This window comes from Apodemus sylvaticus, chromosome 8 (genome assembly GCF_947179515.1).
Source record: "Apodemus sylvaticus chromosome 8, mApoSyl1.1, whole genome shotgun sequence".
Lineage (NCBI taxonomy): Eukaryota > Metazoa > Chordata > Mammalia > Rodentia > Muridae > Apodemus > Apodemus sylvaticus.
The window spans coordinates 119,803,863-119,875,951 of NC_067479.1; the positions used below are offsets into that span (position 1 = coordinate 119,803,863).

General features: G+C 39.2%; 1 long non-coding RNA gene and 1 pseudogene across 1 annotated transcript; both read right to left on the bottom strand.

The window, feature by feature from the left end:
• Positions 1–4,738: 4,738 nt before the first annotated feature.
• Positions 4,739–16,946, bottom strand: LOC127690898 (PRAME family member 8-like; annotated as a pseudogene).
• Positions 16,947–57,223: 40,277 nt separating this feature from the next.
• On the bottom strand, positions 57,224–61,315 carry LOC127690901 (uncharacterized). The gene is made up of 3 exons (XR_007979200.1): positions 61,228–61,315; positions 60,359–60,478; positions 57,224–57,269 (listed from the first exon to the last, which is right to left on the bottom strand). It is a non-coding gene; the product is annotated as an uncharacterized LOC127690901 (long non-coding RNA).
• Between the last annotated feature and the right edge of the window lie 10,774 nt (positions 61,316–72,089).

The following is a 72,089-nucleotide window of genomic DNA, read 5'->3' on the forward strand; positions in this document are numbered from 1 at the left end:
TCCAACATGTAAGGAGGACACATGCTCCACTATGTTCATAGCAGCCATATTTATAATAGCCAGAATCTGGAAACAACACAGGTGTTCCTCAACAGAGGAATGCATACAGAAAACGTGGTATATTTACACATTGCAGTACTACTCAGCTATTTAAAACAATGACTTCACAAAACTTTCAGACAAATAGATGGATCTAAAAAAATATCAGCTTGAGTAAGGTAACTCAGTCACAAAAGAATGCACATGGTATGTACTCATTGTTAAGTGGATATTAGGCAAAATGTACCCATGATACAACACACTGATCACATGAATCTCAAGAGGAAACAAAACCAAAGAGGATGTTTTAGTCCTATTTGTAAGTGGGAATGATATAAATAAGGGAAAAAGAGGTTGGGAGGGAGTTGGGAAGAAGAGAGGAGGGGAAGGGAAAAAAGTGGGCCAGAATCAGGTATGGGAAGAGGTAGAGGACATATACAGAATGTTAGGTAATTGAACAGAGGTGTGTAGCAATGGCAGATGGGGAACCGAGGGTAGCAGCCAGAAAGTCCCATATGCCAGGAAAGCAAAAGCCTCCCAAGACGCAGTGGGGATGAAATTAACTGAAATACCACACTAAGGGGAGAGTATGTTGTGGAGACCATATCCAGGGATTAGGCATGGCCCTCCAAAGAGAGATGGGGCCACCCACCGATCTCAAAATTTTTAAATTGGTCCTGTTAGCCAGGCAGTGGTGGCACACGCCTTTAATCCCAGCACTTGGGAGGCATAGGCAGGCAGATTTCTGAGTTCAAGGCCAGCATGGTCTACAATACGGAGCAAGTTCCAGGACAGCCAGGGCTACACAGAAAAACCCTGTCTCGAAAAACCAAACCAAACAAGCAAACAAACAAACAAAAAACAGAATTGCTCTTGTCTTAAAGAAATGCAGGGACAAAGAGTGGAACAGAGACTAAAGTAAAGGCCATCCAGAAACTGCCCCACCTAGGAATTTATCCAACATGCAGCCACCAAACCTGGACACTTGTGATGATGCCAAGAAGTGCTTGCAGATAGGAGCCTGATACAGCTGTTTCCTTAGGGTCTCTGCCAGATCCCAACCAATAAAGATGCAGATGGTCACAGCCAACCATCAGGCTGAGCACAGGGACCCCAATGGAGGAGTTAGGGGAAGGACTGAAGGATCTGAAGGAGTCTCATCTGACATGAATGGGAGGGGAGGCCCCTGGTCCTGTGAAGGATTGATGCACCAGTGTAGAGAAATGCTAGGACAGTGAGGAGGGAGTACCTGGGGGTGTGGGATAGTACCCTCATAGAATCGGGGTAAGGGGCCATGGAATAGGGGGTTTGCAAAGGGGAAACTGGGATATAAGATAACATTTGGCATGTAAAAAAATCCAATTAAAGAAAAGAATTAAGAAATTACCAATTTGTCTATATAGCAACATTTTAAGACAATACTTTTTCACTGTTCTGTACAAATATGCTCAAAATAATGGGTAAATACCTAGCTATTATTATATATATTTAATAACAACAGGAAAAGTACATTAGTATCAGGAATCCTTCCTCATATATAATCCCGTTGGCCTTGCCTAGAAGTGCAGCAAATACATCTTGTCGTTACAGTCCATAGTGAAACCATCTCAGAAAGATTACCTGGTGGTGTTTGGCTTTTCCTATGTGGTTGCTGGCACACATTCTTAAAAATGGAGTGGGAAACTAACTGATCAGTTTACATCTCCAATTAATACAACTAGATCCCAACTCCTACACTTAAGGATCAGGGAACATTTAAAAAGAGGGGGCAGAAACATTGTAAGAGTGCTTGCATGGAAAGAAATATTTATGAACCAGATTGTTCAAGGTTCCCACAAGAAAAGTGGGAGAACTGGATTCTGATCATGCCTTGGTTTGGGGTGCTTATGTTCTTGCCCTTGCCTCTTGCCATCTAGTTATCTCTCGTGTTAGCTGATCTTGCTGTCTCTGACTGTGGCTTGTCACTCCTACAAGTCTGTGTGTCAGCACCCCTGTGAGACCAGTTCTCTCTGAGAGGAATTTGGATATGGTGAGCTTGGCACAGCGTCAGCTTCAAGGTATAGCTGGAAAGATCCTATCCCCAGCATTTCCTTGGTTCCTGTGTCCTGATGGCCCCAAGCAGGTCCCTCTTGGGTCAGGACTTTAAGCAGAAGTTGTAGTCTTACCTTTAGTCAAAGGTGTGTCAGCAGTCCTGGGAAAACAGCTCTCTCCCATATTTGGGTATATCCTGTGTCTAGAATTCTCCAGGTGGGTCCCTCAGAACAGAAGTGGTGGTCTTGCCTGTGCTCACAGCCCTGTCAGCACTCCTAGGTGACCAGCTCTCTGCAGGCAGTGTTTGGGTATGGAACATTGTGGCACAAGATCAGCTCTGAGCACAGACAGAAACCAGGTGCATCCTGTCCCAGGCTGCTCCTCAGTCCCTGTGTGTCCTGGAATGGGGTCCCTCAAAACAGCTTTGCTGTATGTTTTAAGGGATATTTAAGTGCCTGGAGCTGATCCTGTGCCACAGCCCAAATACCACCAGAAGAGAGTGCATCTCCCAGGACTACTGACAAGCCTGTGAGCATTAATAGTATCACCATTTCTGCTCTGAGGACCTGCCCAGAGACCACAGGCTATGGGAACAAAGCAGTAAACTGGAACAGAATTCTTCAGGTTTCCGTCTGAGCCCAAGCTGATCCTGTGCCATAGCATTCCACACTCAAATACCATACGTGGAGAGCTGGTCTCCCACTAGTGCCTACACCCCTGTGAGAACAGGTAAAACCACCACTTCTGCTCTATTTTGTGACCCAAGATGGACCTACCCAGAGCCACCAGGACTCAGGAACGAAGGAACAGCCAGGAACAGGATCCTTCCAGTTTCTGTTTGCACCCAGGAGCTGACCCTGTGCCACAGCTCTCCAAACCCATTCTTCTTGGAGAGAACTGACCTCCCAGGAGTATGACACAAAGGCTTGCAGGAGTGACAAGCCACAGTCAGAGACAGCAAGACCAGCTAACACCAGAGATAATCAGATGGTGAGAGGCAAGGGCAAGAACATAAGCAACAGAAACCAAGGCTACTAGGCAACATCAGAACCCAGCACTTCCACTGCAGCCAGCCCTGGATACTCCAACACACCAGAAAAGCAAGACTCTGCTTTAAAATCACATCTCATGATGATGATAGGGGGCTTAAAGAAGGACATAAATAACCCCCTTAAAGAAATACAGGAGAACACAGGTAAACAGTGTCTGCTTTCAAAGACACCACCTGAAAAAGTTGCTCAGGTGAGGAAGGATGGAGAACTGTTCTGCACATCAGGATGAGTTTTCCTTTTACTTTAGAGATTGTTAGGTGCTTGATGTGGGAATGCTAGGGTGGTAGTACCTGGGCTGGGAATGGTATCTTAACTGCGTTACACAGGTCTGTATCTCTCTGTGTAATGTGTATGTTTTGCATGCATGCACTTATATTCATTACACACACAGGAGTTAAGATGTGTGAATAGGATTGAATGGAAGTTGAGTTCCACAGAGTTGGAAGGATAAGAGCCTACAGGTTGGTAGCAGGAAAGAATCCTAAGTACTGTAAAAGCATAGCAAGTGCTCTAATCTGTTGGACAATCTCCATTGCCTCTAAGGTGTAAAAAATTGAGGTAGGATACACACCAGAAAGCACAGTACTCAATAGTCTATAAATAGTAAATGAGTTTGCTCTATAGGCTGGCACCATCTGAACAACACAACATAAAATACAATATGCGTGTGCTTTTGTAACAAAACAGTGCTGAGGTGCTGAGGCAGAGCTACAATGCTGAGGAAACAGTCTTGACATGGAGCTGTATCCAGAGTCAATGAACCAGAAGATGCAGAATGAATTTCCTCCATAGAGGACTTCATTGCAAAAATCATGTCTTTTTCTTTTTTGGTTGGGGATTTTGGTTTTTTGAGACAGGGTTTCTCTCTGTTCCCCTAGATGTCCTGGAACTCACTCTGTAGACCAGGCTGGCCTCAAACTCAGAAATCCTCCTGCTTATGCCTCCCATGTGCTGGGATTAAAGGCGTGTGCCACCACTGCCCGGCCAGGCCCTTGTCTTAAAGAACACTAGTAGCCCCTTCTGCATTTTTGTCCCTGCAGTTCTTTTCTGTAACTAGGGGACTGGGATACAGGCCAAAGATAGATTATAAATCAAGAAATAAAATAATAATATAATATTGATAATAACAACAATAATAATAGGACACTGTTAGCACATGGAGAATATCAATCCCCAGTGGGTTTGAGGAATAACAACCTGATTATCCTGTCTCTACCTTTCTGTGGGTGAAATGACCTGGAAGGCAGACAGGTCCTCAGGAGATGGATAAAGTATGCATTCCACTTGTGCTGAATAAGTTGTATTGTGGGACCACACTTTCACAGATAAAGCTATTCAACATTTTAGAAGAGCAAGAAGATAGACTATGGTCATAGTAAGTCCTATGATAGCCCATCTCTGGGAGAACTGATTGTTCTAAATCTCCCCCACACACCATTTCTAGAATGTGCTTGCATTCAGGGTCTAGTGTAGGAATGACACTGAGTCCACAGTCACATCACATCACATCACAAGGAAGCTTCTGGACAGATGTTGGTTTTCAAGAGCCACTCACAAGTAGTTTGACAATTCTGTGTACATACTCACCAAGGAGCCAAAGAGTGGGAAGTAAAGAGTAAAATACAATGTCATAATTGACTTTAATGCTACCAATATGTCTTACATGATAATTTCTTTGATCATACATCATGAGGTCATAGGATACTATGAACACAAACCTAAAACTGAGGTCAGTGACTCAGTAGATCATGAGAGGAGAACATTCAGTTCAGAGATTGGCCATATATTTACAACATGGGGAAGTCACTGGCGATTCTGTCCAGATGGGGGCACATTTAGAAATGCAGTACCGTCTTTCTGTTTCTACAAGACACCTGATGTTATTATCTTATTCTTCATTTCAGGTGACACCTGTGGTCTCCATACACAGAACACCATTTTGATTCCAATGGATTTGAAACCACAAAGTTCCGGAACCCCGTGATGAACGTACTTCCTCAGATATCATGTCCTAGCGTCTAGAATCAACCTCTTCTTTACCGCCAGCAACGGCAAAGTCTGGTATTCATATCATAGATGCAGTGACTCCAACAATAACAGCAGGTTTCTGAAGCAAATGTGATTGTCTTGGGCTGCCTTCTGGCCCTGAGAATGTCCATGAGATTTCGACACAGTTGGGAAAATCTGTCCACTATAAGATAACCCTCGTGATCATAGCACTCTAGTGGGGCAGGGTACTGCTCAACAACCAGCTTGCTTTGATTGGCCATGCATTGCAGAAGCTCCTTCATTACAGCAGTGGAGACGTCATTCTCATAGATATCGACAGAGGTGAGCTGTGAGCACTGGCCCAGAGCAGGCAAAAGGGTTTTGAGCTGAGAGTCCTTCATCCTGCAGTTCTCTAACTGCAGGGTCTGCAGAGTTTCAGAAACATTCTCTAGGAGAATTCAGAGACTCTTGGAACATGATTTGGGAAACACTACACCATCACAGTGCAGGTGTTTCAATTGATAGAGCCTCTAACACACTGACGTGTGCTTCAAGTCTGACTTGGAGAGTTGGCAGACAGTCATAGACAAGGACTCTAAGGGACTCTTCAGGCATCTAGAGAAAGAACAAGAAAAATTTTCTGACTCATGGTGCTGGAGGACACTAGTAAGATTGATACTGACACAGAGAATCCACATATGTGGAGTCAATCTATGCTTATGTTGAAGGTCCACCCTGGGGAAACAGCATGATGGTGTCTCCTCATAGCATTGTTTGCTGAAGCATATTACACTCAGGTAGGGTGGGATCAGACTACATGTCTGCAACAACCCTTCCTCACTCTGTCAGAGAACTAGAGTTTGCACCATCACGCTAGGAGAGCACACCTAGAAAGAACTAGCACAGAAGGGTTCTGGCAATATCTTGGCCTATGTCCTGCAGACTTTATCCATGTCCCGGCAATCTCCACAGTCTTTATCCCTAATCACAGTGTTTCACCTCTGACACTGATGACCCCCACCACAGTGTCACAGATTTCCCGTCTACTTAGTCAAAACTTGTGTTCAAATCTTTATGGAGAAGTAGAGGCTGACTGACTCCAATAGAGGAACAAACGGATTCCTGTTCTCACAAATCTTTGTAGAGGGTAGTTGTGGAGCCTCCCCATATCTGTCATGTTACCTTGAATCAGTTTTGCCTGGATCACAAAGGGTAATATGGAAAGCACACTTACAGCATCTGACCCACACAATGGACATGCTTACAATACAGCTTTCTCAATATTCCTTACCCCAGCCAATACTCTTCAACATAAGTGGAGACCCAATCAAGTGAGCTCCATTAAGAAGGAAACAGTCCACACATTGATAGTGTAATAAGGGCATCACTGTAACATCCTCTATGACTGTCACACCTGAGATGCCCACAAATGATTGAAGTAAAGGGAAAGGTTGTTGCTATAACAGAAACAGATCACTATCCTTCCTTATCTGAACAACAGTTTCATGTTGTCACTGGAAAAGTAGCCACCATTCATGGAGAGGTGTTGGAGATAGTTGAGGTTGGAGAACTGAGAAAGGAGTTTGGCAGCACAGTCCTTTACATCTGCAAAATGAAACACACCACTAACTGAGATCCTCGATCTTATTTCCCTTAGATGGAATTTGCGAAGATTTCTCATCAGGCCAAAGCAAGGTGCAAAGCAACCTAGAAAGGATAGGTCCTGTTTTGTGTATATTTCCAATTCCTCAATATAGTTTGGCTGAAAAATGTTCAAGATCTCCCTGATAATCTCCACTGGGAAGTGACAAATCTTCATCTTCAGACAGCATAGCCTCAAAGAGTCTTTTCTCTGCTGGGCCCATTGTAGTAAGCATGTTTGATGTTGTTGCAGAGAGAAGTCAAGGCTCAGGTCAGTGACCACCTTCAAACGCTGCCTCAGTGCATATCTAGGAATGTGCTTTGCAACTTGTTTCTCATTCCCAGTCTTTGCTGAGCAGACTTCATCCTTTCTTCCAGCCCATACATCCCAAAAATCCTGGTGCACATCTCTCAAGTCCAGGACTTGAAGCTTCCTGCTTCTGTGAAAGATAAAGGCAAAGTTTCATAATGTAAAATGAACCAACATGGAGTAAGCCTGGATCCCACATGTCTAAGATCAGCTCCATCAAAGTACATTGCACCAAGCAGGCAAGGAGCTGCATCTGGAGACATGACCCACATCCCTTCATTCATTTGCTCTTGACTTGTGTCTATTCCATATCTAGTGCCTGTAGGAAAGGCACAGAAAGGCTCATCCTAACATGGTTCCTTGTACCCTGAGCTGTCCTGACCTATGACTATCATTTAGGTCAGTTTTCAAATTGAATAGTATTTCCACAAATCCCCATGTCAATGGCATCATTATCCCCTGTGCTGTTTCCCCCATTCTTCCTGCCCTAATGTGTATCTTACCACTATCCCCATGATTCCCCATTTAGCCTCCTTGGGCCTTGCTTACCTGGGACTAACATTCTGTGTCAGCAGTATATCTATGCCATCCAGCACAGCTTGCAAGTCCTCCACATAAGGGGTTTTCATCAGCGCCCCCACAGGGAGGCAGGGAAAGGGCCAGGCTGCCACCATTGCCTTCAATATCCGTGTGTGTCTTCCATTGAAGGCCTCTAGGAAGAGTGGTGGGGAAAGCCCAGTGGGCAGGTGATCCAGATCGGAGAAGTTTATGGCATCTTTCCTCAGCAGCACATCCAGTGCCAGCTACTGGAGTGTGGGAGGGTTGTAGGTGCTCATCCTGCTAGATATTCAGTCAGAAGCAACCTGGTGAAGCATTTAGGAGACATAATTTCAGGCTAAGTTTTCAGAAGTCCTATTTCTCACATATTGCATGAACCAGAAGTATAGAGCCCATACTCTGGCAATAATAGAGAACACAGTCTGCCCAATTACACAATCCTGTGGTCTCCAAGCCACAAGTTCATCACCCTCAGCATGTGGATTCTCTTTTAAGCACCCTCAGTAGAAAAAGTTATCCACTGTTGCATGGGATATCAACCCATGCTTCTCTTAATCTCATGCCTAGTATAAAGCAAAGATTCAGATTGGACAAAGTCTTGTTTCAGGAAAAAGGACACTGAACATCTTTGCAGGCCCTGAAAAAAATATTCTGCTTATGTCGCAGATGCAACCAGGCTTATTGTCCTTACAATAGATTGATCCCTCCAGGGAAGGGCTAAGGAGATCCTATGAGATGCCTGTATGTATGTATCACTTAACTCTTTGAAGGCCAGGGTGAGAAATCTGGGCTATATTATATTGTTTTGGGAAATGAGGTAAAATTCATAGCCACCTGGATATATAATCAGACCACATCTAAAATGTAAAACCTATGCCAGGTGGTTCTGGCACATGCCTTTAATCCCAGTACTTGGGAGGCAGAAGCAGGCAGATATCTGAGTTAGAGGCCAGCTAGGGCTACACAGAGAAACCCTGTCTCAAAAAACCAAAACAAATAAATATAAATTAATTAATTAATTAAAGAAGTAAATAAAAATAAACACATAAATACATAAAATGCAAAACCTAACTAAAACCTGCAACTTTCCCCAGAGATTTGAAAAGCCATGCTATTGAATGAGAGCGCCTGCTCATGTGAGTCTTAGAGGAGAAGCCAAGTTTACATAGGCTACAGGGAGAGGAGTTTCCCATGACAAGTTAGAGTTCAGACAAAGAAAGAGATGAGACATTATACCTATCAGCACTTCCAAATGTTTATACTTTAAAATATGTTATTGCCTAGAAAAGATGCTTCCGTTCAGTTGGCTCTCCTTCCAATCTTGAATGGAACTCATTATGTAGCCCAGGCTTACTGTCACACACTATGCTCCTGTGTGTGGTTAGCAGCCTTGGATTTTCTTTTTTTCCTCCACTATACATGCCTAGAGCCCTTTGCTTTTAGAACTCTGTGTAGATGCCAAAAAAGCCTCTAAAAAACATAACTGAAGCCCTTTAGAGGAAGAGTTGGGAGAATTTCACACCAGTCTAATCTATAAAGTATATTTCATGCTAGTTCAGGTTCAGGAAAATCAAGTAAAGTAGGATTTTAGGGGCTGGAGAGATGGCTCAGTGGTTAAGAGCACTGCTCTTCTGGAGGTCATGAGTTCAAATCTCAGCAACCTTATGGTGGATCACAACCATCTGTAATGAGATCTGATGCCCTCTTTTGATGAGTCTGAAGACAGCTACATAGTACTCACATATAATAAATAAATCTTTAAAAAGATAGTATTTTAAATGTCTTCATTGAAGTTATTCTGTAGTGGGGTCTGTTTCCACTACACAAATGCTCTTCCATTCAGCAAAAATTCCAGATAATCTACTTCTTTTTATTTTATTTCATGTAATGATGAGGTTTCTTCTTGTAGCCAAGTCTTGCCTGCATTGTGATATTTTGCACCCAGTACATTCATTTGGTTTCCAGGTGTGGTTGCTATATACATTTTTTTTTACATTCCTGGATATTTACATACATACACACATACATATCTTACACAATGTCTAATCACCTGGACAACAATGAAGCAACCACATTTCTACAGCTTTAGATCCTAGGTGAGCTGTGGCTTCAGGGACACAAGCCAAAAGCCAGAATTTCCGGCTTGTGTTCCTGAAACCTTCTCAAGTGTAATTTGTAAGGTCTACTTTAGAAGAAATTCTAGTTCATATACTTGCAAAACCATAATCTGTGAAACATAGTTTAAGAGACTACAGACGGATTAAATTATAAAGATGAACCTAACTGAAATTCCAGATAAAGTCTAGAAAACTGGATGAAACCAGAAGGACCAAGAGTTCCAGCCCTCCTATGGAGCTCTGAGGGATTAAACCACCAATCAAGAGCACACATGGAGGGACCCATGGCTCCAGCTGCATATACAGCAGAGGATGGCCTTGTTGGACATCAATGGGAGGAGAGGTGCTGGATCCTGTGAAGGCTCAGTGTCCCAGTGTGTGTGTGTGGGGGGAATGACAGACCAGGGAAGCAGAAGTGAGTGGGTTGGCCAGCAGGGGGAGGGGAATGGATAGGGGACTTTCAGAGGAGAAAAGAGGAAAGGGAATAGCCTTTGAAATGTAAATAAACACCAGGCAGTGGTGGCACATGCCTTTAATCTCAGCACTTGGGAGGCAGAAGCAGTGGCAGAGGCAGGCAGATTTCTGAGTTCAAGGGCAGCCTGGTCTATAGAGTGAGCTCCAGGACAGCCAGGACTACACAGAGAAACCCTGTCTCGAAAAACCAAAATAAATTTTAAAAAAAGTAAATAAACAAAATATCTAAAATATCTTGTAATAAAAAAAGAGTTCAAGCCCAGATTCTTCAATGACATTCTATCTTTAAAACCTCAGCAATTCCCATGTAATCCGATTTCTCATTAAAACTGAAGTCTATCCTATTTAAACAATATACACTGGAAATGAAGTTATAGCTAGATCATGATAAGGCTAGGCCAGCTTGCAGGAAACCTCCTTATGGAGGTAAATTTCTTACCTGATATGGACACTGGCTCCAGGGTTCCTACTCCCAGCAGGACCAGGCAGTGATCCAAGCTTGAGGACACTGACATGTCTTTGCCTTCCTCTGAGCCTTTTATACAGTTTTCTTCTTTCATCTCCCCATAGCCCCACCTTCCTCACACAAGCTTCTTCTTTCTCATTGGTCCATTGAACCCCCACCCACTCAATCCTGTTAAAGAATTCCCCCCCCCCACACCCCAAGACAGGGTTTCCCCCTGTAGCCCTGGCTGTTCTGGAACTCACTTTGTAGACCAGGCTGGCCTCAAACTCAGAAATCTGCCTGCCTCTGCCTCACAAGTGCTGGGATTAAAGGGGTGTGCCACCACGGCCTGGCTTTTTTGTTTGTTTGTTTGTTTGTTTTTGTAAAGATTCACATTTCCTGCTGTTGGTTGATTGAATCAGAGTTTCTGATTCAGTCCTCCAAGGAGGATCTTCTTGTGTGAAATCAAAAACACAGAATTAAAAAGTCCAGATTCCACTGTCTGCTTGACTGACTTATGTTGTGTTAGTTCATATCTACACTTGTTTATATATGGATATAATTACTCTATGTGGTTTTAATGTCTCTGTTTGTGCATTTGTTTCAGTGTATTCATTACTGTGAACATGTACTTGACTGTGTAGGGAGTTGCATTTTAGCAAAAGTTTAAATACCGAGGTTTTCTCTCAAAACAACAAGACCACAACAATTAAAAGCCAAATACAAAACAAAGAAAGAAAGAAACAAAACCCATATGCTCATGTTGATGACGTGAAAGTGTTGCAGTTGGTTGCATGAACCTGCAAGCCTTGCTACAGAGAAGTTTAGTTGGGATAATGTTTGGTCAAGGACTTTAGAACCATCATGATCAAGATGGGTACTTAGTTATAAGTGTGAAAACCAAGATCAAAGCATTATGAGATGGAAGTCAAAGAAATAATAAGGCTCTAACAACACAGCTGTGCAATCCCTGCACGTGGTACACACCATTGAACTCTAGCAGTAAAGGCAGGAACATGTCTGAGTTTCAGGGCAGCCTGATCCAGACAGTGAGAACTAATTTCTTTAGCCATGCATAGAGGTACACCCCTTTAATCATAGCACTCAGAAGGCAAATGGAGGTAGATCTCTTTGAGTTCCTAGCCAGGATGCTCTAGAGAGAGAATTCAAGGACCCCCCAGAGCTGTACAAGGTGATACTATTTTAGGGATGACAGGGGCGTGGGGGCTGGCAGGCAAAGCTTTAATAAGCACCCATGCATTCTCAGTATTTGGTGCCTACCTTTGATTCTAGTAGTCTAAAAGCAAACACAGGAGGATCTCTGTGGGTTTCAGGCCAACTGGATCCACACAGTGAGAACTTGCCCAACAATATCAAATTCCAAACACAAAACAGTGGTACCTTTCTCGAAGAAAACTGTAGAAACCTCAGTTCATCAAATGGACCTTGAGAACCTATTTAACCAGTGACCCTAGACAGGTTTAGAGTTAAAAGTACTGGTTCCAAACTCGAAGACCACAGTTGTATTTCTAGATCCCAGGAAGATAACACATCTGAAAGGTTTTCTCCCACCTCCACACGTGCACCATGACAAATGGCCCAATCACCAGTAATTAGAAATCAAAACTTGCTGGGAATTTGGTACCTGCCTTTAATCCTAGAACTTGTGAGGCAGAGGCAGGCAAATCTCTATGAAATATGGATCCCCTGTGTATTATCTTGGGTTCTCTAGAGTCAGAGAATGTATGGGCAGACTCTATATAGTTAGAAAATTTGTCGATGACTTACAGTCTGTAATCCAACTCCCCCAAAATGGGCAGCAGCAGCTGTGGATGGAAGTCCAAGGATCTAGCAGTTGCTCAGTCCCACAAGGCAAGCTGGCAAGGAAGAGTGAGTAAATCTTCCTTCTTCCAATGTCCTTATATATCTGAAGTAGAGGGTATAGCCCGGATTAAAGGCTGTAGGTCTCCAACAGAGTGTGTGGACAAGATTAAAGGCATGTGGGTCTCCTGCAGACGGTGTGGCTTAGATTAAAGGCATGCACCTCTATGCCTTTAATCCCAGATGACCTTGAACTGGGAGATCTACTTGTCTTAATCTTCTGGAATTCATAGCCTGGACACCCCTTCATTGAAGGGGTTCTGCATCTGTAAACTGGCTCAAGACTGTAAATGGATTCACTGGCTGAGGTTGCCTTTTGCCATGATCCAATGCAGCCTTTCTATTATTTGAGGATTTTTCTGCTTATACAGATCAAACAGATATGCAGTAGGTTTCCTATGTATTTCATCCCTGGAAACACCATGATTGATTAGCCAGCACCAAAGGTTCAAACGACTTATATCATTATAAATTCCACCTCTCTGCCCATTACAGGGTATGTTATTATAAACATTGTTTTGTTTACGCTGTCCATTATAATAACTACGATCACCTTGTCTCTGGCAATTCAATGCTGCCACCTGGCCCTTGTTCACTCGGGGCCAAATTAAACCCATTGAATTTAATTCATCTAATTGAGCAGCAGCATCTCCAACCCTAAGTTCTGGCACAAGGAAAAGGGCAAGAACAAAACTCTTTAAATGTGCTGGTGCCCCTCTCACCAGTTTGGGTCTTATAGGACTGGTGAAGGGCATATCTTCAGGACCTTCCCACTGTGGAGGATTGGGGTTTACACAACGTATCCACTCTAACATTGAAATTTCCCTAAGCCTTAAAATACCTTCATCAACACTAAGCCAAGGGATATCAGGCATCTCCAACTCCTTTTCAGTAGGCCATCAAACAAGCTTTTGACACCTTTTTTTTAACTGTGCGAACTTCCATGTTAAAACTAGAATCTCCACTCAGAGGGCCCATGCCAATAAACTCAGCCTGCTCTACTTTTATGTTCCTTTCACCATTATTCCACACTCTTAAAATCCATCCCCATGCATATTACCCAGACTTCTGCTTGAATGAATTAGCAAACTCATTAAGCTCCTTATTAGTATAGTGTATTTCCTCATGGACTACACTTTCTATCTCCCCTTTAGGGGCCTGCTTTGCCTTGAGTCTGGTTATAGGTCTAGAAGAAACTATTGGTGGGCCCCGAGAAACATCAGTATTTTCAGCAAAAGTCACTGCTAGTTTATCAGGCTCTGAGGGATTAATATCCTCAAGTGGAGAAGGCATTATTTCAAGGGGTGGGGCTGAGGGTACTACTTCTTCAGGTGGAGCAAATTCTTAAAAATCTGAAGATTCAAAGTTCTCAATTTCAACAGGGTCTTCCCACACATCCCCATCCCAAGTTATGGGATCCCATTCTTTGCCAATTAATGCCCTTACTTTAACTGCTGACACCTTCTGAGGTTGAGACTTAAATTTTCGCTGTAATTCAGCCAACCTTATAATGAGGACTTCAGTTTGATTTTCTGCTACTTGAGGTCTATGGCTGCTAGAGAGTAGATTCTTTTCAAGGGCACACTTAGCAACTTTTAGATTGTTTACTTGAGTCTGGAGTTCTTCAATTTTATCACACAACTCCTTCCTTTCCTTCATTGTTTTTTCCCCCCGAGATGCTAAGAGCAACCAGCCAGCAAAATCATTTTCTGATTTTTTTCCCCAACTTGGAGAAAGTATTGTATAACACCAAATCACCTAATTCATCAAGATAATCAATGGCATTAGCTTCTTTAATCTTAAGATATAGTTTCATCCATGGGTCTTCAATATTCCCCGAGCTCCCAGGAGGGAGAGAATCTGGAGAAGTTTCAGTAGTTGAAGGTGATATTGGATCAACCAACCAACTCCAAAATTTTGAAACATTCATCCTTATACTTCTGCTTCTCTAGAACCACTCCCGGTACCAACTTAGTTTGGGTTCTCTAGAGTCACAGAACATATGGATAGTCTTTATATAGTTAGGGAATTTGTCAATGACTTACAGTCTATAGTCCAACTCCCCAACAATGATCAGCAGCAGCTGTGGATGGAAGTCCAAGGATCTAGCAGTTTCTCAGTCCCACGAGGCAAGCAGGTAAGGAAGAGTGAGAGAGAATCTTCTTTCTTCCAATGTCCTTATATATCTCCATCAGAGGGTGTAGTCCAGATTAAAGGCTGTAGGTCTCCAACAGAGGGTGTGGCCCAGATTATTAGCTTGTGGGTCTCCAGCAGAGGGTGTGGCCCAGATTAAAGGCATGTGCATCCATACCTTTAATCCCAAATGATCTTGAACTCGGAGATCTCCTTGTCTTAGCCGCTATGCTTCAAGTTCTCCATGCCAAGATCCAGGTCAGAAACTTATATCTCTGAGCCTCCAAATTAGGTTCATAGGTGAGCCTTCCAATTCTAGTCTGTAGTTCATTCCAGATATAGTCAAGTTGACAACCAGGAATAGCCACTAAAATATCCAAGATTATTTTATAGTTTCTTATTCAACTGTACTGTAATCTAGTTAAAGGGTGGCATTGAGAGATAGAACTACGTATCAATTTACATGTATAGAAAATTTTTCATATCATATCTAGTGTCTTACATCTATGAATTCTTAAATTATATTTATCTCTAAAGATCCCTCATTAATTATGATTATTTCAAGACATTTATTTAGAAATTTAGTATGTCTCATAGTAAAAACTTTATTGCAATTGAAATTTTAAGTTTCAAATATCTCCCTTAATGATTATTATGCCTTGTTTTAGAATACCAGCAAGAAGTTATGAGCTTTTTCTGGTAATGATTTTTGCTACTGATGAGATCAACAAGAATCCTTATCTTTTACCCAATATGTCTTTGATGTTCTCCATCATTGTTGGTTTGTGCCAAGATACATTGAGAGTTCTGGATATATTATATTCACAACAAAACAATAGCATGGATTTTATTAATTATATCTGTTTAAAATATGAAATTTGTGATGTAGACATTAGAGGACCATCTTGGAAAACGCCCTTAAAACTTGCCGTTCATTCTAGGACACCAAAGGTAAGAATGTATGACACTGAATAAATCAACAACATTAAATTCCATTTAAATGTGCCAACAATAAAAATTTTAAAGCATGAATTTATGAGTGTTCTGCTACAAATACACACAGACAGACACAGACAGACACAATATATATCACTGTATAAACATATCACAATATAGATAGATAGATAGATAGATAGATAGACAGATAGTTATAAAGGAATTAAACAATCAGGTCATAAATGTACAGGACAAACAGTTGAAACTGTGTTCTAGAAAATTCAGACTTGTTAGGAACAGACTAGAATATAAATGGAATAATACATGCTATTTAGAATAAAATCATACTCTACTTGAGAGGAGTTTGGAAAGGTGTGCAACATTATTTGTATATAATTCCAAAGATTCTAATAATCATATTCCACATGCAGATATTTCATCTACTCTTTTACATCCTTTAGGTTTTCTTTGGACCATTTAATCCTAACTTAAGTGACCATGACCAGTTTCCTTATGTCCACCAGGTAGCCTCCAAGGACACACATTTGTCCCTTGGCATGGTCACCTTGATGCTTCATTTTAGATGGACTTGGATAGGACTGGTCATCTCAGATGATGACCAGGGCATCCAGTTTCTCTCAGATTTAAGAGAAGAAATGCAAAGTCATGAAATCTGTTTAGCTTTTGTAAATGTGATTCCAGAAACCTTGCAGACATACCTGACAGAGTCTTTGATATATGATAAGCAAATTATGGCATCTTCAGCAAAGGTTGTTATCATTTATGGTGAAATGAACTCCACTTTAGAAGTCAGCTTTGGACGATGGGAATATTTAGGTGCTCAGAGAATCTGGATCACAACTTCACAATGCGATGTTATCACAAATAAAAAGGAATTCAGTCTTGATTTCTTCCATGGGACTGTCACTTTGGCACATCAAGGTAGTGAGATGACTAAATTTAGGAATTTTATGCAAACTGTGGATACTAACAAATACCCAATATACATTTCTGAGTCTATACTGTGTTGGAATTATTTCAATTGTTCAATCTCTAAAAACAGAAATAATATGGAACATTTCAAATTCAACAACACATTGGAATGGATAGCACTGCACAAATATGACATGGCCCTGAGTGAAGAAGGTTACAATTTATATAATGCTGTTTACACTGTGGCCCACACCTACCATGAACTAATTCTTCAACAAGTACAACACAAATACTATACAAATACAGATACCAGCAGAATACAAAGGAATATTTACTGACTGTCAGCAGGTTAAGTTTCTTATATTTCATTATGCGTAGCTACGTCAATATGATCTTTAAAATGGACCCAGAGAAACACATGTACATTTTTTAGAGATTATTCTCTCAGCAGAAATATTTCTACACTACAAAACTCCCTAATTAATCTTTTACATGGATGAACATCATGCACAAGGAAAACATTTAATAGGAAACAATCTTATTTTAAGATATCAGAGAGTTCTGTGAAAACACATCTCAACATTTCATCAAATTTTTTCAAAAGTCAAAATAATACCCAAGGGTTATATAATAAAGACTTATGTGATGACTAGAGTAGAATATTTTTCTAAAGAGTGATTTCTCCAGAATCAGTACATGTGCTGTATCTAATAGTTACTCATTTAAATTAACAATGATTTACAAAGCCACAAATGATTAAGACTGTACACATTATTAAGTTTATTTTTATCTCATATTTGTTTATTGACTATACATGAAAGGTCAACAGACATTCTTTATTTTCACACATATTCAGAATTCCTGTTCATTTGCTCATTCATGGCTACATTTTTAAAAATGTATTTTTGACTAACATGGACACACACATGCACTCATACACATTCACTCACACCATGTTACTTGTTATATGGTAATCATTTTTCTAGACCATTTAAACATGGATTATTAATATGAAGTATATGAATTTTCAGATATAAATGAGTTATTACTCCCGTATTTTACTACACGGGATCACTTCAATGCAGCTGTTTTTGTGAAAGTCATTAAGAAATTGGGGGAAATTCTCAATTTGGCTCTCCCTTTATTGATATGCATATGTAAACATCTAATGAAGGATTTCATTTAGGTGTCTTCCTTGCTGAAGACCAGGGTATTTGTTAACCCTGTTGGAGAATTGGTTAACATGAACCATAGGGAATATCAGTGTACAGAATATGACATTTTCATCATTTGGAATTTTCCACAAGGCTTTGGATTAAAAGTAAAAATAGGAAGCTATTATCCTTGTATCCCACAGATGCATCAATTTCATATACCTAAAGATGTGGAGTGGGCCACAGGAGAAACTTTGGTTGGTATTCTACAATTTTTAGCTTTTTTCAAGATATTTAATTTTTAAATATGAGGCACTCAAGTAATATCTCTGTGGTTAAGACCAATTGCTACTCTTGCAAAAGAACATTCTCAGTTATAAGCATCAGAATGTGATTACTCCTAACTTCATGTAAATCTGGTGTTAGGGATCAAAGGCCTCTGGATTCCATGTTTGTACCCAAATGCCAATTTACCCCTTGCCCGTCCACTGTCACTGCCCGGAGCACAGAGAGGGTTTGCACTCCATCCCCCTGCAAACTTTCCTGAGTGGTTAGCCCGTGTCTTGCCAGGCCTCTCCAAACTCACAGACTTCATCTGCGGAGAGGACAAGAGGACAGCGTGGAGTTACTCCAGCGCTCAAAAAAAAACAAAAAAAAAACAAAAACAAACAAACAAACAAACAACAACAACAACAACAACAAAAAAAAAAAACCCGCAGCATGGAGCACTATCTTCATCTGAATGCGCAAGTGAATGCGGTTCCATTCCACAATGCTCTGAGCCCGGGAAGCTCAGCAATCTGAGCTGACCAATGCGCACATTCAAACTCCCAGCCCACTTTCATTCACAAAAAATTAAAGACAGGAAATGACAACAGTCCAGGAGGCTGGATGCAGGGCGGGCGCTGTGGTGATGTCAGGGGTGGTGCCAGCAGTTGCTGGGTGACGGACAGGGACGCCAACATGGCGCCTGCCAGGGGCTGAGGTTCACAATCACAGGGTGGTGGCAGGGCTCGGTGGACGTCAGGGGGCATGGCCAGAGGTTGCTGGGTGACAGTCAGGGAATCCAACATGGCTGAAAAAAGCACATGAAACAAAATAAAAGAGCAAAAGGGAATGAGGGGATGAAAATATGTGTGGCCATTATGGACGAAGTATGGAGGTTCTTCATAACCTCAAAAAATAGGACTGTCCTATCCAGCTACATCAATCCTATGTATATACCCAAAAGAATCCAAAAACAGCATTACCACAAAAGGTACCTGCGCGCATAATACTTACTGAAATTCTATTCACTATTAAAGATGCAAGTCAGCTTAAATGTCCATCAATAGATGAAGCCAAATAAAATGTAATTATGTTTACAAAATGGAATTTTATTCAGCTATAAAGGATACAGTGGCTTAAAGGGCAAAGTACTTGTCATACAAGACCAACAGCAATTTTAATAAGCAGAATCAACATGAAAGTGAAAGAAGAAAATCAACTTGACAAACTTGTTCTCTGACTTCTACAGGCACTCTGTAGTACAACTGTGCAAACACTTACTCATAAAATATCACAGTTTCAAAAAAGTAATAATTTAACATTTTAAAAAAGGAGTGAAATATGTAACTTGCAAGATAATAAATGGAAATAGAACCCATCATATGTTGAGTGAAATAAGCTAAACTAAGATAAATATTTAATGTTTTGTCTTATAAATCTCTCAAGACTTTATTATGCATGTATTTGTGCACATAAGTATATTTGCATGTGTTTGTATATCATGAATATAGAAGGAATACTATTTGAGAAGTGGAAGGAAACAAGCAGTAGGGGAGAGGAAAGAGAACAATAGAAGTGGTCATAGTGCAAGTGCAAAAACCAAAACAACTTAACAATGAACAAAGCCATAAAAAAAGCACACATTAAGATTGTTTTCATGGGACTGGAGAGATGGCTCAGCAGTTAAGAGCATGACTGCTCTTCCGAAGGTCCTGAGTTCAAATTCCAGCAACCACAAGGTGGTTCCCAACCATCTGTAATGAAATCTGATTCCCTCTCTTCTAGTGTGTATGAAGACAGCTATAGTGTACTTAGATATAATAAATAAATCTTTTTTTTAAAAAAAAAAGATTGCTTTTATGTTAGCTCAGTGGGCTCATGCTAACATACATAAAGGCAAAACACACATACACATAAATTTAAGCCAAAAAAAAAAAAACCCTCAGCTGGGAGGTAGTGATGCAAACCTCTATTTGCAGTACTTAGGAGGCAAAAACAGGCCTATATCTTGAGTTCCAGGCCAGCCTGGTCTACAGAGGGAGTACCAGGACAACCAGGGCTACACAGAGAAACGAACACTGTCTTGGGGGTAGGGGAAAGGAGATTGTTTCTATGCAAGAGAAAAGTGAAGGTGAAGATGATTTACACGTTTTCTGAAAACAAGTGGTAATTTGCCCCACAGATTTATAGACACAATCAATATGGACACTGCTGAGCACTGCATGAAGAACAGTTGTTCAGTATCTTCATAGTTCTAAAAGACAAAAGATAAGTTGCAAAGCAAGCCATGAATTATTTGAGAAGATTAAAAATTATACCTGGAGGCTAAGAGGATGGTTCCACACTTGACTTATAAGCACCAGAACCTAAGTTTGATCCCAGAACCCACAAAGAATTACCAGGGTTACAAAACGGCACATAGTTAGTTGTAATCCCAGTCTTGAAGAGGCCAAATCCCTGTGGCTCTCTGATCACCTATCTCAAAGGAAATAGAAAGTGTCCTGAAGACAACATGTAAGGTTGTTCTCTGGCCTTCACATGCACACATATGCACTGGTATGTTGTGTGTACATACACATATACGCTTTTTTTAAAATAAAAAAAAATATTTTTTGAGACAGGGTCTCTGGCTGGCCTTGAACTCAAGAGATCCACCAGCCTCTGCCTCTGAAATGTTGGGATTAAAAGGATATACCATCATCCCCAGCTTAAGATATTTTTAAAATAATCCATAAGGGGGACTGGACAGATGGCACATTGGTCCTTGCTGCTCTTGCATAGTATACAGCACACACATGGAAGCTCACAATCACTTGTAACTCCAATTCAAGGGAACCCAATGCTCTTTTCTAGCTTTCTTAAGACACTAGGCCTACACATGGTATGTATGTATACATATATACACACATACATGCAGGCAAACCCTCATTGTTAACAAATAATTCTTAATATATAATTAACTTTTAGAAACCTACAGGTAAACACTGTAGCACAGAAAGACCTATAATTCTAGCAACTAGCAAGCCTGATGGAGAATACCTAGCCTTCAAATCCAATCTGGGCTACAGAGTGAATTCAAAGCCAGTTTTGGCGTTAGAAAAGAGGAGGAAGGAAGGAAGGAAGGAAGGAAGGAAGGAAGGAAGGAAGGAAGGAAGGAAGGAAGGAAGGAAGGAAGGAAGGAAGGAAGGAGGGAGGGAGGGAGGGAGGGAGGGAGGGAGGGAGGGAAGGAAGGAAGGAAGGAAGGAAGGAAGGAAGGAAGGAAGGAAAAGAAAAGAAAAGAGAGAGAGAGAGAAAGAAAGAAAGAAAGAAAGAAAGAAAGAAAGAAAGAAAGAAAGAAAGAAAGAAAGAAAGAAAGAAAGAAAGAAAGAAAGAAAGAAAGAAAGAAAGAAAGGAAGGAAGAAAGGAAGAAAGGGGAAAGACAGAATGCCCTTCTAGCTCTTGCAAACTTGCCTAGCATGTTTAAGGACATAAGTTCAACCCCTGGTACCACAAAGCAAACAAATCTACAAGAATATTTAAAGGTCAGTGATAAAGCAGTTTACACAGTTAGCACAACTGTAATAGACTTCCCAGCTAACTATAGAAAACAATTATTAAACATGAAAATATTTAAAAAATAAATTTGGGGAATCTGGAGAGATGGTTCAGCAGTTAAGAGCACTGACTGCTCTTCCAGAGGTCCTGAGTTCAATTCCCAGCAACCACAGGGTGGCTTACAATTATGTGTAATGGGATCTGATACCCTCTTCTGGTGTGTCTGAAGACAGCTACAATGTGCTCATATATTAATTAATTAGCTAATTAATTAATAAGTCTATCTTTTTTAAAAAAAGGTGAATTTGAAGTAGTGAGATGGCTTAGTAGACTGCCACCAAGTCTGATGATCTGAATTCAAGCCCTGAAACCATTACATGGTAGAAGGAAGAGTACCAATTTCCACAAGTTGTCCTCTAACCTCCACATGAGCACATTAAACACACAATAAACACATTGGGGTGGTTTAAACTAAAATGTCCCCAACAGGCTCATGTATTTGAATACTTGGTTACCAGCTGTTGTTGCCATTTTGAAGATGTTATGAAAACTTTATGAGATTTGACTTTGCTAAAAGAAGTCTATCACTAAGAGATAATTCCTATTTTGGCCATGTGCTGCTATGTTCCACAGCCCCACACCCTTGACATTATATTCTTCTGGAACCACAGTCAAAATAAATTCTTCTCTAAGTTGCATTTGGCCAAGGTATTTTATCACAGCGAAAGAAAACTAATACATGGATAAATATAACAAAAAAAAATTTAAATGAATTTACAATCCCAACAAAAAATTTACAAAGTCTTCTAGTGGAAACACATGTGGAAATAAACATAGTCTAAGAATTTGAATAGGCCACCATAAACCAAGTTAGAGTAAGAAAGGGAAAAACTTGCACAACTTTTTTAAAAAGTAAAGGACTTTCTGTGCCTCTATTCTCTTATGGGGTGTAACCAAATTTCTTTGACAAACCAAACCCGTCCTCTAAGATTTTACTGTATCTCAATCCTATTCATCTTCTACTGATCTGGACTCCTGACATTCTCACGTTGCCTCACAGTTTCTTCCATCATTAAACCCTTCCAAATTGGAGGGCAACTCTTCAAGACATGGAATGAGACAAAAGAAAGTGAAACCATAGGATTTAAGACAGGACATTTATAGAGAAGTTAAACATTGTATGCAGCAAGGACACTCCTCAAATTGTGGGAGTAAACTACTCAAAACACCTTCAAGAAGTCCTTGAAACTCATTAGATTCACTAGGCTCCTCTTTTCCCAAGCATATGTATAAGGTAAAGACTGCTGAGAGTTACTCTCACACATTCTGAGTTACCTAGAAGAGGCAGACACCAGCTAAAATGAATGCCCCCAGGGGGAGAGGGACGACGACTAGAAAGGACACCCCCAAATTGCTGAACTGCTATCAGGTTATACAATGAAGCCCAGGTTTACAATTTTCATGAGCTGTCACCCGTCTGGGTGGCTTTACTGATAAAGTGTCTTCTGAGTCATTTCTGCTTTATCACTGACTTTTAATTTAAATATTCTTGTAGGTTTGTTTGCTTTGTGGTCATTTTTGAGCCACCCCATAAAAATTTTTTTTTAAAAGCTAGGGTGGTGGTTCATGCCTGTAATCTCAGCACTCAGGAGGCTAAGACAGAAAGATCTCCAAGCCAAAGCTGAGAGCTACAAATTAAGTTTTGGGCCAGCCTAAGCAAAGACTTTCTTTATATTTATGTGAATATATCTATGTGAGTTCCTCCTGTAGCTTCTATGGCACTTCTCCCTATGTAAAATGTTCTTTTTTTTAAGATTTATTTATTTATTATATGTAAGTACACTGTAGCTGTCTTCAGAAGACACTCCAGAAGAGGGCATTGAATCCCATTACAGATGGTTGTGAACCACCATGTGGGTGCTGGTATTTGAACTCAGGTCCTCTGGAACAGCAGTCAGTGCTCTTAACCACTGAGCCATCTCACCAGTCCTAGAAAGGTTCATTTTAATCTCATTGATAAAGACATTGAAAGCAGAAATAACTTCACATGGATACAAACATTAAATTCCCCTAACTTGCAAGCCATTCTTTACAGAGTGAGGAAATCAAAGCCTCCATTAGAATAATGGTGGTTACTCTGGCTGTCCTGCTAAGAAACAAAGCTAGAGTATTACAATGCTGAGCAAACTTAGAAACACATTTTATAAATTAATTTTTAAATAAAAGTAAATAAATACATATTTTTAAGTAAACAAGTAAATTATAGGATACTTTTTCAACATATTTGGGTATCTATTAAAAGTACTTTAATACCTTGTGGGTATTGTTTAAAAGCCTTCCCTGAATTGAATGATTCAGTAAGCATGATAATGGTAAGTGTGCAGTGACCTAACAAATATTAACTAACAAAAGATACAACAATGTCTAAGATCCTGTTCTAAATTCATTGTCCTGTTGCCTGCCCATAAGATGTGCAGGTGAAAAAAACAGAAGCAAAGGAAGCCGACCTGTAAAACCTTTCTAAAGCAATCAAAACTTTTAAAGCCTATCTTCTTGACTTAGAAATGGCTATTCCTAGAAGAGAAATAACTGGAACATAAAAATATTTTCGCTGGAAAAATTCAATAATAATTCAAGTAATTTTAATTACAACTTTAAAAACTCAAAATGAAAGAAATATTATAGTACCAGGATATGAAAAAAATTACATACCTATTTAGTATACTTTGAAAGAGTAGATGCTGACATGAGAAAATTTAGTTGTTTGAAGAATGAAATATAGCAAATATATCATCTATCTCTTTAAAAAACAGAAAGTGGGGTTGCAGAGATGGCTCAGTTGCCAAGATCACTTGTTGCTCTTGCAGAGAACCTGGGTTCAGTTCCCAGCATTGGCATAGTGGCTAACAAGCATCTGTAACTTCAACTCCAGGTCATCTGACAGCCTCTTCTGACTTACTTGAACTCCAGGCACACAGGTGTACAGACATACATTCAGGCAAAGCATTCATGTATGCAAAATAACAAATCTTCAAAACATTTTAATAGCAAAACAAAAACTAAATTCTTCAAGTGAATACATATAAAAAAAAAAAACCCTTTTGACCTAATATTCTAGTCTATTATTCAAGAGTTCCAAAGTGCCAATATGAACCTAAGCCAATAAAAATTCTTACATTTTTTTCAAAAACTACATAGTTTGCCCATGGTTCTGAAGGATGGAGACAGATGGAAGAACATGAACTGGTCAGCAAAGTGTAGGGAGCAAAATCCTCACAGAGGGGCTGAGGCGAAGGAGGAAGGCTAAATCTTCTGGGCAGAACCCCAGAGAGGAGCCAAGTCAGTGACCGATGAACGAGGAAGGTCAGTAGTGAGAAGTGGGACTGAAAACATCTGTCATAGCAAGAAGTCAAGAGAGAATGTCTAAAGTTGATAAACCAAAAACACGGACACTATAAACATATCATTTAGAAGCATGGAGTTAAATCCCCAGGAAATCTGAACCAAAAATATTTTATGAAAGCAGTTGTCCCTAGGGAGCAGCAACAACTCTTTAGTAGCAGTTTATTAGTAGAATTTTAGGTATTTAATTTTTAAGCTTTTATTATTTGTAATTTACATTTTATTCATTTTGTCTGAATATACAACCATAATTTTACTTATTAAGTCAGGGCTATAACTTATTTGACAGTGTTAGTCACCGACAAGATGTGGAATCAAACAAATCTACCATAATTTGACCAGAATTCCTTTCTCCTAACAGAAACAAAAAATAGTATTGTTAGTAAATGTATCGTTTCAGTTATAAAACATTTGCTTATATGTGTATACTAAAATGCTAGCCAAAATACCTTCCTGTTATTTTGTTTTGTTTATTTTATGAGACAGGGTGTCTGTGTGTATCTCTGGCTGTTCTAGAACTTGTTCTACAGACCAAGCTGACCTCAAACCCAGAGATCTGCCTATCTCTGCTTTCCCGAGTGCTGGGAAGACTTCCACTTCCACCTAGCCTACCTTACTGTTTCTATGATCAATTTAGCAGCCAGAGAATCCCCTATAAACCTAAATCGTGTTGCTGTTCATATGGAAGCCTAATCTTACTTGGTGAGGGCCTTAAAAAGTCCTTCAGAATTTACCAGTATCTCACTCCCACCTTCTGTCTCTGGGTTCAGCTACTCTATCATTTTCCTGCAACATTCTCATCTATATCCCCGTTGCAGATGCTGCACTTGTGGTACCCTTCACACATTCACATTCACTCCCTCACCAAGCATTCTTAAATGTCACCCTAACTTTAATTATGACTCCCATGTTCTTAGTTAATGTAAACTTTTCCTTTCCACTTAGTATTCTACTACATTTTATTAATTGTGTTTAACTCCTTTACTTCACCTAGAATGCTAGTTCTGAAGGAACATGAATTTTTGTTTACTAAAGCCCCAGGATCTATTATCTATGGCAATAAGTGTTTGACAGGCTAATGGTTGGTTAAAAACAAAACAAACAAACAGACAAACAAACAAAAAAAACCCAGAAACATCACAAGAAGCAGTCACAATAAAATATTGATAATTAAGTAAAATAGTTTAGAATCCTTAAGAAATTCTGAGACGTATATTTGTACCTCAGGGGGAAGAAGACAGACAGAGAAAATTAACACAAACTTGCTAATGAGAGGACCTTCTCCATTAACAAGTGAAATGGCCTTTTTTATTCAAAGTCAGAGTAATAATCTCACACATTAACAACAACTAGTCACAGTCCCATTGTCCACTACAGCCTTCAAGTCTGAATAAAGATCAGGAGCACATTGTTCACCATCTTCAGTTTCCCACCCAGAACAAACACAAAGAACAAATTGGTACTCTGGAGAAATTCTTACAAAAGAACTTTTCATTGTGGTACACATGAGTGATAGAGAATACATCAGTCATAACGTCAAAGAATTTCATCTATTCTGCATGGTAGCTTACTCAATAAAAAATAACCTTTATAGACTTTTAATGACTATAAGTAAAAAGTAATTAATCATAAGTAAAAAGTAATTAATCATCCTTTATTGATACACAGAAACATACACAACAAACAGAATTCTACTATGTGCAAGCAGTTTATACATCTTCAGAAAGAATTATGATTGAGCTTTTACCAAATCTCAAGTCATTAACAAACCACAAAATCTGACACAAAGACTTAATCAAAATCATTTGTTTTTGTGTTCACAGAGAATAGATTTTGACATGGCTACTCTACAACTGTTTTGAACCCATCTTCTCAAAAACAACATAGCTTCACCTTTGACATTACAAGTACTAAAAGCATTTGTAAATAGAAGGTAAATTGAAAAGCCTGCTCATAGACATACATAACAAAACTGAATGAAGTGGTGAAGCCACTATCAAAATGAAACTAATAAACAAAACAAATCCACATTATAAGTAGTAGTCCTAATACTGAAGAGAACAAACTTAGTAAAGATTATCAAGAAAATAACATATCAGAACAGAACAAAGGAAGCATTTAGTAAATAATGAAATGGAGCCGGAAATGAAGATGGGCAATTATATAACTAATGCTTAAGAAAGAATTCCAAAAATTAAAGCATATAAGATATCTAAGAAATTTTCCTGAACCTACCAATCGAGATGGCTTACCACTAACAGGAAAAATGTAATATAGAATCACACCAAGAGCGAGATAAAAAAGAGAGTCTAATAAAGTTACCGAACTTCAAGGATAAAGAAAGAAATCTGCCAATACTCAGGCAGAAGTAGGTCACCTACAAAGGGAAAAAAAAAAAAAGTCAGGCTGGTCCCAGACTTCCCTACAGTAACCCTATAGGCCAATAGATAGGGGAACAGTCTGTTGGGTTTTAAGGAAAAAGAAGTGTAGCTCCAATTCTGACTTTTAATTTAAATATTAAAATATTGTCAGACAAAACATCCTTTCACTTGAAAGCCATGAATAGTACTTCAAAGCTAAGAATGCTGAGAATATTGCCTTCATGCAACCGCTCTCAGAAAAGATACTTGATAAATATAATAGACTGAAGTGTATTAAGACTTCGGCTTTTCAGTAACAACAGGTTACTGTACAGGTCAAGTACAAACAGCAAAGGACCATCATTCTAAAATGCACTCAATTTCACGTTTTAGCTTATTTGAAATCAGCATCCATATTACAACTGATGATGTCATGGTTTGACAACATTTATCCATGTTAGCAGTTTATTACATGTTGGCTTTATTAAAGGAAAATAAAACATTAAAACATTGATGGTATCCTAAACAAAATGAAATAAAGTATTTTTGTAAGATGAGAAGAACAATGAGAGCAAATTAAAAAGTAATTTTAAAAGATGATAAAAAACCAGGCAGAAACACAAGCAACAACAACAAAAAATGACTAATATTACAGAAGTAAACCCACATTATGTGAACCAGTAAAAGCATTTTAAATTGTATCCCCCCCCCAAAAAAAAAAACGAAAAAACAAAAAAATCTAATCCTGATCCATCTACATGGATCCATCTACAGGGTCTACATTGAGACAAACCTAAAAAGGTGACTTTAAGAAGTTAAAAGTAAAGGTTAGACAAAAAAATGTATCAGGCTGATATAAACATTTTTGAAACTCATTAAAGAAAAAAAAACAATGAAACATTGAGAGCCAAAAGACAGAGTTACTTTTTCTAGTGATCAAACTCCAGCCAGACATCGTGACCAACACCTCTTATCCCAGAGTTCTAGAAGGTAGAAGCAAATAGATTCAGAGTTCAAGGCCAGCCAGGGATACAACATGGTCAAACTTCCAACATTTTTTAAGACCCACAATCTAAGTCCTTTCAACTGATCATAAATTAAAATTAAGTACTGAGCATTCAATTAAATGTTAGAAAATAAAAAGGCTAAAAAACAGAATAAAGGAATTTCAAGATGTCTTAAATTACTTAGAGAACAGATGCCTCCATAATTTTAACTCTCACTGGAGCTGAAGCCAGTGAGAAGTCTAGGCAGGTAAGGGTGTTTTGTTGCTAAACTTTGGGACTTGAGTTCAAAACCGAGAACTGATTTCCACTACACATGTGCCCATGGTACATATTAGCTCACATACACACAAACCTATGCAAAATAAATGTGTAATTAAAAGCAACATGTGACAGCACACACCTTGAATCCCAGTGCTCTGGAGGCATAAGTAGGCTGATCTCTTTGGGGCCATCTCAGTCTAACAAAGGAAATACCAGGCCAGCCAAGCCTACATAGTTAAGACTGAGTGTTTCAAAACAATAAAGGAGCTATATTTGATGGCTCAATATTTGAGATGGCTCAATATTTGAGAGCACTGGTTTTTCTTCCATAGGACCCAGGTTCCATTCCCAGCACCCACACGGTTGTCTGTAGTTCCAGTTTCCAGAGAATCTGACACTCTCACACAGGCATACATGCAGGGGGAAAAAATCTAGGTGAGGTGGTACACACCCTTGATCCCAGCACTGAGGAGGAAGAGACAGGTAGATCTCTGAGTTAGAAGCCAGCCTGGTCTTGAGTAAATTCCAGGACAGCCAGAACAACTAAGAGAAATCCTGTCTCAAAAAAATAAGTGTTTGTTTTTTTTTTTTAAGTTAAAGTTCATCATTAGCTACATAGTGGGTTGAAAGTCAGTCTGAGCTATATGAGACCCTATTTCATATATTGATAAATAGAAAATACAAATATCAACTTATTGCCCATCAATTTGATATTGTAAGGGTGGAGTGTTTACTGAATCATGAGAGCTAGAAGTTCAGATCATAGTCACCCACACAACAAGCCAGGTATCCTGCACACACATGTAACTTACCCCAGCTTCAAAAGAATCACTGAAGCTTACTGACTTACACCCTGGCCAAAAAAACATGAGCTCTAAGTCCAAGGCCTTTTTGGAATAAGTGTGGTCTCGTTAGAGGAGTGTGTCACTAGGGGTTTGGCTTTGAAGTTTCAAATGCTCAAACAAGACTCAGTGTTTTTCTCTTTCTGCTGCCTGCCAATCCACATGTAGAACTCTCAACAACACTTAACACTATGTCTACATGCCTGCCTGCAAACATGCGTCCCAACATGACAATAGATTAAACAAGCTCCAATTAAATGCTTTTTTTTTATAAATAGTTGCCATGGTAATGGTATTTCTTCACAGCAACAGAAAACTGACACAGGCATACAATGACAGACACACACACGCGCACACACACACACACCCCTCTTTAAAAATTCTGTGAGTAAACAGTGTGTAAGAGCATCTGATGCGCAAACAGGAGAACCGATGCTTAAGTCCCCAACACCAACAAAAAAGCCAGGCAAGAGCCAAATGTATCTGAAACCTGAGTGTGGAGTAGAGACAGATAGGTCTAAGAAGCAAGCTGGCCAGATAGCCTAGGCAAAAGAAGAGATTTGTTGGGCTGGGTAGCACACATCTTTAATTGTAGCACAGCAAAGACAGGCAGGTAGCTATTTGTAAAAATCTAGACCAACCTGGTTTGCACAGAAAGTTTCAGCTAAGTGAGGGCTACATGGTGAGAACCTGTCCCCTCCCATCATAAGAAAGAGAGAGGGGGAGGGAGGGAGGGAGGGAGGGAGGGAGGGAGGGAGGGAAGAGAACAAAAGAAAAAAAAGAGAAAGAAAAAGAAAAAGAAAAAAACCTCTTCATGCCTGTGGTACATTTTCACTTTGCTATTTGGTCCTTGTGCTGATTAAGTTTTAAAATAAAATAATTTTAAAACTTTCTTTCTTTAAGGACTGTCTTAAAGTTTGGTTTGATACTGCAATTTTTTGAGGAAAATATTTGCTTTGATTCACACAGTTTGAAGGCATAACATCCATTAAGATTTAAAAAAAAAGTCAGTGGCAAGAATCTAAGGTGAGGAAGACACAGTGGCAAGAATCTAAGGCAACTGGTCATACACACAGTGTCTACCACAGTCAAGAAATAGAACAGAGAAACATTAATGCTATAGTTCCTACAATTCTTTAATAAAATTTTTATTCACAGTATTTCCTTCTATACTTAAACTTTTTACAGTCTATGTTCCTGAGCTTTTCAAGCATGTTCTCTTCCATAATTTTATTAAAGTACATTTTATATATGTTTGTGCTTCACTTTCAACCTTTCCTTTACATAAACCATAAAATTTTTTTTTGAGACAATGTTACTGAATACTCTTGGCTAGCTTGAACCTTGAAATGTAGACCATTTCCTTCTGCCTTTCAAGTGCTGGTTAACTTACAAACTTGTAAGAACTCATTGGGGGATTGAGATATATACGCTGCTTTGAAATTTTTCCTTTATTTGTATTTAATTTTAACTTGAACTATTTATATCCTGTACAGACAGATACTATGCTTTCCTATCTAAAAGAGCACACTGTTAACTGAAATATTGCCTACAAATGTAGTCTCCTCATTAATATTGGCATTGTAATTTTTTTGTCTTCCTTACAGCCCTTCCCTTATATTAATGTTTTTGTAGACTACAGGATCCATTTTACTCATTTACAATAAATACTGTTTTTCAAATGTTGACTACTTTTATTAACAAATGAAGTATTTTGGAAAGCATTAATTCATTAAAATAATTTAGTTCTGTGGGTATACTTAAAATACTATATTTTACTAAAGATTGTTTGCTTAAATTATTTATGTTTACTTGTGTCCACCTGTGAACATGCAACTTTGAGTGTGTGGAGGTCAAAGGACAACTTGTGGAAGTTAGTTCCCTCCTTCTACCATGAAGGTTCGAACAAGCTATGATTTAAACACTATAAGGCTTGGTGACAAGTAAGTGCCTTTATCTACTGATCCATTGGTCCCTCAAATAGCATTTCACATATCTTTAACTACTTTTAAGTTATTGGCCTTTGATTCAAATCCAATTCTTCTCTAATTGTCCTCTTTAAGTTTCCAACATCTCTGTTTTTTTTTTTTTTTTTGAATTTGGTTTTTTTGAGACAAGGTTTCTCTGTATAGCCCTGGCTGTCCTGGAACTCATTTTGTAGACCAGGCTGGCCTTGAACTCAGAAATCCGCCTGCCTCTGCCTCCCAGAGTGCTGGGATTATAGGCGTGCGCCACAACTGCCCGGCTATTCTCTGTATTCTAAAAAGAGGTTTTGACCCTAGATCTTCTTTACAAATCTACCTTAGACCTATCTTAGACCTATCACTTCTTTCCCAATAACCCAACAGAAACCTCACTAAGATCTATCTGATTCTCCTTTAACCACTATCTTTCTAAAATATGTCCTGAGCTTATACACTAAACTGATACTGAGTTTAACTTTCTACATGTTTTAAAAAAGACATTTAAAATTTTTATGTGTAAGAGTGTTTTGCCTGCATGTATGTCAGAATAACACATGCTTATCTCGTACCAGAGGAGCCCAGAAAAGGGTGTCAGATCCCTTGGGACCAGACTTACAGACAATTGTGAGCTATCCTGTATGTAGGTGGTACTGAGAATGAGGCTAAGTCATCTGGAAGAACAGCCAGTGCTCTGAATAACTGAGCCATCTCTCCAGTCTCTTAAAAAAAACCTTATTTTTATGATGTTTAATTATGGGAATGGAGTGAGAGGTATAAGTGAAAGTCCCCAGAGAGTCTAGAAGAAACCATCAAATCCCCTCAATCTAGACTTACAGGCAATTATAAGCCATCTCATGTGGGTGTTGGCAAACTGAATTCCAGTCCTCTGAAATAGTAAGCACTCATAACTGCTGAGCCAAGTATCCAGTCCCTAATTTTCCAATCCTAGTTTAAAATAGGAATGAGTGCACGTATTCAAAGTCAGGGAGACTCTAGATAGACTTCCCAAGTATTTCCTGTTTCCAACTCTACAAAACGTATGTGACCTGCTCCAGCTTTACAATCAATCCTACAACTATAATTACAACTTTTTTTGTTGGTGGTGGTACTGTTTTTGTTTTTTGGACTTGGTTTTTTTGAGACAGGGTTTCTCTGTATAGCCCTGACTGTCCTGGAACTCACTCTGTAGACCAGGCTGGCCTCGAACTCAGAAATCCACCTGCCTCTGCCTCCCAGAGTGCTGGGATTACAGGCGTGCGCCACACCGCCCGGCTTATAATTAACTCAACTTATATGTAATTTCTCTACTACTTCTTTCTATTCAATACTGATAAGGAATTCAACTTTCTATTACACAGTTACAATTTCACTATAAGAACCTTTATTTAGATATTGAACACTAAACATCCTTTAAGGCCTTAAAAATCATCTGTTTCAGATTAAAACTATAAAACTCTTTGTCTTTCTGGGATATGCTTTAATAAGGTTAAAGGGTTAGGGTAGGTGGAACCTGTGGAGGCTAACACCTTGGGAAAGAAAAGATGACTTACCTACAAGTTTTGAACTCATTTACCTAACTTGAATGAATACCCAGTATTTCTGGAGTATTACAAGGGTGAGTAAAATAAACTAGCTATAGGAATCACATTGTAACTTCACAAGCAATACATAAAAAACTTGCACAATTTAAAAACCAATTCTTACAGTTATCTCTCCAAGTGATAGCTGTAGTAACTGAAGAAATCACTAAGTAATTAATTCTTGTGTTCAATAATGACTTTACAAATATTAACAAAGAGGAAGAATGGCTCAGCAGTAAAGAGCAGCAAGTGCCTTATTCTGACCCCTGTGGATGGGCAAACACACAAAAATATAAATATTTTAAAATGTATTTGTATTATTCTTATTTATGTACATGACCAAGACATGTATATGCAGGTATCCAAGGAGCAGAGAGGAAGGTGCCAGATCGCTTAGGACTGAGTTACAGACAGTTCTGAACTGCCTGGCCCTGGTGCTGGAGTGCAAAAGAAGCAAGCCCTCTTAATTATTTAGTCATCTCCCTAGCCCCATAAAAATAAATCTTGGGGGAAAAGCAAATATTGACTAATTCTCATGAAAAGTCTCTATTCTTGTCCTATACGGTTTCCACATTCTACACATTTAATCTTCCTGAGTCTCATATACTAACTACACCACCATCTTTCTTGTTTCAGATGAACTGATCATACTTAAACTGATCATAGCTAAATAAAGCTTCCAACACAGGCATTGATTAGAATTCCATCTTAAATTTTCTCAAAAAAAAAAAAAAAAAAAAAAAAAAACTTCCAGTTCCCTCCTGTGTCAACCATTCCTTCTCCACTAAATTCAATCTCAATATTAAATATGCTAACAATTCTGCAATTTTACCAAAACAAAAATGAAACACCCTAACTTCAGGTGCTTCCTTTTGCCCTTTGAGCTACAATTTAAACAGTTGTTTTCATTTCCTATACTCACTTTCCTTTCATTCTTCCAAGCTCAGACCAAGCTTTGAAACTGCCACCCTCAAAGTAACAATCATCTCGAGTGGCAACCTCACCCTACCTTACCTGACCTCTATGTGAAACTTCCTTTGCTTTTCTGTGACTCTTAAAAAACTAGTGCACAAAGATTTAAGTTCTTTGTATCTACTACTTATTTCCTTATTGAACCATTTAGCCTCAAGAGGAGAGAGAGAGAGAGAGAGAGAGAGAGAGAGAGAGAGGGAGAGAGAGAGAGACAGAGAGACAGAGAGACAGAGAGACAGAGAGACAGAGAGACAGAGAGACAGAGAGACAGAGAGAGAGTAAAAGCCAACATTCACCCCACTAATAACCAAGACCCCATGTGCCCCAGGCAATGTAAGTCCCTCTGCCCACTTCAGAGCTTCTGTGCTGGTTCTTTTCTCCACCAAGAAAGCTAGTCCCTCAGACAATCAACATGCTACCCCCAACCCATCCACATCACCAATCTTCTCACTCATCACTAATAGGTTAGAATTCCCAACTTAGGGCTGGAGAGATGGCTCAGTGGTTAAGAGCACTGACTGCTCTTCCAAAGGTCCTGAGTTCAAATCCCAGCAACCACATGGTGACTTACAACCACCCGTAACGAGATCTGACGCCCTCTTCTGGAGTGTTTGAAAACAGCTAGTGTACTTACATATAATAATAAATAAATCTTTAAAATAAAAGAATTTCTAACTTAATTGTCTAGCTCATTATCTCTCTTATGCTAGCAAGAATTTTATGCTGTTCATTCTTTGACTTACTTTATGTTGCTATTCTTAGAAGTATGCACTCAAATTATTTGGTAAATTTGGAATTAAATCTAAAGCTTTCATTTTATATATCAGAAGTTTAATGCTAGCAAGTCAAAATTTTACATGATCCTATGACTTAAAATATTGAGACTATAACCAGGGCAAGCCCTCTTGGCCTACATAGGAAAAAGAGATAATTTCACTACTGTTTTTCAAACTTTTATTTTTGCAGGTGGGGAGGGAGATCCCACGAGTAAATTTCTCTTCAACTGCAACAGATAGCCTTTTGTTGCTAGAGTAGCTACCTGGGGGGGGGGGGGCAAATGATTATCAGGATTTAAAAAAAAAAACTAGGGAAAACAAATGTTAAAACTCCACTGGGTTTCTAAAATAACACTAATGCTTTAAGACGGGGCCAAGTCACTATTCAAAAGTAAAGTAGATTTGTTAATGTGAGGAATTAATAAGAAAGAACAAATATAACAAGAAACCCAATCAAGAAATATTTTCTTTTGGGGGGGGTCGGTTTTTTTCAAGACAGAGTTTCTCTGTATAGCCCTGGCTGTCCTGGCACTCACTCAGTAGACCAGGCTGGCCTCGAACTCAGAAATCCACCTGCCTCTGCCTTCCAAGTGCTGGGATTGAAGGTGTGCGCCATCACCACCATATTTTCTTAATTTCTTAAATCAATTAGTGTCTGTGTGTGTGTGTGTGTGTGTGTGTGTGAGTGAGTGAATGCCACTAGAAAAGGATTTTTTTTGCAGTATAAAGTGCATACTACATGAGTCCTTTTCCTTTTTCACAATTTCACAAATTGAGTTCATTCCTAACCATACATCTAAATAACCTAAGCATATGATTTTCCTTTCCTAATTTTTTGTTTTTCAAGATAGGGTTTCTCTGTGTATCCCAGTCTGTCCTAGAACTTGGCCTGTAAAGCAGGCTGTCCTTGAACTCAGAAATCTGTCTGCTTCTGCCTTACCACCACCCAGTAACAGATTTTTATTAATGTAAAAGAAAGAGAGAGAGCGAGCAAAACACAAAACAAAAAAACAAAAAAACAGGGCTAGAGAAATGGCTCAGAGGTTAAGAGCACTGACTGCTCTTGCAGAGGTCCTGAGTTCAATTCCCAGCAACCACTGTGGCTCACAACCATCTGTTATGGGATCCAATGCCCCTTTCTGGTGTGTCTGAAGACAGCTACAGCGTACTTATATAAAAAACAGACATACAAACTTTTTGCTCAAATGAAGTCCTTGGCAGGTCTTCTTTATGAGTTGCCAGCATCGCAGCTCTTAGTAAAGGGTTATTTGAACACAGGGATAAGGAAGCATTACAACTTAAGTGACTCCAGGCTACAGTATGAATACACCAAATAAAAGGATGGTTTGTATTATGGGTAAATAGAACAGGACAATTTGGGAGTTCATCCTAATATTCAGAAAGGTGTACAATTTAAAACTCAAAAATAGTCTTCTCTGCAATTGTCCATTAACTTTCACATATTGAGGTTTATTTCAGGTAAATGCAACATCTGAAAGCAATGTGATGCTTCAGACTATTACATGATTCCGATCTTAGTTCAGAATCCCAGCACTCAATGTAACACCCGGGTGTGCAGTATACTCCTGCAATCTCTGTACAAATAGAATCAGTAGAATCCCTGTAGTTGCTGGTCAACTTTTCTAGCTAATCATAATCAGCAAGTTCCAGGTTCAGTGGAAAATACCATCTTAAAAATAAAAAAAAAAATAGTAGAAAAAAATTTTAAAAGCTGGATATAGTGGTACCTGCCTTTAATCCCAGCACTTGGTTCACTGAGGCAGCTGGGACTCTTGAGTTCAAGACTAGGCTGGTTTACAACAAAGAAATGAAGGTCCAGGTCAGTAGGGGCTACAGAGAATTCCTGCCTCCTCTAAAAAAAGGAGGAGGAGGAAAAGAATCAACAAAAAAAGAAAGTGGGAGAGAAAATTAGAATTAGGAGTACTGGGTACTCTATCAGGGAACCTAGGTTGAATCCCAACACATGGCTGCTTACAACTATAATTTAATCCAGAGGATACCTTTTTTTCTGGCTCTTAGGCAGGAGGCAGAGGAGTAGTTCATAGAGGCACACAAGCAGGCAAAACACTCACACATACAGAATAAAAGTAAACAGTTAAAAAGTAAAATGAACTAAGCATAGTGGATTGCACCTTTAATGCTAACCCTCAGGAGGCCTAGAAAAGTGGATCTATCTCTGAGTTCAAAGCCAAATGGTGCTTGAACATACTGAGTTCAGGACAGTTAGGGCTACTAAGTGAGACATTGTCTTCTTTTTTTTTTTTTTTTAAGTGGGGTTGGGGGTGTGCTAAATAAAGTATTAAATGACAGATGAAGATATTTAACCTGACACTGAAATCTACCTATACATACATGCACATAAACACGTACACCGAAACACTTGGTTCTTTACTATGCCCTCAGATAACTTGATTCTAAAACATCTTTAGAGATGTTTAAGGGTGTTGTGCTGTTAATAACTTTATTGTTATGTTAATAATAAGTCATTGTGCTTCAAATCCCAGGAATTATTCTTTCATCTGCCCATATTGTCTCAGTATAATCTGCCCAATATGAAGTCTTTCAAGCTACCAGTACAGTGATGGTTAATTATTTGCTTGCTTTTACTATGACAAGGTGTTCTAAATATTTCCAGCCCTGGACTTATAGTCATTGCTCTAGGTAGTACTGTTTTTTTCAGTGGGGAAAAAAATCAATATATTGTTGTACTTTGTAACCTATTCTCTTGAAATTGTTTTTTTTTTTCTTTTTTGGGGGAGGGTGGGGAAGAAGGGGGAGGAAGGGTATGTGTATTGGGTGTTTTGCCTGCTTTTGTGTCTGTTCACCAAAAGCCTGCATTGCCCATAGAGGGCAGAAGAGGACATCAGATCCTCTGAAATTGGAGTCACACAATTGTTATATCCTATGTAGGTGCTGGGAACCAAAACCAGGTTCTCTGCAAGAGTAACAAGTGCTCTTAACCACTAAACCATTTCTCCAGCAAATTTATTTCTTCTCTTTATTCCAGTCAATATAAAACACCCAGCTAACTAATAAGACAGCTTTGCACAAAACTAATCTACCCCATTCTAATAAAGACTATCCCAGATTAAGGAGGTAGAAAAATAAAAGGCAAAACTCAGAAGAAAATACTTTAACTTGGAAAGACAAAGTAAAGCTTCTTTTCTTTCTGAAGCCATCATGCCATCCAGACTAAGGAAGATCCAAAAATTACCACAATTTAAAACTCAGATAAGCATTGTTAGGTGCACTTAATATGGATACTAAAGATCAAGCTTCAACTTGCAAACATGCGCATTAAAAAATTGAATCAGTTTACAAACAAATTATTTCATTATTAAAGTGGCATGAGACATTTGGTGTTCTCCCAAAGAACCTAGGTTCTGTTCCCAGCATCCATTTCAAGGTTGTTCACAACAGTCTGTAACTCCAGCTCCAGAGAATCTGACACCATCTTTTTTGGCATGTAAGACATCTGCACCCATGTGGTGTACATAGACATAACCAAAAATAAATCTTTCCCAAAAAAATGTCTTATGCAATCTGACACAATCCAGGTATCCAGAGGGGACAGGTAAAGTGACAATACTAAACAGCCAGACACAAATACAATAAAGTGCCAGATTTAATGGTATATGCCTTTAATTCCAGCCCTTGAGACACAGAGACAGAGGCAGACAAAGGCTGATGATGTCTATGTGTTCCAGACCAGCCACCTAAGGATAGTTAAACCCTGTTTTAAATTAAAAAAAAAAGGAAAAAAATTAAATCCTGGCCCCCAAGAGTATTTAGTATCCATTCCTTTATTATTTTCCTTACTTTTCTTTAACTGTATAGTTCGCTGAAGTATATAAACACTGTGTCTGGTTAATCTTATTATATAATTTTTAAATTTTATTTGCAATATTTTATCATACAAATCATGTACTATAATAAAATCATAAAATTAAAAAATAGTTGGGCATATCATTATATATACATGCCATAATATTCAGTAAAGATGCCATTTAAAATAAATATAAAGAATGAACGTTTTCAATCTAAGTCTTGACCAAAGTCTAGTGGCCTAAAAGTTTAAGGGTTGCTTAACTTGGATTTTAATTCTATTCAACTGTCATTTTATAATAAGAGATATAGTAGGGTTTTTTTTTTTTATTTGTTTTGGTTTTTGAGACAGGGTCTCTTTATATAGCCATGGCTGTCATGAAACTCCCTATGTCAATCAGGCTGGCCTCAAACTCAGAGATCCTTCTGCCTCTGCCTGTCAAGTGCTGGAATTAAAGAAAGGCATGTGCCACCATCCCTGGCCCTTTTAGTTATTTATTTTACACACACACACACACACACACACACACACACACACACACACACACACAGTTGCTGTCTTCAGACATACCAGAAGAGGGCATCAAGATCCCTATTACAGATGGTTGTGAGCCACAATGTAGTTGTTGGGAATTGAACTCAGGACCTCTGGAAGAGCAGTCAGTGCTCTTAACTGCTGAGCCATTTCTCCAGCCCTCTCTTGGACACTTAAAAAGAGATTTAAAGAATTAAGTAGGCAGGTCTAGGACAGAGTACTTGCCTAGGAAGCACAAAGTCTTCTGTAACAATGCACAATAAATACATAGTAAATAAAAGTTTCTTCAGTCATAGCACCAACAAGCATTTGGTATTACATTGCTAGTGCTTGGAAAAACAAACAAACAAACAAACATCTCCAGATTTACCAAGACTTGTTTATGCCTCTAATAGTCACCTATTATACAACTCTCATCTTACAGGGGAATATCTCTTGCTGATCTTCAAAGCATGACAGCAGAGATGGCTTCAGTATGTTGACACACAAGTAAAAATAGAACAGATTTCAGGGACTCAAAATGAAAAAGGCAGAGGAAGAATATAACAAAACCACAAAATGGAGATGACTCTTCACATAATTTGCATTTAAAGTGCTGAATAACTCAACTGTACCTTTTAAATAAGTTTTACTAAAAGTAACACCTATTACTGATATTTCAAAAATATAGAGTTCAGAATTGCTTGTCAATACAACTTTTACTTTTACTTTTAATTACATTATTTTTATGTGTGCTTGTACATGTGCAGCATACCACAGTCAGAGGACAACTTGCAGGAATAGTCTCTCCTCCTATCATCAAGTAGGTTCAGGGGATCAAACTCAAATCATCAGATATAGTTACGAATGCCTTTACCTGCTAAGTCATATCATTAGTTCAACACAATTTAGTTTTTATAAATTGATTTTATACCATTAATCTGAAGACTAATTTTAACTCTCATGGATGCTTTCTACTTTCTCAAAGGCTTTACATGAATTTTTTATACTAATTCAATAAACACTAAATATTAATAATGCTAGTTCACAATAAGTATATATACTAAATACATGAATTAGACAGCCAATCCTGCTCAGGTCCCACTGTTCATCATAGATGAATTGCTGCAGTAAGTTTTCATATGTAAAGCTTGCAGTTTTGACAAGAACCAAAGTGAATACAATGAGGAAGATAAGGAAGCAGAGGTGAAAGAGAAGGAGAAACAAAAATGTCTGAGGGAGGGCTGGAGAGATGGCTCAGCAGTTAAGAGCACCGACTACTCTTCCACAGGTCCTGAGCTCAATTCCCAGCAACCACACGGTGGTTCACAACCATCTGTAATGAAATCTGATGCCCTTTTCTGGTGTGTCTGAAGAGAATGACAGTGTACTCACATACATAAAATAAATAAATCTTTAAAAAAGAAGATTTAAAAAAGAATGTTTGAGGAAAAAAAAAACACTGAGAATGCTAATTTGACTAGAAATTCTATTATCCAAAAGATTGCTTAGGTGGTGGAGAGATGGTTCAGTGTTAATAGCACTAACTGACCTTTCAAATAACCACAATTCAATTCCCAGCACCCATAACTAGCTATGTAATTCCAGTACCAGAGAATCTGATGACCACTTTTGGACTCCAAGAGTGAATATAAAACTTATTTACAATATAATGTGCCAGTAGCCCAAAACAAGTATTCCTTTTCTAACATCCCCAAAAGAGATTAAAATTAAACGGATTCTTTTAAATGACATTTTGTTCTGTTTTGTTTTGTTTTGTTTTGTTTTGTTTTGTTTTGTTTTGTTTTGTTTTTCAAGACAGGGTTTCTCTGTACCTGAAACTGGAAATCCACCTGCCTCTACCTCCCAAGTGCTAGGATTAAAGGCATGCACCACCACTGTCAAGCAAAATTAAACAGATTCTTATCACTACAATTCATTTAGCAAATATTTACTTAGTATCTACAATATGCCAAGTTCTACAAATACATTGTAATAAAATGTAGTAGTTATTAATGCTGCTGTTAACAGCTAAGGTTATCTTACTGGGCCTCAACATAATTGTGACTAGGTGTGTGGCTAACATAACACTGTGACTAGATGGAATTAACACCGTAAAACTCACAATGCATCAAAATCATTTGTAGTCAAGAGTATTTAAATTACTGTGCAGGAGCTTCCAGAAAGCTCTACCAACATTTCAGATGATGGTTACTCTGTTACTCAGTAATATCATGGATTAGAGATGCTTGCCAACTTTAACAAATAAAGAATCCCCTGTGTTTGAAGCCATTGAGATCTTAAGGTTATTTGAGGTTTCTCAAAACTTTTGGTTTTTTGTTTGTTTGTTTTTTTTTTTGTTTTTTTGTTTTTATTTTTTGTTTTTTTGAGATAGGTTTTTTCCGTGTAGCCCTGGCTGTCCTGAAACTCTGTAGACCAGGCTGGCCAGGAACTCAGAAATCTGCCTGCCTCTGCCTCCCAAGTGCTGGGATTAAAGGTGTGCACCACCACCACCACCACCACCACCTAGCTTGCCTTTTTGATTTTTAAAGTTTGTAAGTCCCACACCCTTTCCTGAGCATTTATAAGTAGTTACCAATTGCTGGAGGAGGGTTTCATGAAGTTCCACCCCCCTCTCTGAGGATTCATAGGCAGTTAGTGGTTGCTGGAGAATGGTGAGACATTTTCTTCAGTGGTGTAACCACTGGTAAGATATCTATGCTCCTGTAAGTAACACTGGTACATACATACAAATATACATACATACATACATACATACATACATACATACATACATACATACAGATAATACAAGGTGCTGAAGAGATGACTCTGCAGTTAAAAATGCAGGCTGTTCTTCCAAAGGATCCCGGTTCAATTCCCAGAACTTCTGAGGCAGCTCACAATTGTCTGTAACTTCAGTTCCAGGGTACCCAACACCCCCACAGAGACATATATGCAGTAAAAGTACAATGCAAGGCAGAAGCAGGTGAATCTCTTTAGTTTGAGGACAGTCTGGTCTACAAGAGCGAGTTCCATGACAGCCACAGATACACCTAGTGTCAGTTAATTAACTAATTAATTAATTTTAAGAAGGCTCAACACAAGGCTATGTGAAAGTTACAAGGTTACCTATGACTAGGTATCTGACTTCTGACTGGTTAAGACACCCTAATACATCATTCTATTTAATTTTTAGAAAATGGTCATTCAGCTGGGCGGTGGTGGCACAAGCCTTGAATCACAGCACTTGGGAGGCAGAGGCAGGTAGATTTCTCAGTTCGAGGCCAGCCTGGTCTACACAGTTAGTTCCAGGACAGCCAGGGCTACACAGAGAAACCCTATCTCGAAAAAAACAAAAAGAAAGAAAGGAAGAAAATGATCATTCAAACCCACAGAAAACTTTCTAAATTTTGTTCAACTAACTTAGGGATTGATTATTCCCTTCCTGTTCTTGGTACAACCTTATTATATATAGCAATGTCATATTTTTTAAAGCAATGTCTTAAAGTAATTCCAAGTACTTTGAAAGTAAATAAATCCAAGTTAAGGAACATAGATACAAAGCTACAAATACAATCTTTTGGGAGTGGTTGCTCATGTCTGAAATCCTAGAACTAGAGAGGGTAAGGCAGACAGGAAGATAGGAAAGACTTCAAGAACAATCTAGGCTACATGGTGTTTTTTTTTTTGTTTGTTTGTTTTTGGTTTTTTGTTTGTTTGTTTTTTTGAAACAACAAACAGGGTTTCTCTGTATAGCCCTGGCTGTCCTGGAGCTTACTCTGTAGACCAGGCTGGCCTTGATCTCAGAAATCCGCCTGCCTCTGCCTCCCAGAGAGCTGGAATTACAGGCGTGCGCTGCCGCCACCACCACCACAGGGCTCTACATAGTGTTTCTAAAGGTCACTTTTATAGGTGGGAAATTTTGCTCAGTTGTTAAAGAGTACTAGCTGCTCTTGCAGAGGACCCAGGTTCTGTTCCTACCACCCACATGGGCTGCACACAATCATTTAATGCAAGCAAACCAAACACTTGTAAATATCAAGTAAATTTTTAAAGGGTTCTGGGGGCTGGAAAAGTAGTTCATCAATTAAGAGTCCAGGCTACTCCTCCTGAGGACCCAGGTTTGATTGCCAGCACCCACTTGACAGTTCAGAACCATCTCCAATCCCAGACGATCTGAGCCTTCTTCAGGCCTCAGCAGCACCAGACATGCCTATGGTACACGTACATGCAGGCACCCACACACCAGAGCATAATTTTGTTTCGACACCTTTTGCTTTGTTTCAAGACAGGATGTCTCTGTGTAGCCCTGGCATTCCTAATACTCACTCTGTAGATCAAGCTGGCTTCAAACTCAGATTTTCCTGCCTCTGCCTTCTGAGTGCTAGGATTAAGACATGTGCCACAACCACCCAATTTATTTGGGTCCTTATGGCAGGTTAGGTATACAGCTTTCTGTCTTCTGGGGAAGTAGGGAGTTTAAGAGACTCCAAAACATGATACTTAAATTGTTGCCACAAGAGAGAAATAACAGGAAAGCAATAAGCAAGTGGTTTTCAAAAACTATCTTTTGGTCTCTCCACCAAAAGCATGTGGACTGTGATTGTTTCGAACAGATATTTATGTTAAACTAATAGAAATTCATGAAGCTTTCCATATTTTTACGGATTTGTATTCAGCTATAATGAAAAATGAAATTATGGATTTCACAGGAAAAATAGAGAAAATTAAAGTATATTGAGTTAACCCAGACACAGAAAGATAAATAGTACACTTTCATATGTAAATCTTAGTTTCTAGTTGTTAAATATGTGAATTTAAATGAAAGCAAGATGAGAGGCAATAGGAAACAGATATGAAAGCAGATGGACTGATGGGAATAGACAGGTTGATAGAGATATGGGTAAGAATCAGCCAAAACTAAGTATATATTAAAAATGCTGTAAGGAAACCTATTACTTTAGGAGCTAATTTTTAAATTAATACTTTTAAAACAGTATGTCACAGATCATATTGGTGCCAGTAGAGCCCAGAAGAGGGCATCAGGTCTCTTTGAACAGGAGTTACAGACAGTTGTAAGCCTCCCTCCCCTACCATGGGTACTGGAAATGTGGAGTCCTCTATGTAAGTACCTTTAACTATTGAGTCATTTCTCCCATCCTTTTTAAGTAATATTTTCTTAAACATGTGGACAATATTGATAAAAGTAAATGGTTTTCAGACTGCAGTTTTTATCCAAACACATCCACATATCTCTAGACTACAAAAAATAATTGGTTTACAAGAATATGGATTAGTTTAAGCCTTTGGCCAATTCTTTGGGGGGGGGGGAAGTGGGGGAGGAAAAGAGGGAGGGATGGAGGGATAAAAAGAAAAGAAAAGCTAAACTCATCTTGGCAAAGCTGAATATGGCAGCAAATCTCAAACTGGGGTAGTGGTGGTGCACGCCTGTAATCCCAGCACTCTGGGAGGCAGAGGCAGGCAGATTTCTGAGTTTGAGGCCAGTCTGGTCTACAGAGTGAGTTCCAGGACAGCCAGGGCTATACAGAGAAGAAACCCTGTCTCAAAAAAACCAAAACTAAAACAAAACAAAACAAAACAAAACAAAACAAAACAAAACAAAACAAAACAAAAAACAAAAAACAAAAAACCAAAACCAAAACCAAAAACAAAAAAGAAAAGAACGAAATCTCAAACTGCATTTACTGCCAAGGATCTATAAAGCAGTTATATATTATCTAACTGACCTACTTAAAGTAAACTTAGGGTAAACATCTTCTTGAAATGAAGTCTTAGGATACTTAGGTATCACTTAGTAACAAAGGATACTTTCAAGAGCTTAGTGTTCTGCATTGGCTGGTGATCCATCTCCACAACCTAAGTGTGCTAGACCACTTTTAAGTATCCCCAAGCAAGGGTTGGGACAGGATTTTGCTTTTATTCTCCTGGAAAAAAATAAAAACAAACCCCTGCCCAACTCGCACTTGTGTGTATGTGTGTGTGTGTGTGTGTGTGTGTGTGTGTGTGTGTGTAGCAGAGAAAAACAAAACATCCAGCTGATGTTCCTTTTCAACTAGTGTCCCAAAAGGAAAAACTTTCTCCTCCACACTGTCTTAAATACCCTTCAACGCAAAGACCCTCCTTCCTGCTTACTTATGTTCACTGCCTGTGGGCTGATTACTTGCTCACTGCCTCTTGACCTCGCACTGACTTTGGTTCTTGGAGTAAAGGAGTGTGATAGTGCTGAGATACACCACCACAAAGTCTTTTCAGTAAATATCAAAGTCTTTGGGGATTCACAGTATGATCAAATATCCTGCAACGCTCAAGTGCTGTGGGCCATTTCAACTTTACTGTTTTGTCTCACCCCTAGATGCCACAGCAATAGTTTACCCAACTCTCTCTACTATACTATTTTATAGCAATTACAAAGATTGACTGCCTTCTTTACTAAACAAAAGCATTTTTACTAGTGTCTAATAAACCCAATATTTAAAGACAATTCAAATAAGAAAACTACTTTGAAAAAGAACTAATTCTTAGGACAATTTTCTAATTGTCATTCTAGTAATAAAGGACAGATAGGCAAGTAGACAGATGTTCAATATAATATAAAGATAACTAATTTAGAAAACTCTCAATGGAGTTAAATTTTACCTAAAAGTAGGCTGGAAAAAAGGCTCAGTGGTTAAGAGTACATGCTGCTCTTCGAGAACCTGTGTTTAGTTCCCAGCACCCTTGTAAGGTGGTAATTCCACCAATTTCAGCTAAAGAGGATCAGACACTCTCTTCTGGCCTCTGCAGGTATGTATACCAGGCAAACACATATATATGAGTACACATAAATACATTTTATACACATACACACAAATAAAAACAGCTGGAGGGAGGATGTGGGGGTGGCACACTCCTTTAATCCCAGTGATAGGGAAGCAGAGTCAGATGCATTTCTGTGACTTAAGGCCAGTCTGGTGTACAGAGATAGCTCCTGGACAGTCAGGTTTACACAAACAAACCCTGTCTTGAAAAAAACAAAAACAAAAACAGTAATAGCTAGAAGTGGTGGCATACACCTTTAATCCTGACAATTGGGAAGAAGCCGGATCTCTGACTTTGAGGTCAGCATGGTCTACAAAAGAAAGTTCCAGGACAGCCAGGCTACACAGAAACCCTGTCTTGAAAACCAAAATAGATAAAAATATGAAAAAGCTGGAGATGCTTTAGCTGTTGGCAGCACTTGCTGTTTTTACAAAGGAACCCAGACTGGTTCCCAGGACTAACATGGTGGCTTTTAGGACATCTGCAACTTCAGTTCTAAGGGATCCAATGCCTTCTGACCTCTGCTAGCACCAGGTATGAATGTAGCACATAAAACATATGTGGAGCCGGGCAGTAGTGGCGCACGTCTTTAATCCCAGCACTTGGGAGGCAGAGGCAGACGGATTTTTGGGCCAGCCTGGTCTACAGAGTGAGTTCCAGGACAGCCAGGGCTACACAGAGAAACCCTGCCTCAGAAAAAACAAAAAAAACAAAAACAAAAAACAAAAACAAAAAACCCATACATGGAGGCAAAACCACCCATTAACACTCACACACATTGGGCTGGGGAGATGGCTAAGATTTAAGAGCACTGTCTGCTCTTCCACAGGACCTGACTTCAATTCCCAGCACCCACAAGGCAGTTTGAAACTGTCTATAACTCCAGTTCCAAGGATCCAACACCCTTACACAAACATACATGCAGGCAAAACATCAACACACATAAAATAAAAAATAAACACACATTAAACAAACAAATCAAAAACATTATAATAAAAATAAATCTTCTTTGAAAATTTTATCTATAACATTTTGAAGTAATAAAGGATTCATAGAATATTTCACTTTGGGCATTGTTAATTCTCCAATTTAAACTATTTATAAAAATATGCACCCAGGGACTGAAGAAACCATTTAATTAAATTAGAGGATCAATGTTATCTACTCAAACCACTATAAAATAACCACATTATCTTCAGAGTATTGTCTTACCCTTCCTACAGAAAAAAAAATAACTTTTTATCTAGCTCATTTTAAAAATGAAATTATGAAAGAACCATTTTAAAGGAAACCAGTCAGAATACCTCCCTTTTTGCTCCAATGTTATTTATTACTTGACCCATAGGGTCTATACTGTAATTTAAAAAAGACAATAGTCTCCAAGGGCCCCCTGGAATGATACACACAGTACGTGAAAAGTATTCTAGTTGGAGGAAGGCTGAGAAGAAAAGGGAGTATACCAATCAAGACGGAGATGGGTAGGGCATATGTTTCAGGTATTTTGGCTTTTGATTGTTGTTGTTTCCCCTGTTTTCATTTTTATACAGAGTTTCCTAGCTGTCCTAACATGCCATATGTGCCTGGCAGAGTTTGATCTCTAGACCCATAGTAGAAGAAATGAACACATGTAAGCTTATATGTAAGCGTATGTGTATGTGCCCTTACACACACATTCATACCCACACCATATACACAATAAACAAAACTTTTAATAAGAAATTAGAAATGAGGACTGGGGTGATTGCAGAGTATGTAAAAGTGCTTTTTTTTCTGCCAACTCAAGGACCTAAGTGCAATAAATTAAAAAAAAAAAAGCAGGGCATGGCCATGTATGCTTGTAACCCACACATAGAGAAAAGACAGAAACAAGCACATATTAATGGAGCTCACTAGCCTAGCTGAGACCTTAATCTTCAGGTTTAGTAAGAGACCCTGTCTCAAGGGCTGATACATAAACCAGACAGCGATAAAGAAAATGCCTGATGAGTCTCCTATGCTGCACGGGCCTGTACCTCCATGCACATATTACATATGCAAGTACAGGCATACAAATGAGTGGTAGGGATGGGGAGGGGGGAGGGAGACAAAAGGAAAGGGGAAGGGAAAAAAGAAAAAGGGAAGAAAGCAAATTTAAAACGATTGCCAAAATGAAAAATTAAATGGTCAGTCTAAATAATAAAACAGGCATAGATGAAAACCAAGCTACTAATCTGGAAAATAAAGGGGAGGATGAAGTGGAAATATCTGGTTTCTTTAACAACTCAGTTGTGTCGTGTTTTTTTTTTTCTGCAAGCTGTCGTGTGAGAGAACATGCATGTGCTGTTTTGCTGAAAACAGACACTTCAGAGGGTACATGATGTTTAGAAAGGTCATAAATAGAACCCCACAATGAGGACACTCTTGCACTGCTACATGCCTGCAATGCTTTCCCGGTCTTAGAAACACACAAAAGAACTTCTCGTGGTATTCCAGCTCATTCTGGCCACTTTCCTGACTTGTGCCATTCGGCAGAGTCTTGCTGTTTCTGCTGGATCATGGTACCTGCTATTGAAATGGACTGCTGATATCCTAACATCGAAGAATGGAATTGTCACAAGGAATTACTTCTGAACAGTCCACAACACTCTTTCCTATTATCCTATTTTCCCCATCCCCTGGTTGATGGGTTAGAAGAAAGGTTGAAACATTTAAGAACCCTAGATAAAGTAGATTTTGAAAAATCTAAGCCTTCAGAAGGAAGTCTATATGGGTAAAAAGAGCAACATTTAAATTTTGTCAAGCCTTCACAATCATGTGACCCAACTCTTCAATCCCTGGAAAACTGTCAACACACAGTTTATCCCAAAGTATAAAATAAAATATCAGGCTGTGAGGTAGTCACACCTGCCTTTAATCCCAGCACTCAGGAGGCAGAGACAGGCAGATCTCTGTGAGTTTGAGAACAGCTTGGCCTACAGCAAGGCTGTTACAAAAACTCTGTCTTGAGATAGATAGATAGATAGATAGATAGATAGATAGATAGATAGATAGACAGAGAGACTGACAGAAATATACAAACTCAGAATATAAGTATGTATATTCCACTTAGTTCCAACTAGGTGGAAGAAAAGATAGAAGTCTTCCCTTATAAAATTCTAGGAGTTAGCAGATATCCCTCTTCCCAAGTGGAGCTTCATAGTGTTTCCAGTATGTGAGTACAGAGAAAACTGAGTGGGACAAGGTGACACAGAGCTATAGTCTCAGCAGTTGGATGGCTGGGGCAGAAATAGCACAAGTTTTGAAGGCAACATGGAATATAAACAAGTCCCAGATCAGGATTGCCTATATAGACAGACCCATTTCAAAAATCAAAGAAGGGAACATGATGGTGGTGGCACACACACCTTTAATACCAGCACTTAGGAGGCAGAGGTAGGCTGATCTCAAAGTCAGTCTGATCTACAGGTCAATTCCAAAACAGCCAGGGTTACACAGAGAAACCCTGTCACAAAAACAAAACAAAATATCAAAACTTTAAATTCAGTCTCTTTAAAATATCCAAAACTCCCTCTAAAACTTCAAAATGCCTCAACTGTAGGCTCACATAAAAATAAAAAAATAAGTTACATACTTTAAGAGGTCAGAATCAGGGCAGTTACAAATCAAATCAAAGTTCAAACGTATAAAGAGTCACTGCCTAATGTCTGGGACCCACTGAGGATCCACTACGCTTTAAGGGTCCTTGGCAGCAGCATTTATCCAGCTCTGTCTTCCTCAGGATATGCAGCTTTTCTTGTAGGCTCAGACTGGCTCCACTTCATAGCTGCTGCTATCCTGGTCATCTCACAGTACAGGCATCTCCAAAATGTTGGCATGTCCACTACAACTGTGCTGCACTGTCACCAATACCCTCATAGTTTTTTTTCTTCAGGGACTCGAACCCTGCCACATAGTGTGAAACCTCAATTTCTCCCCATGATCTATCTCTACAATCCTAGGTATTCTGAGGATGTATCTAGCTCCCACTACGACTGAGTGCCAGATCTGCCAGCAGCAGAAACAAACACTAAGTCCAATGTGACACTATTCCCCTGGGTGACCAGCCAGCAACTAAGTGGCAGGTTGACTACACTGCACCATTTACATTGTGGAAAGGGCAATGTTTTGTCCTTGCTGAAATACAACATATTCTGGTTTTCAATTTGCCTTCCTGCATATAAAACTTCTGCCAAAACTAAACCCACGGAATTATAGAATATTTTATCCAACACTATGATATTCCACATAGCATTACTTCTGACCAAGAAGCTCACTTCACAGCCAGAGAGGTGCAGGCCATCTCATATAATTCACTGCTTCTTACTATGTTTGTCACTATCCTGAACAGCTAGACTGTTAAAAAAAAATGGGATGGCCTCTTAAAGACATGCCTATAGGACCAGAGTTCTCCTGAAGGTGATATATGCTTTGACTATATGCATAGTTTTTCTTAAAGTTAGGATTCATGGGTCTAAAATTAAAGTGTAAACCTGTGATGATTCATCTTGGTTACCAACTGATTACATCTGAAATAAAAACACAAATAGCTGGACATGCCTGTGAGGAATTTTTCGTGATCATTTTAAGTGGGAAGATCCACCTTAAATCTTATGCCCCACATAAAAGGACACATAAGGAGTGTTTGTTTTCTGCTTTTTGTCTGCTTGACTTCATTGAACTTCATCTAACCTGTTTTAGATCCATTCCTTCATTGGAATTAAAATACATTCTTCAGGATTCCAACAAAGACTAAAGACCAGCCACTCTCTTGGAATCCTATACTCCAGTACCAGGTTGGAACTGCTGTGACATCTAGTCTCTGGATTGGGAACAGCCTCGGCCACAGCACGCCATCTCTAAGCAGTGCAGGAAGCCAACTCTAAACGAAGCAGCCAGTGAAGAGGAGACAGCCAGCACAGCCTGCATTCAGAGCTGATCGGGGCCACAGAGGTACATACCCAAATACAACTACAAGAGAGTAGGTCTCGGCTGTCATCTTTGCTTCTGTGACTGTGCAACAGATTGGTAGGGAGGCTTCACCAGAGTAGAGGATCACTTGGGACATACCACACCAGGACTCCATCTGTACCCAAGAACTCTGCAGCATCACAGCAATTTGTGCCAGGAGAAAGCAGCTCACCCAAGGTTGCTGAGATAGACCTACAGGCACACACACAGGAGGGGCAAGCTCCTGCCAGTGACAGCAGGCCCAGCTAAGACCAGAGATTACCAGATGGCAAAAGGCAAAGGTGGGAACGTTGCTAACAGAAATGAAGGCAATATGGCACCATCCGAACCCAATTCTCCCACAATAGCAAGTCCTGGATACCCCAACACACCAGGAAAGCAAGATTTGGATTTAAAATCACAGGTCATGATGCTGATGGAGGGCATCATGAAGAGCTTCATGAAGGACATAAATAATTGCCTTAAAGAAATACAAGAGAACACAAGTAAACAGCGAGAAGCCCTTGAAGAACTAAGGGAAAACACAAAACAGGTGAGGGAATTAAACAAAGCCATCCAGGATCTAAAGAAGAGGTAGAAACAATAATGAAATCACAAAGGGAGACAACTCGGGACATAGAAAACCTAGGAAAGAAGTCAGGGGTCATGGATCCAAGCATCAACAACAGAATACAAGAGATGGAAGAGAGAATCTCAGATGCAGAAGATACATAGAAATATATATCTATGTATATAACATACAAATATATGTATAATAACATATAGAAGATATATGATACAATAGTCAAAGAAAATGAAAAATGCAAAAAGCTCCTGACCCAAAATACCCAGGAAATCCAGGACAAAATGAGAAGACCAAACCTAAGGATTATAGGCCTAGAAGAGAGTGAAGATCTCCAACTGAAAGGGCCAGCAAATATCTTCAACAAAATTATAGAAGAAAACTTCCCTAACCTAAAGAAAGAGATGCCCATGAACATACAAGAAGCCTACAGAACTCCAAATAGATTCAACCAGAAAGGAAATTCATCCCGTCATATAATAATTAAAACACCAAATGTACTAAACAAAGAAAGAATATTAAAAGCAGTAAGGGAAAAAGGTCAAGTAACATATAAAGGTAGACCTATCAGAATTACACCAGACTTCTCACCAGAGACTATGAAAGCCAGAAGAGCCTGGGCAGATGTCATGCAGACCCTAAGAGAACACCAATACCAACCCAAACTGCGATATCCAGCAAATACCTCAATTACCATAAATGGAGAAACCAAGATTTTTCATGACAAAAACAAATTTACACAGTATCTTTCCACAAATCCAGACCTCCAAGATATACAAAGAACTCAAGAAGGTAGACTCCAGAGAGCCAAATAAACCACTTAAAAATGGGGTACAGAGCTAAACAAAGAATTTTCACCTAAGGAATATTGAATGGCTGAGAAGCACCTAAAGAAATGTTCAACATCCTTACTCACCAGGGAAATGCAGATCAAAACAGCCCTGAGATTTCACCTCACACCAGTCAGAATGGCTAAGATCAAAAACTCAGGAGACAACAGGTGCTGGTGAGGATCTGGAGAAAGCATAAAACTCATCTACTGCTAGTGGGTTTGCAAGCTGGTACTACCATTCTGGAAGTCAGTCTGTCAGTTCCTCAGAAACCTGGGAATGATACTTCCAGAGGACTGTGCTATACCACTCCTGGGCATATACCCAGAGGATTCTCCACATGTAATAAGGATACATGCTCTACTATGTTCATAGCAGCCCTATTTATAATAGCCAGAAGCTGGGAAGAACCCACATGTCCCTCAACAGAAGAATGGATACAGAAAATGTGGTATATACACAATGGCGTACTATTTAGCCATTAGAAACAATGAATTCATGAAATTCTTAGACAAATGTATGGAACTGAAGAACATCATCCTAAGTGAGGTAACCCAGTCTCAAAAGAACACTCATGGTATGCAGTCACTGATAAATGGATATTAGCCCAGAAGCTTGGAGTACCCAAGACGCAATGCCCATATCAAATGATGTCCAAGAAGAAGGAAGGAGTGGCCCCTGGTCCTGGAAAAGCTCAGTGCAGCAGTGTCAGGGAATAGCAGGACAGGGAAGTGTGAAGGGGTCGATTGGGGAACAGGGTGGGGGAGGACTTATGGGACTTTCAGGGAGGGGGAATCCAGGAAAGGGTAAATCACTTGAAATGTAAATAAAGAATATATTGAATTAAAAAAAAAAAAAAAACCTTCCTTAGGCAGGAATCTTCTGCTATTGCCTCTTGTACTTTCAGGTATATTTTGGTATCATCAACTTTTCTACCACACTCATGTTTGTTTGCCATATGTGGTTGAACACACAGTTGAAGAATCTGGACTCTAAATGATGTTGGATTCAGGTGTCAAATGGACTCATGCTGTAATGAAATGGAAGGACAGAGAAAAATGAAGGCAATCCATGACAATAAAGGTGAATGAGAAGCCAAATTTCCCTTCCTCCAAGGGAAAGTAAGTCTCACTTTATGGACATAGCCTCAAGGCAACTCCTGGATGTTTAGCAAGCAAACTTACATACTAAAATAACAACTGTGAAAAAAAGTTCAAGGGGACTGGAGAGATGGCACAGTGGTTGAGAGCACTGACTGCTCTTCTGAAGGCCCTGAGTTCAAATCCTAGCAACCACATGGTGGCTCACAACCTTCTGTAATGGGATCTGATGCCCTCTTCTGGCATGTCACAGTGTACTCATGTATATTAAATAAATAAATCTTTAAAACGAAAGTTCATTTCAAGAGTTATCATACAATAGAACTGGGAAGAAAGAATATAAGCTATTTTGGGAACCATTACTAATTCCTACAGGAGCAGAAAAGCGAGTATATGATACTAAATTGTTGGATGGACAGTACAGCAACCACTATCCTTCACTTAGCACAATTTTCTCGAAGTTATATGGTCTATGTTAGCATATTTTTAATGTACAACTCTTTCATTTATGAAGAATTCTTGCTAACATTATCTTTTGGGAAATCAATGTTAACATAAGCAACACACTGATGGTGAAAAGAGAAATTTGTGAGTAGGCTTATAACAAAATTCAGTGTTGTGAACTTGATTCCATCCAGATGTCATCCACCAAATGCCTGTTCTTTGCTAGCGATATGTTGAGTATTACAGGATCCCAACACCTGACCTCAAGCAGGTAACAATGTACTCTGAAGTCACTGGACATCAAAGGAAGGATGTATTTGAAATTGCCCTAGTGCTGGGCGGTGGTGTAAGTTCCAGGACAGCCAGGGATATCCAGAGAAACCCTGTCTCAAAAAAAAAAAAAAAAAACAAATACAAACACCGAAAGAAAGAGAGGGAGAGAGAGAGAGAGAGAGAGAGAGAGAGAGAGAGAGAGAGAGAGAGAGAGAGAGAGAAAGAAAGAAAGAAAGAAAGAAAGAAAGAAAGAAAGAAAGAAAGAAAGAAAGAAAGAAAGAAAGAAATTGCTCTAGGAAAAGATACAGTGTTGTGTTTAGTTCTGCACTTCCTCCCTTTGTTCCAGGAAGTGGCCACACCACCCACTCCCACCAGGCTTCCCTTAAATTTGCAGATAAAAGACACATAGACAGTTGTTCCTTTGCAACTTGCCTTTGAACACTATTGCTGGCTCTACTATCTCTTGCCTGGAAAATGTACCCTTATTATTACCCTTAGCTCTGTTCCTCCCATCTGCCCTAAACTTCAGTGGCTAGTTCCATTTAGCCCCTGCCAACATCCCTTACCATCCTCCTGTAGTAGTGGCCAGAGGCCCTGGCTCCTCCCAGTGCTCACATGCCTGCTGGATTCTTTACCCTCCAAAGCATTGTAAATCTCCTTCTCCATCCTTTTGTCTACCTGCCTATCTCCAGAGACCTGGAGGTCTCACTATGGCTTCCTTTACTAACAAATCAAGAACCAACTGGGAAACAGGAACTTAGCATCAAAAACGACCCCTACACTTCACCTTTTCTATCCAAAAAAAATCTCTTCTCCCAGACATAAATTGAACAAAACCATAACAATCATGTAAATTACACAGTATGGTATACAAATAACATTCAATCCATCATATTTGTCAATTAGAAAAAGTAATTCTACCATCATTTCTAACTGAAAGAACTATGCATCTCTTTTTTTTTCAATTGTGTAATCCTGGCTGTCCTGGAACTCACTCTGTAGACCAGGCTGGCCTCGAACTCAGAAATCCACCTGCCTCTGCCTCCCAAGTGCTGGGATTATAGGCATGTGCCACCACACCGGCAAGAATTATGATCCTATCCCTTGATTATGTTTAGATTTTAGCCTGTTATGCCATCTAAAAACCATGCCCTCCACTCTATAACCTCTCTCTCAATGTTAAAAACTTGAGATTGATTACAAGACTAAAACTAGTCTTCAACCCAGTCAGAAATCTGAAAATGACTCAAAGGATTCCTGTTTATATAAGAAGCACCAAACGTAGCTTCTCAAAGTTAAACAACTGTAGAGACAGCTGACTTACCTGGACAGCAACCCCAATTCCTCAAAAACATTGATGCATCAGTCTTCAGCCTTCTGGCCCAGGATCATCTGTCAGACCTTTATAGAGTAGAATTATTAAGGACTGTTTACTCTATATTGGCAGAGCCAACAGTTTATACTATTCTGTATAATGTATCCTTTTCCTGGACAGCATCCTGCCTGCAGATGATATAGGCAAATTCTGCCCAGTGGTCACCCTGCCATGATAAGCAACCTTGCCTGGAGGTGAAGATGCTTGATATCTTCTTTGAACCAAGAAAGGTATGCTCTCAGGAGCAGATATCTCTCATTGTTAAATGATTAAATAACATTAAATGTCACATTCTGTAGGTTTCTGGTGTTTTTGAAGTATATATACATACATATACATATATATATATATGTATGTATATATATATGCTGTTAAACATTGACTATTTAGCTATTTCTAACTGAAATATATCAAAAACATGCTTTTATAATTAAATCGGAATCTAACATAAACATGAAGTTGTTACCTGGCCCTTAACTTGTAGCGATTAATCCTCTAAGAACAGTCTATAATTACAGTTTTTAGAAGGACTGGGTCTAAACTTTTTATTCTTAGAGGAATTGCATGGCACAATGTCTATCTAAGAGTAACAATATCAATCTCACATTTTGTATCAATAAAAGAAATCCATACTAATGAAAACCTTACATCTCTGTAACTGCTCGCAGTTACATGGAACAGGTTACCTGGAAGGGAAGCTGGGGATGTATGGGAAAGCGGCAAAAAGAGAACGAGAACAAGACAGCAGTTGCTGTTCAAGGTCTCAAGGTTTAATGGAGGACTCTTAATACATAGGCAGGGGAGAACCTTCCCCCAAAGGTTGGGAACTTTCCACAGAACCTGTTCGGTTGCTCAGCAGGAGGCTAGTGTATCTCAGGAAACTGCAGGTCCTGGAAGAACAATGGGCTTCACCTTGGTCTGAGCGGTCCACCCTAAGTGGAGGGGATAATGGCTAACACAAGAGTTCCAGCTCAAAGGCTAGGAGAGGAATTTCACCTTGGTCGATGTCAAGTTCCTGCCAGGGGGCATGGCACCCCAATAAGTCTCTCTACAAATATCTATCAAAATAAATTCTATATAAATGTAATAACTTATAACTTCAACCTTGCATCAATATGAAGATTTCTACCAAATAAGATTATCGCTACACAAACCATCCCATCTATTTCCAAAATTATGACCATTGCTAAATTATCCCTTAAAATGACAACTCTATAATTTGTAAAATAACTATTATCAGACACTCAAATCCAGGGAATTGGTCTTAAAACTCTCTGTAGCTTCTTCCAGCTGAACAGGGCCAATGGAAAATTGAAGGGCTGGGGAGAAGTAGAAAATTTTGTTAGACTTCAGAAAGCAATGCTTTAGCAACCGTTATCCAGTCTCTGTACACTTAGAAAGCTCAGGGCTTGACTGAAGTTCTGACTAGATCCATCTGAAAGGTTGAATGAGGCAAGACAACCCGGAATCCATAACACATGGGGTCTAAGCAGGTCAGTTCAGCGTGTCTGAGGATGAATCTCACCAAAGCTGTACATTCTGTCATATATAAATCTCACAACCAAAAATTTAGTACCATTAAGACATCCATATAGACTGTGCAGAGTGGACAGATTAGTGAAGGATGACATTCTGTTCCTTGTTTGAGCATGTGAAAGACAGCTGTCTTTTGTAATATGAGTTAATTTTATTAATAACCAATTATAATCAGGTTTTATCCCTGCCACGTGAAGGATGGCACTGTGACTCTTTACCTGTCCTTTTTGATTCTCTTGAATATCTCTACTTCTTCAGGGGTCTGCCCCTGTCATATTGGATGCATATCACTCTGGAAGGGGTCCAGAGCCTGTTCTCCTTTCCTGTCAACACAAATGTAGAGCCTTTCTCCAAAAATAGCAAGTCTTTGGTCCAGCAATGGGAAATCATTAAATGTTTAGCTTGACTTCTCTCCCAGAGGAAATCTAATATAACCACCAAACTTAAAATCACACTCATTTTGATAATTAAAATAATTCAAAGCAAATAAAGCAATCTAAACAAATATTACATTTTGAGACAGTGCTTGTACTGTCCCCTGCCCCAACCTTCCTGAGATCAAGGTCTAAATTATTTATTTAATAACTCTATCTGCTTACTGTATGAGCCTATTTCCAGCCTCTCTTTTGATATAATTCTCAAGGCCTACGTTTCTACTGTCTGAGATAGGCTAGGCACTCTATTCCCTGCCTTCATTCTAATTTTTTAAGATTGAGTGCCTCAATATTCTAATATCTATAAATTCCCTTCTGTTTACTGAATAAGTCATTTCTTAGGCTTCTAAATCTGTCATGCCAGAAATCAATTCCAGAATTCCCATGAAGTCCACTTTTAAAGAATTTGAGTTTTTGATCTTAGCTATTCTGACTGGTGTGAAGTGAAATCTCAGGGTTGCTTTGATTTGCATTTCCCTTATGACTAAAAATGTTGAACATTTTTTTAGGTGTTTATCTGCCATTCGACATTCCTCAGGTGAAAAATCTTTGTTTAGCTCTGTAGCCCATTTTTAATAGGGTTGTTTGGCTCTCTGGAGTCTAACTTCTTGAGTTCTTTGTATATCTTGGATATTAGCTCTCTGTCAGATATAGGGGTGGTAAAGATCTTTTCCCAATTTGTGGGTTCCTGTTTTGTCCTTTTGACAATGGCCTTTGTCTTACAGAAACTTTGTAAATTTATGAGGTCCCATTTGTCAATTCTTGATGTTAGAGCATAAGCTATTGGTGTTCTGTTGAGGAAATTTTCTCCTGTGCCCATGTGCTCAAGGCTCTGCCCAGTTTCTTTTCTAGTAGTTTCAGTAGGATGTGGAGAAAGAGGAACACTCCTCCACTACTGGTGGGATTGAAAGCTGGCACAACCACTCGAAATCAGTCTGGCAGTTCCTCAGAAATCTGGGCATGATACTGCCAGAGGGCCCCACTATACCACTCCTGGGCATATACTGTACTGGCTAGTTTTGTGTGTCAACTTGACACAGGCTGGAGTTATCACAGAGAAAGGAGCTTCAGTTGGGAAAGTGCCTCCATGAGATCCAGCTGTGGGGCATTCTCTCAATTAGTGATCAAGTGGGGAGGGCCCCTTATGGGTGGTTACACCTTTGGGCTGGTGCTCTTGGGTTCTATAAGAGAGCAGGCTGAGCAAGCCAGGGGAAGCAAGCCAGTAAGAAACATCCCTCCATGGCCTCTGCATTAGCTCCTGCTTCTTGACCTGCTTGAGTTCCAGTCCTGACTTCCTTTAGTGATGAACTGCAATGTGGAAGTGTAAGCTCAATAAACCCTTTCCCCCCAAACTTGCTTCTTGGTCATGATGTTTGTGCAGGAATAGAAACCCTGACTAAGACATATACTCAGAGGATTCCACAGCATATAATAAGGATACATACTCCACTATGCTCATAGCAGCCCAATTTATAATAGTCAGAAGCTGGAAAGAACCCAATGGAGGAATGGATACAGAAAATGTAGTATATTTGCACTATGAAATACTGCTCAGCTATTAAAAACAATGAATTCATGAAATTCTTAGGCAAGTGGGTGGAACTGGAGAATGTCATCCTGAGTGAAGTGACCCAATCACAAAAGAACACACATGGTATGCATTCACTGATAAGTGGATATTAGCCCAGAAGCTCGGAATACCCAAGACACAATTCACATATCAAATGATGCCCAAGAAGAAGGAAGGCGAGGCCATTGGTTCTGGAAGGGCTCAGGGCAGCAGTTTAGGGGAATACCAGGATAGGGAAGTGGGAAGGGGTTGATTGGGGAAAAGGGGCAGGGAAGAGGACTTATGGGACTTTCGGGGAGGGGAGATCCAAGAAAGGAGAAATCATTTGATATTTAAGTAAAGAATATATCGAAATTTTAAAAAAAGAATTTAAAAAGAAAATAAAAAAGAAATATCCAGGCAAGACCTTTTTATATCACTTCTAAAGCATTTTTTCACTCAGTCTTTCTTCTGTGGGAGCTTAATATCTCTGTATACTTAAACAATTACCATTATAATCCCTTCTGTCCCTAAAAACAATTAAATCCAATTTCCTCATCTCTATCCTTTGTCTGCTTTTTGGAGGCCAGCAGCCTTTTACTGTCTGCCTCTGCCTTCCTCCAAACAGCCTATCTTTGTACAGCAAGGAATACCAGCACCCGTGAGCAGCTCTTTCTAATCCTTCCAAACTGTAGGAAGAATTGAAGAATTCCTCTCGTGGCTCCAGCAAAATCTATATTCCCATCTAGCTTTAAGAACAATTAAACCAAACTTTAGAACCCTATCCTTTGATTGCCTGTTTGTAAGAAGCAGGCAGCTTTAGCTTTACTATCTGTTTCTCTGCCTCAGAGTAGCCATCCTGTCTCATGTCACAGCAGGGGACCCAGGTGAGCTGAGCCTGTCCCTGTGTTCCTTTGTCTCAGTTTCCTGTAAGCTGGAGCCACCACTTCACTCCTTGCTGAGAGAACAATTTTTCTATGTCTGAGATTTATATCACTCTGTGTATGTGATCAATCCAAGAATTTCTAAATTAATAGTGGATTCTTGTCTTTTTATTTATTTTTTTAAATTTTCATTCAACATATTTTGATCAGGTTTTTCCCTTCCCCAATTCCTCCCAAAATGGAGTCTTGATGAGACTGACCTATACTTGAGAAGGTGAGGAGTCCTTTAGTGGGCAACTCTAGGCTTGAGAGCTAACCTAAATAACAGCAACTCAGTTCAATGCACAGGAAACATCAGAAAAAGACAGGCTGGAACTACAGTACCAACTAATATTGAAGCCTGAAACCTGAGGATGGGATCAGAAGTCTGAGACCATGTGACATACTCAAGTCAGGTATCCATGGCTGATGGAGCCGCAGACCCAGACCCCAGAGAGGTGAACAGAACACAGACTCCTGTGTGAGCTTCTCCACTCTTTCTGTACCTGCTCCATCCAAGGATGCTGCCTGTGGGGTGGACATTCCACTCCTTCCTGAGCCATGTTCCAGTTGCTTCTGGAAATCCCCTCACAGATTCATGGGGAATAGTTCAAGTGTGTTTCAAACTAATTAAAGTGACAAACAGGTTTAACCATCACAAGATGTATCATCCCAGAACAAGCTTCTAAGATAACACATTTGGTTAGCTGGGGTTTAAGCAGATGACAGGGTTTCTTTCTATTTAGAAAACAAGAGAATGGAGTTAAAAATTAGAAAAAATAGGGGAGATGTTTTGTGCACACTGTATGTAGTTATTTCTCTGAACAACTCAGTTGCCATCCAGCTCTAAACCACTGCACTCAGCCAGCTTTATTATCAGATAGAAACAGCCTCTTTATAAAACTGTAACATATATAAACAGTTTGGTCACACTATCAACAAACCCTTCAATCACAGCAGTAACAGATTTAGAAGAAGCTTATCATGCCAAACAGCAGTTCCCACAGAGACAACACAGATGTAGGGACTTGTTTCATGTCACATGCTCTCGTGGGTTCACACTGCCGGGCTCCCCTGGAAAAAATCCAAAAACTCTACAGCTTTACCCTGTGGACCTTGGCAGAGGTGTAATTTGGCATCCACATGTACATAGGTGTGACAAGTAGTTATTTGAGAAGTTCTGAAGAGTCACACCTAATAAATTAGTATGTCTTATCTGATTATTACAGAATAATAAAAAATATAAAATTACACACGTGCTATCTATTGGATCGCATCAGGGAAGAATTTACACAGAACAGACATTATAAAACTTGGTCTTTGTTGATTGAAAAAATGGAAAGTCTGAAAACTGAATATTTAACCTCTTACTTACCTCAAATGGAAGCAAATGCAAACCAGACCACAGGATAAAAGATGTCTGTGATGTCATCACCTGCACATCAATCAGCTTTTTGAAATCTGGAGCACAACCTGCAGTCCAGAATACACATCCCAAGAGAATGCCACAGCCTCCCTAACGATATCTCTGAAGATATTTTCCAAAATACACAAACATGGGCTTCAACTTACTGGCAGGTGGAAAAGAGAAAAGTGAATTCATGAGGTGGGGGGCCCAGTGTGTAGTGCCTCCTAACTTGCTGTGTGACACATATCTGATCTTTCTAATCTTTCATTTACAAACTAAACAAAAGAAAACTGTGTACTTGAAGTTCGCAAAGGCAGGCTCCCTGGAGAGTGGCCACTACTCACTCCATATGTAGCAGTACTGGAATGAGGCAGGCATCCCTTCTGTTCTGTGGTTAATATTCTATACCCAAAAACAGTGCATTCTTATTCTCCGATCTGTATAATGATGCTCTATTTCAGTCTTGCACATGTTTGCTTAGGATGGAGTCTCCAATAACTAAGCCTGGGCTTGGATTTATTATACAGCTGAGTATGTCCTTGAACTTCTGATCCTCCTGATTCTAATTCCCAATGATATGAACCAGCACTCCAAATTTTTGCAAACCTAGAGTTGAAACTTGTCAGACCAACACTCTATTATAGAACTATATATCCAGAGTCTCACAGGTGATAGGAAAATGGGGATACCTAAAATGATGGATATGATTCTTTAGTCTTGGAGTTGGTGGCAGTCATCATCATCATGTGATAAACTGAAGTACAACATCAGGAGGAAGGAGTTCTAAGCAGCAACAACAGACTAATAGTGTCCCTCAACACATATGGCAAAAACATCCAAGTAGCTGCCTAGGCTTGGAACTAGACAAGGCTGTCTATTGTAGAATCTTTGTAACAAAACTTGTCCTACACATTCGGGGTTCAGTGTACACAATGAGAGACATTAACTAGAACTTTTAGCAGTCTTACATCTCCCAAGGAGTTCTACATGACTAACAAAGCAAGCGTCTGTCATAAGCCAGCAGCACCTGCTAGCTTTCTCCTCCCCAGAGCAGCTATGTGGCCCTGACATTACTGGCAGATGGTGACATGAACGGCAAGGAATACACCAGGCCTTGCACTGGGAAAAGTGTGTGCTCAATGCAATGATAACTGTCCTTTATTCATTTAAGAAAGATAAGCCAAATAGTCCTGAGAGGAATGAAATATACCTGTAAAACACAGAGTTGGAGAGTTGTTCATAAAATGGTGGCCACCTGAACTGTCATTTATTTTTAAATCACATTTTCTGTTGGAAAATAAGAGATGGGAAAATATTACTTCTACTCTTATTCACTTCATCCCCAAGTGAAGAAAGCACGAAATTGTCCAGTGGTTATACATGGACTGTAATCTCAACTACTGGGGAGGGCTCGGAGGAAGGAAAATCAAGAGTTCAAGGTCATCTTTGGTTACTTAGCCTGTTGTCCAGGATACAAAAGAACCTGACTGTGCTGTTCCATGTCTCATCACCAGCTCCAAGAAGTCATGGTCTTGGTCGACTCAACTTGCTGTGAATGGGAATCTCAGGCAGATTTTCTACTACATTGGGCAAATAGAAAATGAGGAGTTCAGCTAGTCACAAACACATTTAAAGAATAAAAACATTTTCAGAACATAACAAGATTGAGGTAATCCTTTCTGATGCTCTTGATGCCTAGAGCTGCCAACTGTGGCATCCTGCAACCTTACAGAGCCAATTTACATTGTAGGCTTGAGATTTACATTTGTTTACACAAATAAAACATAAACAAACAAAAAACAACTATTAAAATCAATAGCTCACCTCAGTTGTGAACAGCCTTAAGAATTAATATTATGAAAATACTTTAAACCTAAAATTTTTCAAGGTCCCATTAGCAGACGAGGTAGAGGATTAAAAACGCAAACAAAAGAAAAACAAAAATGACGTGTGCTTTAGGGAAATTCAACTTAATTGTAAGCAATAGTTAGAAAAAAATTGAAATAGTACATATACGCCATAATGAAAACTCACATTTTTATAATGATTTAATACAGAGGTGAAAATCAGATTAAGAATGACAGGCTTTTCAGTGTCAAAAAATAATAGATTGTTATTCAAGATTTGTTGAAATACATCTTAAATACATACAATGAACTCTCTAGAATCCTCCTTGTCAAACATGCTTCTAAGTTCAGGAAAGTGTTCTTGAAGGCTGAGAGATGCAATTAGTACAGCACTTACCTGGCCTGTGTAAGACTCTGGCTTCTACCTGCACTGCCAGAGAGCTAAACAACCATCTATATTCTTGACCTACCTTGTCCTTTTTGTATTCCTAAGAACCTCATTAATTCAAAGATACCTTCCAAATTGTTTTAACACCTTATATTTGAGAGACTCCAGGGTAGAACTGAAGTTTTTGCTTGACACCCTCGAGGATTTTCTACAGTAGACCAGACTTTGCCCTAGAGAAGGGAGTGTGCAATGGCTAGGGCCCAGCCTTAGAAGACAGGGTACGGAAACTCCATGATGATGAGCGGTCAGCTTGAGCTGGACCTGTGCAGCTTCTTAGGCATAGTGTATCCACATCAATACCTCAGAGGCTGATCCTTCTGCAGAAACACTCTTGAGCCAGTAGCTAAATGTTCCTTGGAAAGAAGAGCCCAAAGATGTCAGAAGCCTCTAATTCTTATGTTACAGGGGTTTGGGGGTGTGAGTAGTTTGGCTAGGACACTGCAGAGTTAGTTGTGTGGGAATGACGATTAATTATATGTCTTGTAAAAAAAAAAACAATGTGGAGAAAAGGAAAGCAACAGACTAGGGAATGCAAATGGAACTCCACAGTTCCACACTGGGCAGAAGAAACAAAGCCACAGCTGCAGAGAAAGCAGCAGCTTCACACTGGGAGAGTGCAGAGATACTCAGCCTGCTCTGCAGAACACAGTCTAGCTCAGTCTTCCTGGGAGTGGCCTGTCTCCCTACCTTTCCTGAATCTCTCCCCTACCCCCTCTAAGGTCTCAATTACCACCAAACACCCACAGAATGGTTTCTTCCAGCAGGTTTTTAGCACTCTGTAACAGTTGCAAAATTCAGAGCAGAGGGCTGGGGGTGATGGTGGTGGAATGAGGGAAAGGGTACTTGACCACAGGAAACAATCCTTGAGATGTAGCCTCTTAGAGGCCACTGCTTTCTTGATCTCTACCTAAATTCCAGGACCTTTCCTGGAATTTCACTTCACTTCGACACTAATAATGCAACAATTCAGTACTGAATTGTTAGGTAGGGCAGTCCTCCTCCTGCATTCCTCACCTCAGGAATGACAGATCCTCCACTCCAGATTGCTCCACAACTTCACTGACTTGGCAATCCTCTTCACAAGGCTTGCTTCCTTGCAGAGCACAGCAAAAACTGCATCCTGTCATCCACTCTGATGGAGTTCCTCAAAGCAGGCTACATATCCCTGCCAGCTGCTTCTCCCATGGACAAAAAAGAAGCTTATGGTGATAAGGAGAGAGAGAGAGAGACAGACAGAGACAGAGACAGAGACAGAGACAGAGATGGAGGAGAGACAGAGACAGATAGAGGAGCGACAGAGACAGAGACAGAGGCAGCGAGAGAAAGAGAGAAAATGTGAATTCACATACTGAGACTGAAAGTCCTGGTCAAGAAATGTTTGGTAAGATTCTACCATATACTTTTCCCTCTTAAACAAACATCTTTCAATAATACTCCGGATGCTAAATTTGTCCTTTGTCTCAAGTGTTGCCTCTCATGCTCTCTATAGCTTAAAAGTTTCCTAACAACTTGCCTAGCAAAGGCTTAAAGTGTTGTTGAAGTATGACTGCTCCTAAACCTGAAAATGCTACAATGTTGAATTTCAAGTGTTGTTGTTCTTCAGTCAGACAGTGTTGTTCAATTCCCTATCTAAGAGTTTTTACCATGACCAAAAAGCAAGTTGAGGAGGAAAGGGTTTATTTTGTTTATACTTCTTCCTTATTGCTGGTCATCATTTAAGGAAGTCAGGATAAGAATTCAAACAGGGCAGGAACCTATAGGCAGGAGATGATGGAAGTCATGGAGGGATGCTGCTTACTGGCTTTCTCCCCATGGTTGGCATGGTCTGCTTTCTTACAGAACCCAGGACCACCAGCCCAGAGATGGCATCACCCACAATGGGTTGGGCCTACCCTCATCAACAACTCAGTAAGAAAAGGGCTTAGAGCTGGATATTATGGATGCATTTTCTCAATGAGTTTCCCTTCTTTCAGGTAACTCTAGCCTGTGTCAAGTTGACACAAGTCTAGGAAGATACCTCCTTTAAAGTTGAAAATCTGAAAAGGAATTTTTTACTTGGGGGAGATTTCCCAGCTTGTGGCTTCTATTAGGGGTCTACTGTTCTAGAACTACAAGCTGGCCATCTTCATGTAGAGTAACCTCTCAGCTGCTGGTGAAGATGTGCTTCCTACTCCATGTACTCAACACCCAGCATGACAGTAGATGAATCTACAAGATACCTGAAATCTTAATTAATTTCCTAGAAGATTCTGCTACTAATTAACTTTCGAAATAGCTGCATAATGAATGGTGAACTTCTTTCTAATCTATGCAAAATTGTAAACTGAATTTTCACAGTATAGTTGGCACCTGCACTTTGGATTTCAGGAAAGACACACAGCTATGTAACCACAGGAGGTAGCAGAATTCAATTAATCACTCAAATTGATCCGGGCATCGACAGTACATTCTTCAATTTTTGTGTAATTTTGCGGACCCAGATTAACATAGTCCAAGCAGCATTAGACCAATCCCCATTTCCTGCTTTTTTTTCCAGTTAAAAAGTCTCTTTTTTTTCACATATAAATCAAGTATAATTATAATAATTATGTAAATTATAAGGTATGATATCTACTCATAGACTAGATGTTATCTAGTCTATCAATATTGTACATTTAGATATAGTATTCTATCATCTATCTTAATTAAGAATTTATATTTTAGCTGGGTGGTGGTGGCGCTCGCCTGTAATCCCAGCACTCTGGGAGGCAGGGGCAGGCTGATTTCTGAGTTCGAGGCCAGCCTGGTCTACAGAGTGAGTTCCAAGACAGCCAGGACTACACAGAGAAACCCTGTCTTGAAAAAAAATACCAAATCCAAAAAAAACCAAACAAAAAAACAAACAAAAAAAATGTATATTTTATATTTGAATTATATTTTGACTTGAACTTGTAAATCACCTAAAAACCATCTATTTAAATCTAGATGATCTTAATGTTACATAACTTAAGTTTGATTATGAGATTATAACTAGTCTTCAACCCCATCAGAGATCTAAGAACAGATTAAATATTACCGGAATATATAGGAAGTGCAAAAACATATATGATTAACCTGGACTGATTTGCTGGTGTCTCATCAAGAAGTAGCATTTAAGACTTTTGCAGCCTTGGTTCCAAATGGATAGACCATCATTTGTGCTCAATTATGCCCGTTCACTGAAATAAACTTTATGCATAGCACCAACAGACCTGGAGAAACTGATTGCTTTTTTGATGTGGAGATCTGCGGCAGAGTTACAATTGCCAACTTATGGTTATAAGAAGAAGGAAAGGTTGGTTGATGGTTTGCCACTTTTTCCTCACCAACCTTCACTCTTCTTTCCTGAAGAGTCTCAAGGATTTCCATTTGGTTTTGAGTCACTGTTTCTAAGACTACCATTAACCAGGATCATTTGGGCTTGATAATCTTTCTAACACCTCAGCTTCACGGCTTCTTAATTTTTACCAAAGCCCTTCTCTTCTGGACCATATTGGCACTTGCTATTTCACCATTCCCTGGATTCTGTACACTATCTTTAGCATTGGCCTAGCAAAGAGGAGCAGATCTTCCATAGTCCTCCCCAAGTGTAATTTTCTTGCTCTCATAATTAGGGGACTCTTGCTTTTCAGGGCCATTCATACTTCTCAGATGTTAGTCCTTTCATAGCCAAAACTTCTCAATTAATAGCTAAAGTTTTAGACATAGATGGGAAACTTCGTTGTGCATATAAACATCTGAGTTTGGGCAGGTAGAAAAACAAAAAACAAAACAAACACCGGACACTGAAGGAAACTCTACCAAAAACTTTTTTTAGAGTCCAGAAAAGGATGCACAGATGTCCTTCCTTTGCTTTGATTTGGGTCCATTATACCTCACATAGGGAGGTATTGTCTTCCCTATGACATTATGGTTGAAAGACCTTTCTCATTGTTTCCCAAGTTCTGATACCAACAGTTGGCAGAACTCTCTAATCATTCCTTTCTCAAGAAGTAAAAGTCATCCAGTCCTCCAAAGAAACTATTTATTGGACTATTCAAGTGACCTGGCCAACTTCTGAGTCCACTATTACTTTTCCCTTGTTCAAGTAGAGTGATCCTATCTGGGTCAAATGCATAACTGAAGGAGAAATTAAGCAAACTTGTAAATAAAATCCCTTCACAATCATTCTCTCCATTCCTATGGCTGTGAATGTAGCTTGGCATTACACCATGGGTCTACCACACCCAAGTCAAGGAAGTAAAAGCCACAGATGCTGCCAAATAGACTGTCTCCGGATTATGAGCCATTAAAATTAAGGTTTTTATAGAGACCCCAGATCCTTCTGCTACCTGCCTCTCTACCTTCTTTTGAGACTTGTGTTTGGTATGAATAAAGGTTTCAATCCCCACTGTCTTCAGTCTTGGATATGGCAACTGAGGAAAACAGATAGGGAAGGTATTAGCTAATGTGAATACAGACCAGCAACCCATATTCATTTTGACCTTTGCTCCCTGATGTGTACTCTAAATGTCTGGTTGTACTGAAGAAAGGAAAGATATGGGATTTCATCTTTGTGATAGGAATACAAAATTTACAATTCTATGAATGCCCTATATCTGAGCTACCCTAGCTGCCAGAAATAAGAAGTTTCTATTGTTAAGGTGGGGTTGTAGAACAATGGTTTCCTAAAAAACACACAGGTATATAGCAAGAGAGTCTCCTCCAAAAAAATACAAATAAGAAAATGTAATCCAATGGCTGTTTTCCCCTGCTGATGACTTCTTGTGGCACTTCATACTGCACTTCACTGCCTCTCACGTCAATGTTAGCTAATGGTGTAAGGTGATGTCTGGTCAGTATTAGTGTTTTGCAGAGCTGCTTCATTCAGGCCTACTCAATTTTTTTAAAGGGAACTTTGGTTAATCAAATGATAATTTAAGGGACATAAATATGAATTAGGAAAATGTAGAAAAAGTAACTTACCATTTCTGGACATTTTAATGTTTTAAGGTCAGTCTCATAATTATGTGCTTATAGAAAAATACATCTATATACATGTATTATCCAGCAATTTAGCAAAATACATTTGCTATTGTACTTTTAAAAGGAAACTTAAATTATGTGAATCCTGGTTTTAATGAAACCAAAGCCTAGAATAGTATTTCAGAATACATAAGAATAAAGGGAATTGACACATCACACATCAAATGAATGAAAGTTTATTGAAAATTTAAGCAACCAAATTTATACCAAAGACCCATATTGTATACAACATACATTTTTATTAAAAAGGGAATATAGATGCTTTAGGAGGACTAACTTAGAATGATGCTGTTTTATACTAAACTTCATTAAGTATTCTGAATGAATAGAACAGGGAACAATGAGCTTCCTAATATTGAACACATAGCTTTTAAGGCCAAGTAACATTTGGCTCTCTGAGGTGAAGTTTTAATGGTCATAATCATGTTGTTTTCAATGCCACAAAATAAATTGAGCGGTTAATTACCAGGTCTTCTTCCTAACAGTATGTTGCTCTCTTCACAAAGTATTACATAAAGACATTATCTAAAGCATGAATGTTCCTTCTGGGGTACTTGTTAAAGCCGAATTTATTTTGCTTCCCTATTGCCTCCTTCCAGTTGTAAGTGCTACAGACTTGACAGCAGCTCCCTATACTTTCATGTCACTGTCTAGTCATCAGAAATCTTAATGACAGCTTAAAAGATACCTTTTGTATAGTGAAGTGAGTGTTGACTGAAGCAAAGTGACACTGGTTGGCCCTCTAACTTTTGAAGCTGTATAAATGTGTGGCATCACTTTTATACATCCTGATACATACCTGAAAACATCTCTCTGATTTCTATATTCCCTTGTATATGCTAGGCTGGAGTAGGATTCGCTGTGATTGCGAACAACTTTCAAGCGGCCTGAACACTGTCTTATCACATCACCAATTAATGGTAATAAATGTTCTGAAAAACAAAGTGTTGCAGAACATCCCTTAAGGGTCATACTTCAGCTTCCAAGTCTAGTCTGCTGCCCTGGTCTTTCAGTAGCAGTTTGATGACAATCATATTTTGGTAGCTGCCTAGACCTGATATTTGAGCTATGTTGGATTTAAGCAGGTCCCACAAGACTGCAAGGCCTCATCTCACCAGCCACTTGCCTATGTGCCTCTTGTTTTACATCCTATTTCTTTATCATAGGATTTCTCTGTAGGACTGGCACCATTCATCCTGCTGGTCTCGCCCTTGTTTTCTTGAGTCCCATTCTCTAGGATATGGGATTGAATCAGGATTCCCATTTACACACTGCGTACTATGCTACCTCCCCCTGAGCCTTTTCTGTGTGTTTGTTGCTGGGGATTGGAACTAGAGAATGCATACTAAGGAAATGCTCTGTCATGAGCCCAGTCCCCATGTAACATGAGTGTTACGACTGAGCACAGCTGCCTAGATGTCCAGGTTCTTCCTAGAAATAACCAAAGAATGAATATCCAGTGGCACAAGCAATATAGGACATGGCAAATGAGTTTTCTAGAGTTGGTCCACTTCTTTGAATGGCCTATTATGGGGGAGCTCTGAGAGGCATGGGTGTCAGATACTTTATCCAAGAATTCCTTCTCGAATGATATGCCTTTCCTGATGGTCTTACATATCCTAACGATTCCTGAGCATCAGTCTACCCTATTGGACAAATTTCCTGCAGATCAACATGAAGAAGAACTTTCATTGAAATAACACTATTTAGATGAATTACTGATTTTATAGAATTCCTGATTTTGTTCAAATATTATTAGAAAGAATGTTTAAGGAGATGATTTTAGTTTTTTTTTCTCAGAATCATATAATAAAGTTAGAATCAAGAATAGAATGTGTCCCCTCCACACAGAATAGTGAGTAAAGGTTGAGTAATAAGAAATAGAATCAGCTTTCATAAACTGCACTAAGAAGAGAAATAGGATTGGAACAAATTAATGATCGTGGAAAATCAATAATTCCAGGTCAGGTGTGCATTAGAATAAAATAAGGTCATATGGGGGCTGGAGAGGTGACTCAGTGATTAAGAGCACTGACTGCTATTCTAGAGGTTCTGAGTTCAATTCCCAGCAGTCACATCGTGGCGACTCACAACCATCTATAATGAAGACACTGACAGTGTACTCACATATATAAGATAAAACCTTAAAAAAATAAGTCTATATGAAACTGTTCTTTGAACTTATGAGCATAGAGAATGAAATCTTGCTTTGAACTACCAACAGCCTTCTGTAACTCCCTTTTGTGTAACATTATATCTGTGAGGTAATTTTATAAAAATAACTTTTGTCTAACAAGTTTTAAAAAGGCTGATTCTAAAAATAAAGGATGCCTGTTAGGACTCTGCTCCATCCATCAAATGTATATATATGCATATATGTCTGTCTGTACAGAATGTATGGATACCTGTCTATATATCTACATATTTACATATGTGTCTATGTGGTCTACTTCCCTGTCCCTTTCTTTCATTTAGTCTGTGCTTTGACTGTAGAATTGAGGACCCTGATATTTACAGTTGATATGCATGTGTAAGCAGGGCCAATCCTGTCGCTGATTTTTGGTGTTTTCTTCTTAGTGTACTTTATTCTTTAATAATGAAGACTTTCAACATTATGACTCTCTCTTCAGGGAGAAGAGAATGCTGAATCCTGTTTTCAGGGAGAAATAATGATTCCTATATTTCCCTTAGGTTTTAGTTTCTTGAATATAATTTGTTTAAGCTGTTTATGTCATGGAAAATTATGCACTCTCCTTAAATCATCATAGTTTTGCTGAATATATTATTTTAGGTTTGCTGTTATAGTCTTTAAGAACTGTATGTATTGCGACAGCCTCTGGGGGATTTCAGTTTTCACTGAAAAATCAGCTGTTAGTTTTCTCTTACAGCTTTCAATATGCATTCTTTCCTTTTTTTTCTTAATTTTATTCGATTTATTTTTTATTTACATTTCAAATGATTTCCCCTTTTCTGGTTCTTCACTCCCTGAAAGTCACATAAGCCCCCTTCCCTCGCTCTGTTCTCCCACCTATCCCTTCTCACTTCCCTGTTCTGGTTTTGTCTTATCCTGCTACACTGGATCTTTCCAGAACTAGGGGCCACTCCTCCGTTCTTGTACCTCATTTGAAGTGTGGATTATGTTTTGCATATTCCAGTTTTCCAAGCTAATATCCACTTATTAGTGAGTGCATACCATGATTGATCTTTTGAGACTGGGTTACCTTACTTAGTATGATGTTCTCCAGCTCCATCCATTTGCCTAAGAATTTCATGAATTCATTGTTTCTAATGGCTGAATAGTACTCCATTGTGTAGATATACCACATTTTTTGCATCCATTCTCCTGTTGAGGGACACCTGGGTTCTTTCCAGCTTCTGGCTATTATAAATAGGACTGCTATGAACATAGTGGAACATGTATCCTTATTACATGCTGGGGAATCCTCTGGGAATCCATGCAGTTTTTAACACTATTGCTCGGTAATATTGCT